At 46.4% G+C, this 70064-nt stretch overlaps 4 protein-coding genes across 14 annotated transcripts; 3 read left to right on the top strand and 1 right to left on the bottom strand.

The window, feature by feature from the left end:
- Window positions 1-32928: 32928 nt before the first annotated feature.
- On the top strand, window positions 32929-35468 carry LOC100193943 (uncharacterized). Of its 4 annotated transcripts, none has more exons than XM_008669026.4 (3): window positions 32929-33170; window positions 33265-33586; window positions 34589-35468. In XM_008669026.4, exons 2-3 carry the CDS (start codon window positions 33443-33445, stop codon window positions 35084-35086), a joined length of 642 nt encoding a protein of 213 aa, XP_008667248.1. In that variant the 5' UTR covers window positions 32929-33170; window positions 33265-33442; the 3' UTR covers window positions 35087-35468. The 4 variants fall into 4 exon arrangements, with proteins under 4 accessions (XP_008667248.1, XP_008667249.1, XP_008667251.1 ...); XM_008669027.3 differs by having other exon boundaries at window positions 32930-33170; window positions 33362-33586; XM_008669029.4 differs by having other exon boundaries at window positions 32946-33170; window positions 33415-33586.
- A 162-nt stretch (window positions 35469-35630) lies between these two features.
- On the top strand, window positions 35631-38850 carry LOC100194278 (uncharacterized). 4 transcript variants are annotated; one of them, XM_008669071.4, is made up of 6 exons: window positions 35631-35831; window positions 36800-37048; window positions 37150-37436; window positions 37532-37612; window positions 38054-38146; window positions 38252-38850. In XM_008669071.4, the coding sequence occupies exons 1-6, from the start codon at window positions 35825-35827 to the stop codon at window positions 38438-38440; spliced, it is 906 nt and encodes a 301-aa protein (XP_008667293.1). In that variant the 5' UTR covers window positions 35631-35824; the 3' UTR covers window positions 38441-38850. The 4 variants fall into 4 exon arrangements, with proteins under 4 accessions (XP_008667293.1, XP_020403036.1, NP_001388328.1 ...); NM_001139317.1 differs by having other exon boundaries at window positions 35768-35831; window positions 36812-37048; window positions 38252-38823; XM_020547447.3 differs by lacking the exon at window positions 37532-37612.
- A 2442-nt stretch (window positions 38851-41292) lies between these two features.
- LOC103648272 (Fanconi anemia group D2 protein homolog) lies at window positions 41293-54859 on the top strand. 5 transcript variants are annotated; one of them, XM_020548742.3, is made up of 31 exons: window positions 41322-42174; window positions 42281-42535; window positions 42672-42884; window positions 42987-43118; window positions 43685-43814; window positions 43985-44031; window positions 44103-44204; window positions 44310-44423; window positions 45533-45675; window positions 45788-45885; window positions 46011-46092; window positions 46326-46377; window positions 46447-46527; window positions 47182-47277; window positions 47361-47464; window positions 47906-48362; window positions 48455-48487; window positions 48562-48769; window positions 50060-50193; window positions 50286-50472; window positions 50556-50788; window positions 50886-50978; window positions 51109-51201; window positions 51278-51310; window positions 51430-51540; window positions 51657-51717; window positions 51861-51916; window positions 52001-52057; window positions 52143-52263; window positions 52452-52653; window positions 54343-54859. In XM_020548742.3, the coding sequence occupies exons 1-30, from the start codon at window positions 41419-41421 to the stop codon at window positions 52643-52645; spliced, it is 4476 nt and encodes a 1491-aa protein (XP_020404331.2). In that variant the 5' UTR covers window positions 41322-41418; the 3' UTR covers window positions 52646-52653; window positions 54343-54859. The 5 variants fall into 5 exon arrangements, with proteins under 5 accessions (XP_008670980.1, XP_020404332.2, XP_020404331.2 ...); XM_008672758.3 differs by lacking the exon at window positions 54343-54859 and having other exon boundaries at window positions 41293-42174; window positions 52452-52863; XM_008672759.4 differs by lacking the exon at window positions 54343-54859 and having other exon boundaries at window positions 43038-43118; window positions 52452-52863.
- LOC100381352 (uncharacterized) lies at window positions 52790-53386 on the bottom strand. Its single transcript, XM_008672760.4, has one exon. It carries the CDS (start codon window positions 53343-53345, stop codon window positions 52965-52967), a length of 381 nt encoding a protein of 126 aa, XP_008670982.1. The 5' UTR covers window positions 53346-53386; the 3' UTR covers window positions 52790-52964.
- Window positions 54860-70064: the final 15205 nt, after the last annotated feature.

The following is a 70064-nucleotide window of genomic DNA, read 5'->3' as shown; positions in this document are numbered from 1 at the left end:
GAAAGCTTAGTTTTCTTGTCGTTTTCAATTCCTTGTAATAGTTTTGTTTTTGCCATAGTGAAAATATATCTTCTCCACAGACTTACGGAGTCCAAAAAGTCGCCGAGGCGCAAAAAGCCGTTCTTAAGTTACAAGTGTCTTCGAAGCTACAAAAGTCGTTCTACTGAACGCAACGTAAGTTTGCCGAAGCTACAAAAAGTCGTTCCTAAAGGAGCGCAGTGTAAGTTTTCTGCTCAAAAGTCGTTCCAAAGGGAATGCAGAGCTTACAGCGAAAAGTCAACGTTGATTTCACCGAAATATAAGGCGAAGCGCGAAAAGTCAACGCGAATACCGCCGAAATAGAAGGCGAAGAAGTTCAAAAGACGTTCCTAAGGGAATGCAGAACTTACAGCGAAAAGTCAACGCCGATACACCGAAAAATAAGCGGTGAAACCGAAAGATAAACGGCAAAGAGATTGTGTATTCTACAGCAGGGATGTGTGTATCTTCGGCACAAATATCATTCTGCATAGCATAACATCATTACATCATTCGCATAACATAACATCATACATCATATTGCATTAATGGCACAAAAAGGGGATACAATGTTGACCTTCGAACAATGCTTCGAAAAAGTGAAATTGTGCTAAGGCACAAAATAAGTTTCGAAGATATACATCCTTGTCAGCTCTGAAGTGGAGGAAAAAGTTCATTGTTAACGAAGCATTAATGTTTCTGTGACGAGTGGAGGATTTTTCACGAAGCATGAAAAGAAGGGAAGGTGTTTTTTCGCCGGAGGCTCAAAAACGGTATGTACAATAAAAGTTTCATGCATCGCAAAGAAATGAATTACAAAGCCATTTATACATTACATTAAAAACTCATGAGCACCAAATAATACAAGCATAGTCCAGCAAATGTTACATTGGTATTCTAGCAATGTTTTTACAATATTTATTATTCTTCCTTCAAAACTTCGTCCGCAGCTTCGGTCAGTAATTGAGTAACGACTTCGTCCAAAATGCTTTCGGCCATATGTTGGGGCCATGCTTCGTCACCGAAGGTCCCGCAGGAAGAAACACCTTCGGAAAACCCGTTTAAACGTAGTACCGAAGCTACCACCCATGCAACTTCAGTACTATAAAGTATCTAAAGACGAAGGTTTGAACCGACTTAAAGATGAAATGACTTCATAGTCCATAAGGGTCTGAGTCATAATTGTAATCTTTTGTAAGGGGCATGACTGTAATTTCTCACAGGTTGCGCCCTGTGCCTATAAATAGATGAACAGTACTCCTTTACTGTTCACGTGATCTTGTAATCTCTGGCACGTTACGCTTGAGTTATTGCTTTCCGTCATGGTGAAGGTATAAATGTGCGCAAATATTATATTTTAATACTTATATATTCAAATGATGAAATATTCAAATACACTTTATATTTTATATTTCGTTTCTTATTGTTCGTTATTTTACAAGTATGATTACGAAGGTCACATCTTCGTAATGACCTACTCCTGACCTTCGTCCGAAGCTCATTAAATCCTTGGGGAGATAATGCTTCAGCGGACGAAGGACATTTATACTTAACATTTTTGTGTTGCCTTGTTCTTGATTCATAGCACTTGAGAACAAGTCTCCAACATTGGCGTCCATCTCCGGTGAACTCACATCCACTTGCTGAGCTGATGGCTTCGTTCAAAGCTGGAGTTGCTTCGGCTCCGAAGCTTGTGCTCCCGATAACAGGCGGTTCATGCTCAGAGCTGGCTAACAAGAAGCAGAAGAAGGAGGCACAAAGAAGGGTACAACATGTAGGGGTGCAAGGACCCTTCATCAAGTTAAGATGGTCTCACATTCCGATTACCTTCTCTCAAGAGGATCTTCAGCTTAAGGATTACCCTCACAATGATGCTATGGTTATCTCTTGTGTTATCAAAGGATTTCTCGTCCACAATGTTTTGGTTGACACAGGCAGTGCAGCGGATATTATATTTGCCAAAGCCTTCAGACAGATGCAAGAGCCTAAAGACAAGATTCATGATGCCACACATCCTCTTTGTGGCTTCGGAGGAAGGCAGATTTAGCACTTGGCAAGATCACGATGTCGGTAACCTTCGGATTTATCAACAACACAAGGACTGAGCAAGTCGTGTTTGATATTGTTGACATGGAGTATCCTTACAACGTAATCATTGGTCGTGGTACTCTCAATGCTTTTGAAGCAATTCTTCATCCAGCATATCTTTGCATGAAGATACCTTCGGACCAAGGGCCAATTGCTATTCATGGAAGTCAGGAAGCTGCCAGGAAGGCCGAAGGAAATTGGACAGATTCAAAAGCAATCCATAACATAGATGGAGCTGAAGCTTGTGAGCAATACAAGTACAGAAGGGAGAAAGCTGCTTCGGCCGATCAGCCGAAGACCATGCTCTTATGTGATGACATAGCAGAGCAGAAGGTGCTTTTGGGATCTCAATTGTCCGAGGAACAGGAGAAAACCTTGATAAGGTTTCTGTTCAACAACAAAGATATTTTTGCATGGTCAGCTAATGATCTCTGCGGAGTCAACAGGGATGTTATTGAACACTCGCTCAATGTTGATCCATCCTTCAGACCCAGAAAGCAGAGGCTTCGGAAGATGTCTGATGACAAGGCCGAAGGTGCTCGGAATGAAGTGAAAAGACTCCTCAGTGCCGGAGTCATCAGAGAAGTGAAATAACCAGAATGGCGAGCCAACACTGTTATGGTAAAAAAAGCCAATGGTAAATGGAGAATGTGTATTGATTTTACTGATCTTAACAAGGCTTGTCCGAAAGATGAGTTTCCACTACCAAGGATAGATTCCCTAGTTGATGCAGCAGCTTCATCAGAGCTTATGAGTCTGTTAGATTGTTATTCAGATTATCATCAAATTTGGATGAAGAAGGAGGATGAACCAAAAACCAGCTTCATAACCCCTAGTGGAACATATTGTTATCTTCGGATGCCTGAGGAGCTTAAGAATGCTGGAGGAAGCTTCAGCAGAATGACAACGAAGGTTCTTCATTCTCAGATAGGCAGAAATGTGCTAACTTATGTTGATGATATCATAGTAAAAAGCACGAAGCAAGAAAATTACATTGCTGATCTGCAGGAGACCTTCGCCAATTTTAGACAAGCTGGTCTAAAGTTGAATCCAGAAAATTGCGTTTTCGGAGTAAAGAAGGGGAAATTCCTTTGTTGCCTAGTCTCAACAAAAGGGATTGAGGCTAATCCAAATAAAATCGAAGCTATTCTTCGAATGGAACCACCAAGCACAAAAAGGGGGCTCAGCGACTGACGGGGAGACTTGCATCTCTGAATCGATTTATATCTAGATCAGCAGAGAGAAATTTACCATTTTTTGATGTGCTCAAGTCAGCAGAAGTTTTTCAATGGGGACCAGTTCAGCAGAAAGCCTTCGATGAGCTGAAGCAGTATTTGATAGATCTAACAACATTAACTCCACCAACGCCAGGGGCTCCTCTGTTGTTATATGTGGCGGCTTCACACTCAGCGGTAAGTGCGGCACTCGTCCAAGAGAAGCTTGAAGGGCAAACCAAAAAGCAAGCCCCAATATACTTTGTCTCCGAAGTCCTTAGTTTATCAAAGAAAAATTATACAGAATTGGAGAAGGTGTTGTATGCTGTTTTGATGGCTTCCAGGAAGCTTCAGCACTATTTTCAAGCATACCATATAATTGTTCCTTCTTCACAGCCATTGAAGGATATTATGAGAAATAGAGAAGCTACTGGAAGGGTTGGAAAGTGGGCTGCGGAACTCAATGAGTTCTACATTGATTATGTACATAGATCTTCGATTCAGTCCCAGGCGTTAGCAGATTTCATTGCTGACTGGACGCCAGGGGCTCAGGAAGAAGAAGCAAGTAAAGATGCCGAAGTTTGGACAACATTCTACGATGGTTCTTGGGGAACCTTCGGGGCAGGTGCAGCTGCCGTTTTAATTGCACCTTCTAAAGTTAGAACATGCTACGCAGTGAAACTCGATTTTAGTTGTACAAATAATATTGCTGAATATGAAGCTTTGCTTTTGGGTCTTCGAAAGTTGAAAGCAATGGGGATAAGAAGGGCGGTCCTAAAAACTGATTCCCAAGTTATTTCTGGCCATGTTGACAAAAGTTGCAAAACAAGAGATCCGAAGCTTGAAAAATATCTAGATACAGATCGAAGACTTGAAGCCTCCTTCGAAGGGTTCTCTGTTAAGAATATTGCACGAGGAGAAAATGAACATGCTAAACTATTAGCCAAGTCAGTGGCAGAGGGGCTACCACTACCTTCGGAAGTTTTCTTTGAAACAATAAAAGCACCTTCGGTTGACCTTCTTGAAAGAGCAATGCTCAATATATCTACTGTTTACAGCGAAGATTGGAGAACTGAGATCATGTCTTTTCTATAGGGCAATTTCCTGTCAGATGACGAAGCTTATCAAAAAAGAATAGCGGCAAGAGCTCGTCCATATGTAATAATAGAAGGGGAGTTATACAAGCGTGGAGTCTGTTCTCCATTGCTCAAATGTTTATCCAGAACTGAAGGAATAGAGCTGATGAAAGAAATACATGCAGGTCTGTGCGGATCTCACATCAGATCTAGGCCTTTATTGGGTAAAGTTTTTCGTCAAGGATTCTATTGGCCGAAGGCAGCTTCGGATGCAGCAGAATTAGTCCAAAAATGCAAAGGTTGTCAAAAATGTGCAAGAGATCAAAATCAACCTTCGTCTCTAACTCAATTAATACAGTCCACTTGGCCATTACAAAGATGGGGCCTTGATTTGCTAGGCCCACTTCCACCAGCACAAGGGAATTTAAGATATGTTGTAGTGGCAGTTGAATATTTCTCTAAATGGATTGAGGCAAAGCCTTTAGCCACAATAACTTCGGTTACAGTTCAAAAGTTTTTCTGGCAAAATATTGTTTGTCGCTTCGGAGTGCCAAAGGCCATCACCGTGGACAACGGAACGCAGTTTGATTTCGAAGCTTTTAGAGAGTTTTGTATACAAATTGGCACGAAGATCCATTTTGCATCAGTTCGGCATCCAGAGTCAAATGGACTTGTCGAAAGAGCTAAAGGCATCATAATGACAGAAATAATGAAGTTAATCTTCAATCAGCCCAGGGGGAAGTGGCCGGACGAATTAATCAAAGTGGTGTGGAGCCACAACACAACAATATCAAAGTCAACAGGTTTTACACCATTCAAATTGCTATTTGGTGATGAAGCAATAACCCCAGAAGAGGCTAAGGCAGGATCAATAAGAACAGTGGCTTCGGCAAAAGACGAAGCTGATTGCTCTGTGGACAAAGATGCTATAGAAGGGATCAGGCTTCAGGCTGTGGAAAACATCAATAAATACCAAGCCGAAATAATAAAATGGCGTGATAGAAAATTTCGGTTGAAGAACATTAAGCCAGGACATTTGGTGCTTCGAAGAGTGGCCAACCCAGACACAGTGGGCAAGCTACAGCTGAAGTGGGAAGGCCCTTTTCTGGTAGTATCTTCGTCAAGACCCGGTTCCTACAGGTTAAAGGATATGGACGGCAACGACATTCCTAGATCTTGGAATGCGGATGAGCTTCGGTAGTATTATGTGTAACCTGATGTAATCTTTTTATTTTTTATTTTTTTCCTATGGCACCCTTTTCCTTTCCAAAGGGGGAGAAAGGTTTTTAATGGGGCCATAGCATGTAATTTCTCTTTTTCTCATATCAGCTCTACAAGAGCAGTATCCCCCAAAGATGTAAATGTAAAAACTGGGGCATGCACCATCGAGTGCAGCGAGAAAAAGAAAAAAACACGAAGAAGCTCGAAAGACGTCCCTAAGGGGATGCAGAGCACGACGAAGCTACAAAAAAGTCGTTCCTAAGGGAGCGCAGCGTAAGTTTTCTGCTCAAAAGTCGTTCCTAAGGGAATGCAGAGCTTACAGCGAAAAATAAACGCTGATTCCGCTGAAGTAAAAGGCAAAGAAGCTCTTAAGGGAGGCTTACAGCGAAAAATAAACGCTGATTCCGCTGAAGTAAAAGGCGAAGAAGCTCCTAAGGGAGGCTTACAGCGAAAAATAAACGCTGATTCCGTTGAAGTAAAAGGCGAAGAAGCTTCTAAGGGAGGCTTACAGCAAAAAGTCAGCGCTCATACACCAAAAGATAAACGGTGAGGTCGAAAAATAAGCGTCAAAGATATTTGAGTCATTCCCAAGGGAATGAAGGTTTTGATTATGGCTTCGAATATGTATTTGGACATTCATTTGCATGATACATCACATCATGACATTTGCATTCATTTAGACATATATAGGATCATTATCATCATATCATACAGAGAAGACAGATGCTAAGGCCATAAGGATAAAGCTTCAGGGAAAAACAGAAAGAAGAAATTTTCATGCTTCGTTGTGAACGAAAAGAAGGGAAGGTGTTTTTCGCCTTCGGCTCAAAAAATTTTCGTCCACAGCAAAGCAGATCATACACGGACGAAGGGGTAAAGATATATTACGAGGTACGCACATATTTACATAAAAATCTTTACAATCATATTACAAAATTTTCTCTAGAATCTTCTCCAGCAAAGCCTTTCAGAACATCTGTTAAGGCTTCAGCTCATCATTCTTTAACTTCATCATCCTGTACATGTTAAAACAAAATGAGAAAAGTGCAGAGTTCAAGGAGAAGGTAAAAATAATGAGTATAAGTTTCTCACTAGCTTAAGGTGGCTTCGAGCTTCGTCACCAGCCATTTTTCGCCCGTCGTTTATCCAAATTTAAGTCATAAACCTGTTTCCTATGCTTCGAGCTAGGCTGGGGATGTCAATCAAATCTATTGGTGACAAACTGAAGTTTGGCCTATTAACAATTTTCCCGTGCGTACAGCCAGTCTTCAGGAAAGCAGTAGCTGTGCCTCGAGAAGCTAACAGGGCGCAGAAATCGGCATGCCCAGCGATAACTTCGTCAAGTGCATCAACTTCGCCCTCAATATATTCAAAGGTGCTTGGCAGGTTTTCAACTGAAGGTGTAAACTTCTCAGAGCTGGCTCCAATTGAGTGAAAGACAACCTTCAGCCGCTGCACGCATTGGTTGCCAAAGTCTAAACATTTATCCTGAAGCTCCTTCAATGATTTCTGTAAATTTGAATTCTTCTCAATTTTGGTTTTGAGATTCGTTTCAAGATTCGTCTTTTCTTGCTCAGATTTTTCTGATCTTATGAGTAATTCGCTGTTTAATCTGTCAATTTCGGCTTGAGCTTCTGCCAGCAAACCCTCCATAGAATGGATGACGAAGTCCTTTTTCTCTAAAGCAGCTTCGTGATCTTTGACTTTATTTTCTAAATCTTGAATGACGGAGTCCTTTTTCTCCAAAACAGATTCGTGATCTTTAACTTTATTTTCTAGATCTTTAATTGTAGCTTCGTTTTTCTCGTCTTCGAGATCTTGTTGCATCATCAACACTTTACTTAGTAATAAACTCTGCCAAAACAACCTTCGTTAGAAAACATCTTAATTCAAAAAATAATAAAAGTTGATTTTACCTTAAAATTAGCATAGAACAGGCTACCGGCGATATGCTGTCGCCGGTACCTGCAGAGGTCCGCCTCAATCTTCGGCAGGCCAACATTCTTAGAGAAAGTCCTAACGACCTTTGCCTCGGTTCGATTCCGAAGGCATCTCAATTTCCCTTCATTGACTCCGCTAAACAGCAAAGCCCCTGGTTTGTACCCACAGGATACAACATTTTTCTTCAGTTCTTCTTTTTCAGTTTCTGATAACTTTTGCCCTAGTATATCTTGAAAATTGAAGTTTTCCTCTTCCAAAGTATCTTCAATTTGCTCTTTTCCTTTCTCAATTGTTGTATCCATCGCGGTCGCAGCAGCTTCTTCCTCAGCCATTTTTAGAAGCAGGTTATCAATATCACCAAGTGTGGTTTCTAGATTAGAATCTTCGGCGGTTTCGGCTGTGGCACCTTTGGCTCCAGTGGCTGCGACTTCGGCAGTGCCAGCGCCTTCAGTAATTGGTATTTTTGACACCGATGCCGGCGGTGGTGTCTGATGAATAACATCGGCCACTTGGATAATTCTCCGTTTTTCAGTTTAGCAGGACTCTTCATTGCCGAAGGCTCCTTTTCCTTCTGAAAAAGCTTTGTCAGTTGTGGTGCCAGCAGACTTAGCTTGATAGGCAAAGGTTCAGTCATTACCTTTAGAATTTCTTCCACATCCACATCGGCAGCAGAAGACGTCGCAGGAGCTTCTCCCTCTTGGCCCGACGTTTTTGGTTTTGGGGCCGTAGTTTTCCTTTTCTTTGAAGTAGATATCTTCGGCTCAGGGCTCGGTTTTCTTTTCTCAAATATTTCTTTGTCCTTTTTAGCCAATTTGGTAACTTCTTTGTTGAGGACGCTGGCAACTCTTTTTCTTTTCTGGCCTTCAGCCCCTCTACCCAACTGCTCATAGTCAGGATAATCAAAATTCAAGGCATCCAGCACCCGATTCATTCTTCGCTTTGGACGAGTACCGAAAGCTGCATTCATTAACTGATCTTCTTTCTTAGAATAGTTACCAAGGATCTCGTTACACATAACCTCAATTGTGTCCAACCACTCTTGGCAGGGTGCTTTAAAATATTTTTTAAACTTGTAATAGTAAGGTAGCCGGACAAGTTCCTTCTTCTTCTTCTCCCCTTTCAGCTTCGGCATGTCCCATTCCTTCAAAGTTGGGAATACTCTGAAGGCTAAGAATTCTTGGACCAAATCCCTGGTACCAATGTGCTCTGCAACAACCCGAAATTCGCCCAGCGCAATCTGGCATGGACTATCTGGATCCATGACGCATTGAGGCCTAGTTTCTCCGAAGGTTAAACTCAAAGGGCTCTAAACTAGCTTCTCCTTCTTCTCATCTACTTTGACATAAAACCATTCACTCTTCCAGCCAACTGGCCATTTTGTACGATAACTGATAACTGGATACTTGGCATCTTTCCGATATGCAAAATTGTAGCAGCCGAAATTATCATGCAGCCCGTCTTCTCTAGCTTTTGTCTGGTAATGAAGCTCGTGTGCCCGGCAAAAACCTTCGGCAAGTGGCTCTGCCTCCTGGCTTCGGAGTGCCCAGATGTAAACACTAAGCCTAACAATGGCGTTAGGAGTTAACTGATGAAGGTGAATCCCAAATCTCTCTAAAACATCTGCAATCATCCCACGAAGGGGAAATCTTAACCCCACTTTGAAGAAGCTCTTAAAAACCACTACCTCATCTTTTTCAGGCTTCGGGGTAATCTCTTCTCCCCCGAAGCGAATCAGCTCCTTTTTGTCTTCACTGAAATAGCCTAACTTCAGTAACTTAGCCATGTCACCCTCAGTAATAGTAGACTTCCCAAACTCTAGGTGGCTGGGTTTAGATGGCATCACACCGTACTCATCCTCAGATTCATTTTCTTCAACGTTAGCTTGTTTTGCTTAGGCAGCAGATATATCCTCTGATGTTGCCAGCCCAGACCGCATCATTGCTTCGGAATATGAACAGTTTCAGTGGCTTCGGCCTCGTCTCCCTCACGCTCAATCCTAGCAGTGGAACGCAATCTAGCCATTTGATTATGAATTCCTAAAGTTTTTTGAAATTAATAACCTTTTTTCGAAGCTCTTCTTGTAACGAAGCCGAATCCAAGGTGGTGCTTCGTTTGAGTGCAAGGGTCAAGCTTCGGCTATGGTTAAATTTCTAGTAGCAAAACAATGCAATAGCAATGAATGTTGTGGTAACTTCACACCTACTCGTCTGTTTATATATTGCTGCAGGTAAGAAGGTGAATCGTCAAGTCTCCTACACCGGACGAACAGTCGCCCGCACCCACTGAACGGTGGGCCACAAAACCCGAGAAGATAAATATGCATGGTGGGACTACTCCGCGCTCGGAAGTTTTATCGTTTCCCGGCAACGAGCTCAGGGAAGGTGTTTTTCGGACCTTCGGCTACCCGAAGCCTAAGAGACTTTTTCACGGATCAAGCTCGTTACGAAAAACGATCTAGCACCGCGAAGGGGCTACTGTTGGGGCCATGCTTCGTCGCTGAAGGTCCCGCAGGAAGAAACACCTTCGGAAAACCCGTTTAAACGTAGTACCGAAGCTACCACCCATGAAGCTTCGGTACTATAACGTATCTAAAGACGAAGGTTTGAACCGACTTAAAGATGAAATGACTTCATAGTCCATAAGGGTCTGAGTCATAATTGTAATCTTTTGTAAGGGGCATGACTGTAATTTCTCACAGGCTGCGCCCTGTGCCTATAAATAGATGAACAATACTCCTTTACTGTTCACGTGATCTTGTAATCTCTGGCACGTTACGCTTGAGTTATTGCTTTCCGTCAAGGTGAAGGTATAAATGTGCGCAAATATTATATTTTAATACTTATATATTCAATTGATGAAATATTCAAATACACTTTATATTTTATATTTCGTTTCTTATTGTTCGTTATTTTACATGTATGATTACGAAGGTCACATCTTCGTAATGACCTACTCCTGACCTTCGTCCGAAGCTCATTAAATCCTTGGGGAGATAATGCTTCAGCGGACGAAGGACATTTATACTTAACATTTTTGTGTTGCCTTGTTCTTGATTCATAGCACTTGAGAACAAGTCTCCAACACCATATTAATGATTTCTGCTGGTTCTTTTGCCTCTGGCTCGATCAATGACTCGAAGGGCTCTGTGGGAGGAGATAGTTCGGCTACAGTAGAAAACGTAAACAAGGTTGGAAGTCGCAAAAATAAAAAATAAAGTTAAAAGCTATTAAGCAGTACCTATCCGCTTTTAAAGTTCTGCATCCTTTTCAGCTGCCTTCGTTGCTTCCCTTTCATCGTGGGTATCTTTTTCGCTCTTTTTTATTATTTCGTGGGCCATCCCTCGACCGCCATTCTCCCAAATGTCAGTGAAGAATTTTCCACCAACTAAGCTTGCTTCGGCCGAGGGGTCCTTCGTATCATTAATAGATAAAGTAGCTTCAGTTTGGGCCAGAATTTTCACATGTTCGCAACCTGATTTCTCCAAGATAGCCGTAATTCCCCTTGCACCTGAGAAGGCGCAGACGTCCCCACGGCCATTTAAAATCTCCTCAAAGGCTTCAGCCTCGCTGCAGATTCATTCGATTGGCCCCTCGGGATCGCCCCGTACGAAGTTGTCATCACTTGAGTATGCGCCAACATTGGCGAAGCTGGTTTTTATTTTTTCCACACATTCTATGGATTTTTCATAACATCTTTCTTTCTAAGAGCGAAGTTCTACAACTGTTTTTCCCAGTAATTTTTCCAGTAATCGCTGGCATCTCGGTCAGCTTCGGCAATAGCGCATTTCAATTTAGCTTCGGCCAGTTGCCTTTGGAGGTTTTCAATCTCGTTCTTTTGGATTTTAGATTGGGTCTTGTAGTTAGCTTCATCCCCCTTCACCTTGTCTACCAATGTAAGTAAAATTTTATCTTTTTCTAAAGCTTCATTCCTCAGCTTAATAACCTCTGCTCGAAGGTTGTTGAGAGCAATAGTGCAGCTCTCGTCTTCAACATTCTTTTGCGCCCTCAAGGCGTTGCTCAGTATTAAACCCTATATGAAAAGAATTAGTATAAGAGCAAGAAATAATTAAAAATTCACAAACTTCCAAACGTACAATTTTTAGTGCCTTCAGACTGTTATATGCGAGGCTATCTGCAAGATCGTCCTTTGTCATGGCGCAAAGGCCGGCCTCAAGCTTCGGGAACCTCATACTTCTAGGCATCTCCCGGCAGACGGATAATTCTTTGTTGTCCGGGAGGCAGTATAAGAAATCATCTTCGTCTGTCCCATTGAACACTAAGGCACCCTTTGGATACTTCAGTTCTCGAGCATAATGATTAGCTTCAAAAATCTCTTCTTTAGATAATATTTTTCCCGAAGCATGTCGTACAACATAATCAAGAACTTCGGAGGATGCTTTGGGAATAGAAGTGGCAATTTTTTCAGGCAGAATTTCTTCTATAGCTTTCTTTTCTGTTTCTTGTTCTCCAGTTTCCAAGGATTTCTCCTTGGCGGGCTCTGAAGGCCCAGCTTCAGTTTTGACCTGGCTCTTTGCAGCTTCGGCTTCGGTTAGCTTTGCCTCAGTCTGCGGCTTTGCACCTTCGGCAGTTTTCCTTGGAGTAGAGCTTGTCTTTATTGTCTCTAGCGCATCTAGTACATTAACCATTCTTTTCCTCTTAGGGGTCGCTGTAAGACCTTTTTTGTGCCTTCGGCACTGTCACTTCTGTCGAAGGGCTTGTAATTTTTGATACCTTTGTTCCTTCGACCCCTATATCAACGGCCTTCGGCTCAGCTGATTTGGCTGAGGATGTCTTCGGCATTGCAGCCGGCTCTTCAATTTTCTGCGTAGGCGCAGCTTTTTTGGCTTCAGTAGCCGAAGAGGTTTCACTGCCAAATTCGGGCACTACGGCCGGTTCAATATATCGAGGCCGGTGAGTAAGAACCTTCACCCTTTTCCTCTTCGATGTCGGCTCACTTGGAGCAGCTGAAGCAGCCTCTTTCCCAGAAGTTGCACTTTTTCTCTTTTGCCCCCGTGGCGGGTAGCGGTAATCAGGGTACATGAACCCAATAGCATCAAAAACTCTATTTAACCTTTTCTTTTTCTGGCTCTCGAAGGCCGCAGGTAACGCATTATCCTCCGCTTTGGAGTACGGCCCAAGCAGATCATCACTTGTAGCTTTGATGCACTGCAGCCAATCATCGTCTGGTTCGATAAATTGGTCCCCAAATCTGAAGGTATATTTCAGTCGAACCAAATCACCTTCGTTGGTGTTGCTGATGGTTTCTTTTGGCATCTCCCAGTTGTCTAGCAGTGGCCATATCCTGTAGGACACGTGCTCTTGGACTAAGTCCCTTGTCCCGATGAAAGAACAAACTATGCCAAAGGCCCTTCGGCATTCTTCAGCTGCTTCATTAATCTCTACCTTCGGTTTTCGAAGGCCGAATCGGGACCATATGGGGCGCATGATGATCTCTTTGATATCTTCTCTCACCTTTAAATCATTTTTCACATAGAACCATTCTTTCATCCAGTCTCCAGGTGTAACGCCCTGAATTTGGGGGTAGAATTTTTTCTTCTTTTCCCTCACCAAATTCAGGCGTTACCCTTTCCTTTCCCCTTTTCTCCTCGCTAAACCTTGATCTTTTCCAAAGTTATAGCAGGATTCGGCCTGAGATCCCATGTAAAGCAAAACCCTAAAATATTTTGTTTTGGTTGATGCACCATGCCGAACCATGCATTCTTTTTTATTGTTTGAAAATGTGAATGCATTCATCTAGAGAAAATAGATTTTAGGAAAAAAGAAAACCTTTTTCTTCTCTCTTTCCCCCCCTCCCATTTCGGCCCAGCCGCCCCCCCGGCGCGCGGCCGAGCCGGACGACCGGCCCAGCCTCGCCTCCCCCCTTTCCCCCCCTGCGCTGCCCCCGCTTTGGGCCCAAGGCGGCCCAGCCGCGCCCCCCGTCCCGCCAAAATTCCTCTCCCCTCCCCTGTGGGCCCCGCCCGTCATTCTCTCCCCCTCCCTCTCTCTCCCTTGCCCAACCGCCCAACCCCTCCCCCTGCGCGCTGCCGCCGCCGCGCCGCCCTCCCCCATGCGGTGAGCCCCCCTCCTCCCTCTCCTCTTCCCTCCCTCCCTCTCACCGGCCCCGGCCCTGGCCGCCTCGGCCCCGGCGAGCCGCCCCGCGCCCGCCCCGGCGAGCCCCGCCCCTCCCCGGCCTCGGCCCCGCCCGGCGAGTCGCGCCCTCCCCCCGCGCGCGCTCGGCCCCGGCGAGCCGCCCCGCGCCCCTGGCGAGCCCCCTCTCCGCGCCCGACGAGCCCCGCGCCGCCCCGGCGAGCTCCGCGCCCCCTCGGCGAGCCGCGCCGCCCCCGGCGAGCCCCCCCCGGCCCCGCGCCCGCGGCTCCCTGCCCGCGTCCGGCGCTGGTGGCTCGACACCTGCCCGTCGCGCCCTCGCCGAGCCGAGCCCGCCCGTCGCAAGCCCCTGCTCTCCGCCCGTGCCCAACGCTACGCCCTCGTCGCGCGCCCCGGCGGCCGTGCCTGGCCCCGTGTCCATGCCCCGGCGATTCGCGTCCCGCGTGCCTCACGGTTCGCGTGCGACCGTATTCGCACTGTGCTTAATCTCGTTTTATTCGATTTTAAATTGTTTAGTCGACGTGTTGCGTCGTGCGCTTCGTTGCGCGACGATTCTTTTAATCTATAAATATTAATGTGTTGCGTCGCGCGCTTCGTCGCGCGACGACTCAATTTAAATTTGTGTTTATTAATGTGCTGTGTCGCTCGCTTCGTCGCGCGATGATTCTTTTAGTTTATATTCATTAAAGTGTAGTGTCGCGCGCTTTGTCGCGCGACGATCTATTTTAATTTCAGGTTGTTTAATGTGTAACGCCGCGCGTGTATTCATGCGACGTTCCACTTTAGACTCAGTCCAATTGACGTATGTCGTCGTGTGTTTCATCGCGCGAAGCTTAACGTCCCTTTGTAATTAATGCAAAGTGTCTCAATGTGCGCTCGGTCGCGCGATGAGTCGTTGATTTCCTTAATTCAATTTAAAGTGCTATGTCGCGCGTCTCGCCACGCGACAATCCTTTTAATTTATCTTCATCTTCTTATAATGATTAGACATGAAACATGACTTTACTTTATGCTAAGTGTAGTGTCTATATTAATGCCTTTCAATTGAGCGAGTGATTTAATTCATAATAATGTAACACGATCGTTTCTCGACTGTCGTGTCCTCTTCCTCTCTTAACCGTAATTGCGAGCCCGCGTGGAACGTTTGTTTACTTACTGCATTCTATTGTATGGTGTACTGTTCTTTTGTATTAAATATGTGGATGTATGTATGTTTGCGCTCGCATAGAGAACGATCCGGTCGGAGAACCCGAAGAACTCGCAGGAGAAGCCCCTGAGCAGCAGTCGGTTGGTGGAGGCAAGTGTCCCTTGACCTATCTCTATCCTATTCATTCTTTAATTCACCTCCCGCATTACACATTTATACCTAAGGATTGACTAGCTTTTGTTATCCATGTCCTTGTTTACCTACTTGGGTTGGATTATTATTGTTTAGCTTATTGCTATCTGTCGGTGTTTCGAAACCCGGGGGGTCCCTGGACCGACGAGTGAATTGTCGCCGCGTGCCCCGGCCCAGATGGGTCGACGCAAGGCGGAACGCGAAGGGGGGAAAGGAAGCCACCGGAGGGAGGCAGGCGTGAGAGAGTGTGGATCCCGTGACCTTCGTGTTAGCCCCGCGCCTGAGTCGGGTGCGCTTGCAGTAGGGGGATACAAGCGTCCACGCGGGAGTGGGAGCGAGCGGCCTTGCGCGAGCGCCGTCCCGTCCTTCCCCGCGCGGGCCAACCCTCTGTAAGAGGGCCCTGGTCCTTCCTTTTATAGGTGTAAGGAGAGGATCCAGGTGTACAATGGGGGGTGTAGCAGAGTGCTACGTGTCTAGCGGAGGAGAGCTAGCGCCCTAAGTACATGCCGTCGTGGCAGCCGGAGGGGTTTTGGCACCCGGTTCGTGTGGTGTCGTGGCCGTCGGAGGAGCGCTGGAGCCTGGCGGAAGGGCAGCTGTCGGGGCTATCGAGTCCTTGCTGACGTCCTCTTGCTTCCGTAAGGGGGCCGAGAGCCACCGTCGTCACGGAGTGTGCGGGGCGCCATCATTGCCTATCTGGCGGAGCGAGCCAGATAGGACGCCGGTCTTGTTCCCCGTAGCCTGAGTCAGCTCGAGGTAGGGTAATGATGGTGCCTCCTGTCGACGTGGTCGGCCCGCGCCCTAGGCTGGGTGAGGTGGAGGCCCCTCCGAGGTCGAGGTCGAGTCTGTCTTCCGTGGCCGTGGTCGAGTCCGAGCCCCTGGGTCGGGCGAGGCGGAGACCGTCGGCTGAGGCCAGGGCTGAGTCCGAGCCCTGGGGTCGGGCGGAGTAGAGTTCGTCGTCTTCCGGGGCTAAGCCCGAGTCCGAGCCCTGGGTCGGGCGGAGCGGAGTTCGCCGTCTTCCGGGGCTGGGCCCGAGTCCGAGCCCTGGGTCGAGCGGAGCGGAGTTCGTCGTCTTCCGGGGCTGAGCCCGAGTCCGAGCCCTGGGTCGGGCGGAGCGGAGTTCGCCGTCTTCCGGGGCTGAGCCCGAGTCCGAGCCCTAGGCCGGGCGGAGCGGAGTTCGCCGTCTTCCGGGGCTGAGCCCGAGTCCGAGCCCTGGGTCGGGCGGAGAGGAGTTCACCGTCTTCCGGGGCTGAGCCCGAGTCCGAGCCCTGGGGTCGGGCGAGGCGGAGTTTCCTATGACGCCCGAGGCCGGCCTTGGCTGCTGTCAGCCTCACTCTGTTGGGTGGCTCAGCAGTCGGGGCGGCGCAGGCGGCGCTGTCCTCCTGTCAGACCGGTCAGTAGAGCGGCGAAGTGATTGCGGTCACTTCGGCTCTGTCGACCGGAGGGCGTGCGTCAGGATAAAGGTGTCAGGCCACCTTTGCATTAAATGCCCCTGCGATTCGATCGGTCGGCGTGGCGATGTGGCCAAGGTTGCTTCTCGGTGAAGACGGTGCCTCGGGCGAGCTGACAGTGTTCCCGTTGCTGGAAGGGGGTCCTCGGGCGAGACGTAGGTTCTCCGGGGTCGGCTTCCCTTGCCCGAGGCTTGGCTCGGGCGAGGCACGATCGTGTCCCTTGAATGGACCGATCCTTGACTTAATCGCACCCATCAGGCCTTTGCAGCTTTGTGCTGATGGGGGTTACCAGCTGAGATTTAGGGTCCTTGAGGGTACCCCTAATTATGGTCCCCGACAGTAGCCCCCGAGCCTCCAAGGGAGTACTAATACTCGCTTGGAGGCTTTTGCCGCACTTTTTTGCAAGGGACCAGCCTTTTTCGGTTGCATTCTGTTCCGGTGGGTGCGCGCGAGCGCACCCGCCGGGTGTAGCCCCCGAGGCCTCGGAGGAGTAGTTTTACTCCTTCGAGGTCTTAGTGCGCTTCGCAACACTTCGGCTGGTCTAGTTTTTCCCTCATGCGAGCTGGCCGTAGCCCGAGTGCACGGTCGGGTCCCAAGTTCTCGGGCTGGTATGTTGACGCTGTCAACGGTTTGGCCGGAGCCGGGTTTGCGAGAGCAGCCCCCGAGCCTCTGCACAGGGCGAGAGGACGGTCAGGGACAGACTCGACTTTTTTACATACGCCCCTGCGTCGCCTTTTCACAAGGAGGAGGGGGGGAAAGCGCCATGTTGCCCTCAGGTGGCGCCGAACATGGTGTCTCCGGTGAGCTGCTGGCGGGTAATCCGAGCAGACGTCCGTGCCCCATTTGATAGGGGTCGGCTAGAGGCCCAGAGGCGCGCCCAAAAGTACCTGCAGGTGATCTGCCGGACCCGGTCCCCTGTCGACGGGGTCCGAGGGCTCGATGCCTCCCTCTGATGGGATTCCGTTACAAGATCGTTCCCGCTGGTCTCGGAAATGTCCTAGGGTACCTCGGGAGCGTAGCCCGAGCCTTGGTTATGTATCGAACGTACCCATGGTCATCCCTCGCTCTGTGTCTGAGGCGACTGTGAACCCTTCGAGGGCCAGCCTACGAACCCCTGATCAGTAGTGGGCGCGGAGCCCGAGTGGCCTGAGGCGGCCGTTGAACCCTTCGAAGGGCCGGCCATCGAACCTCTGACTAGTAGTGGGTGTGGAGCCCACGTGCTCTGAGACGGCTGTTGAACCCCTCCGAGGGGCCAGCCTTCGAACCTCTGATCAGTAGGGAGGCTCGGAGCCTGTTTCCTTCACGGAGAAGGGTCCTTTTCGGGGTATCCCCCTTTCCCGGTCCCTGTTGTAAGAGAGAGAAAGAGGAAAAGGAAAAGGATGCGAAGTCGAAAGACGTGGCGTACCTCTTTCGACGCGGTCATTTTGGCGAGGGCGAAGCGTCGCTTGCTTCTCCCGCCAGAGACGTCGCCTGTCCCACCGTGGAGTTAATGCGACGGGGCGAGCCGTTCGCGTTGCGGCCGTTGCGCGTGCGCGAGCCGTTCGAGGAACGGATCACGGGCGCACCGTCTTCACGCCGTGGGAGAGGGCTCCCTCGCTGCCCCTGAATGGGACGTAAGCCTGGCTGACGACGTGACCGTTGCTGCTGTCCGCCTGTCACCGCCATTACTGCCGGCCCATTTTTGACCGCATTTGACCGTCGCGCTTGGCTGGCACTGCAGGGTTGCCTTGAGTCGCGATATCGACTCCACAGTCGAGGAGGCGCCGTAGTGGCGTGAGTGGCGGTGCAGTTGCTCACACGTAGCAACCGGCGCGCCGGTTGCATGACGCGTGGGCCTGGACCTCCATGCTGGGCTTGTTGGAGTCGAAGGGGCGCGCCCACTTGGCACGGTCGCATGCCGCCTGCATGGCTGTCCGCCCTTTCAGCCGCTGGTCTGGGCGAAAGTGGAGGAGTGCTTGTAACCGCCGGGTGGTTGCATGCACCGCGCGCGCGCGGCGGTTCGGCTTCTTCTGCCCTGGACCGGCTTGCATGACGTGTGGGACCCAGCCCCCGCGCCGTGGGGGGGGGGGGAGAATCTTGGAGCGTGTTGGAGACGACTCGACCCACAACGGTTGAGGGCGCAAGTAGGGAGAGTTGCCTTTAAAAAGGGGGGGGCGACCCCCTTGGAGGGCAACCATGTCTTCGCGCTCCCCTCATGCATCGTGTCTTCCCACCTTCCGAGCCCCCGGGCGGGGGACGCCCGGAATCCTTCCGTCTTGTCGTCGGAGGAACGCAACTCGGCGGGAGTCGGTACCTTTCAGCCATCGTTCGGCTTCAAGGATTTTCATCAGGCAGCCTGGCTGCATCCCCTCGCCGGTGGTCACCCAAGACGGTGACCACCAGCCTCTGGGTGGGGAGGAGCAAGCCAGGCTGCGATCTTGGCTCCGCCCTCAGCTTCAAGGATGTTCATCATCCTTGCAGGGGCGGAGAGCGAGGCGAGCCGGGGCTCTACCTCCTGCGCGGGTCGACTGGCCACCTCCTCTTCCAGCTTCTGGTGGTGGAAACCATCCTCCAGCTCTACGGAGGAGGCGTCCTCCAGCCATGCCGGGGGAAGGCGAACTGTTGCTACCCAGCTAGGATGCAACATTCCGCCCTCTTCCTCGCTTTCGCGGCGAGGACGGGAGTGAGGACCTGCCGGTGCGCCTTGCAGACCGTCGGCGTTGGTGGAGAGGCGGACACCGCCGTCCGTGCTGCTGTGGTGGCAGCCAGAGGAAGCTCCCCCCTCGTCGAGGCCGTCAGCGCCGCCCACGGGCCAGCCCTCGGCTCTTTGGCTTTGATGTCTGTTTCGCGTCCCTTGAGTAGGGACGCGAACGAAAGCCTTCCGGTGACCACGCCCGTACTGGGATCATGGCTGCTGCTGTGGGGACGGAACCGGAGTTCCGTTTGTATTGGCACCTTGAGTGCTGGTGTCTTGTTCATCGTGGCTGTCGGGGCCTGAACATGTATGTATTTCCAGCGCGGAGCCGTGTTTTTTCTTCATTTCGAGCACTAAGACTCGCCTTGTTGATTATCCGAACCGCTTCACCGAGCGTGAGTTGCCTCGTGCGAAGGAGACGAGTGAGGTATCCGTATCCCGGAGGCGTAGGAGGCCCTCGGCTCGGTCGGCCTTGCAGTCCGAGGCTTCTCTTGCTTAGTTAAAGGAACCCCTCGGCCGCTCTTTGATGAGCCGAAGCCGGAGGTAGCGACGTCAACACGGACGGAGGCAGAGTTGGCTTCGAAAAGGAGGTGTAGTTGGCCAGAGCCTGGCCGGGTCGTCCACTGGCGGAGCCGACGCTGGAGTTGAGCTGCCGAGGCCACAAGCCGAGCTGATGTCTTTGAGGGTCAGCTGGCCGAGGCCTCGGGGTGGCCGGCCGAGCCGCCTGCTCGGGCCGGATTCTCGAAGAAGACCTTGGCGGCGATAGCCCGGTTGTGGTGCTGATGTCGTCCTTCAGAGTGGGGGCCCTCCGACCGCGTCGCCGTCCGAGGCTGGGTCAGACCCCGCCGAAGGTGTAGTTGATGCCGAGGGTGCTGCTGCCCCCTTCGGCCGTCGACGTCCGAGCCTGCAGAATCAGGTCGTCTTGTAGTGTGTGTATGTTTTCTGCGGCCGCCGAGGCCTAAACACACCGTCGCCATGTTGTAAAGCTGCGTTTCTTTTCCTCTTGTTTCGAGTATCCGGACTCATTTGTCGGTAACAGAATTGTTTGTGCGGGCGAGAGTTGCTTTTCACGGAAGGTGATGAGTGAGGTATTTGTATCCCGGAGGCGTAGGAATCCCTCGGCTCGGTCGGCCTTGCCGCTTACGCGCGCTCTTACTCGTCCATAGGGTTCTATTACCGACGCAGTCGAGAAGACCCGAGAAATCATTTCGGCAGAGGAGCTTTTCGAGCATGAAGACTTGTTCGGTCCGCGGAGTCACTTATCCGAGCGCGAGTTACTTATCGCAGAAGGTGATGAGTGAGGTATCTGTATCCCGGAGGCGTAGGAGTCCCTCGGCTCGGTCAGCCTTGGTTGCTTACGTGTACTCTGTCGTTTTCAGGATCCACTTTTGAAGTAGTCGAAGAGCACGAAAGGCATTCTGGCAGAAAAGATTTTTTTCTTTTTTCGAGGAAAATTTTGACGCAGAGGGGGTTGCCCCCTTCTAGCCCCCGAGGGAGGGTCGGGCTTTGCCGAGGCAAGGCTAACCCTTCCTTGACGACCAGACTTGGTATGTGAACGAGGTATACGAGCAACTTGAAAGCATCTTAAGGGTAGAAGCGACGTAGCTGTTGGATGTTCCAAGCGTTGCTGTAGACCACACCTTGGCTGTTGGCCAGCTTGTATGTTCCGGGCTTCAGGACCTTGGCGATGACGAACAGCCCTTCCCAGGGAGGCGTGAGCTTGTGCCGCCCTCGGGCGTCTTGTCGCAGCCGAAGTACCAGGTCGCCCACCTGGAGGTCTCGGGACCTAACCCCTCGGGCGTGGTAGCGTCGCAGGGACTGCTGGTACCGCGCCGAGTGTAGTAAGGCCATGTCCCGAGCCTCCTCCAGCTGGTCCAGTGAGTCTTCTCGGTTGGCTCGGTTGCTTTGATCGGTGTAGGCCCTCGCCCTCGGGGAACCGTATTCTAGGTCTGTGGGCAAGATGGCCTCGGCCCCATAGACTAGAAAGAACAGTGTGAAGCCCGTGGCTCAGCTCGGTGTTGTCCTCAGACTCTAGACCACCGAGGGGAGTTCCTTCATCCACCGCTTGCCGAACTTGTTGAGGTCGTTGTAGATCCGAGGCTTGAGTCCTTGCAGGATCATGCCGTTGGCCCGCTCCACTTGCCCCTTCGTCATGGGGTGTGCCACGGCAGCCCAGTCCACCCGGATGTGGCGATCCTCGCAGAAGTCCAGGAACTTTCTGCTGGTGAACTGGGTACCGTTGTCGGTGATGATGGGGTTCGGGACCCCAACGCGATGGATGATGTTGGTGAAGAACGCCACCGCCTGTTCGGACCTGATGCTGTTTAGGGGTCGGACCTCGATCCACTTGGAGAATTTGTCGATGGCGACCAACAGGTGCGTGAAGCCCCCGGGTGCCTTCTGCAAGGGGCCAACGAGGTCCAGACCCCACACAGCAAACGGCCAGGTGATGGGTATGGTCTGCAGAGCCTGAGCGGGCAGGTGGGTCTGCCTCGCGTAGAACTGACACCCTTCGCAGGTGCGGACAATTCTAGTAGCGTCGGCCACCGCCGTCGGCCAGTAGAATCCTTGTCAGAAGGCGTTTCCAACGAGGGTCTGAGGTGCTGCGTGATGGCCGCAAGCCCCCGAGTGTATCTCTTGCAAGAGCTGCTGGCCTTCGGCGATGGAAATGCATCGCTGGAGGATGCCTGAGGGGCTGCGGTGGTAGAGCTCCTTCCCGTCTCCCAGCAAGACGAAAGACTTGGCGCGCCGCGCCAACCGCCGAGCTTCGGCTTGGTCGAGGGGCAGCTCCCCTCGGTGGAGATATTGCAGGTACGGGGTCTGCCAGCTTTGATTAGGCATGACCTCGCTTGGTTCCCCTTCGACGCGCAGTGCCTCACCCTCGGGGGCCGAGGGTACCTCGGGCTGAGCCGAGGGTACCTCGGACCGTGCCGAGGGTACCTCGGACTGAGCCGAGGGTACCTCGGATTGAGCTGAGGGTGCCTCGGGCGGAGCCGAAGGTGCCTCTGGCTCGGGCGTGTCCTCGGTCTTGACGTAGGGTTGATGCAGGTCTCAGGAGAACACGTCCGGGGGAACTGTTGTTCGTCCCGAGGCTATTTTAGCCAGCTCGTCCGCAGTCTCATTGTAGCGTCGGGCGATGTGGTTGAGCTCGAGCCCGTAGAACTTGTCTTCCAGGCGCCAAACCTCATCGCAGTAGGCTTCCATCTTCGGGTCACAGCAGTGGGAGTTCTTCATGACTTGGTCGATGACGAGCTGTGAGTCACCGCGAGCGTCGAGGCGTCGGACCCCTAGCTCGATGGCGATTCGCAACCCGTTTACCAGAGCCTCGTACTCCGCCACGTTGTTGGACGCCGGGAAGTGGAGGCGTAGCACGTAGCGTAGGTGCTTCCTGAGGGGCGAGACGAAGAGGAGGCCCGCGCCGGCCCCCGTCTTCATCAGCGACCCGTCGAAAAACATGGTCCAGAGCTCTGGTTGGATCGGAGCCGTCGGGAGCTGGGTGTCGGCCCATTCAGCCACGAAGTTCGCCAAGACCTGGGACTTGATGGCCTTTCGAGGGGCGAACGAGATCGTCTCGCCCATGATCTCCACCGCCCACTTCGCAATCCTACCCGAGGCCTCTCGGGACTGGATGATCTCTCCCAGGGGGAAGGATGACACCACAGTCACCGGATGAGACTCGAAGTAGTGTCGCAACTTCCGCCGTGTCAGGATCACCGCGTACAGCAGCTTCTGGATTTGTGGGTAGCGGATCTTGGTCTCGGACAGTACCTCACTGATGAAGTAGACTGGCCTCTGGACGGGCAACGCATGCCCTTCTTCTCGTCTCTCGACCACGATCGCGGCGCTAACCACCTGGGTGGTCGCGGCGACGTAGATCAAGAGGGCTTCTCCGGCAGCGGGGGGGCACCAAGATGGGCGCGTTCGTGAGGAGCGCCTTCAGGTTCCCGAGGGCTTCCTCGGCCTCGGGAGTCCAAGTGAAGCACTCGGCTTTCCTTAAGAGGCGGTACAGAGGCAGACCTCTTTCGCCGAGGCGGGAGATGAAGCGGCTCAGAGCCGCGAGACATCCCATGACCCTCTGTACGCCTTTCAAGTCCTTGATTGGCCCCATGCTGGTGATGGCTACAATCTTCTCCGGGTTGGCTTCGATGCCCCGCTCGGAGACGATGAACCCCAAGAGCATGCCTCGGGGGACCCCGAAGACACACTTTTTGGGATTAAGCTTCACGCCTTTCGCCTTGAGACATCGGAATGTCGCTTCAAGGTCGGAAAGGAGGTCGGAGGCCTTCCTCGTCTTGACTACGATGTCATCGACGTAGGCCTCGACCGTTCGGCCGATGTGTTCGCCAAACACATGGTTCATGCATCGCTGGTACGTCGCCCCCGCATTCCTCAAACCAAACAGCATTGTAACATAGCAGTACATGCCGAAGGGTGTGATGAATGAAGTCGCGAGCTGGTCGGACTCTTTCATCTTGATCTGGTGATACCCTGGGTAGGCATCGTGGAAAGACAGGGTTTCACACCCAGCAGTGGAATCCACGATCTGATCGATGCGAGGCAGAGGGTAGGGAACCTTCAGACATGCTTTGTTTAGACCAGTGTAGTCCACACACATCCGCCATTTCCCTCATTTCTTTCTCACAAGCACAGGGTTGGCAAGCCATTCGAGATGGAATACCTCTTTGATGAACCCTGCCGCCAGTAGCTTGTGGATCTCCTCGCCTATGGCTCTGCGCTTTTCTTCGTCGAATCGGCGCAGAGGTTGCTTCACGGGTCGGGCCCCAGCTCGAATATCCAGAGAGTGCTCGGCGACTTCCCTCGGTATGTCGGGCATGTCCGAGGGACTCCACGCGAAAACGTCGGCGTTCGTGTGGAGAAAGTTGATGAGCACTTCTTCTTATTTGGGGTCGAGCTCGGAACCGATCCGGATCTGCTTGGAGGCGTCGTTGCAGGGGTCGAGAGGGACAGACTTGACTGTCTCCGCCGGTTTGAAGTTGCCGGCGTGGCGCTTCACGTCGGGCGCCTCCCTAGAGAGGCTCTCCAGGTTAGCGATGAGGGCTTCGGATTCGGCGAGGGCCTCGGCGTACTCCACACACTCCACATCGCATTCGTATGCGTGTCGGTACGTGGGCCCGACGATGATGACCCCGTTGGGGCCCGGCATCTTGAGCTTGAGGTAGGTGTAGTTGGGGATGACCATGAATTTGGCGTAGCATGGCCTCCCCAGCACTGCGTGGTAGGTTCCTCGAAAACCGACCACTTCGAACGTTAGGGTCTCCTTTCGAAAGTTGGAGGGCGTCCCGAAGCAGACGGGTAGGTCGAGTTGTCCGAGGGGTTGAACGCGCTTCCCGGGGACGATCCCGTGGAAAGGCGCAGCGCCCGTCCGGGCCGAGGACAGATCGATCCGCAGAAGCCCGAGGGTCTCGGCGTAGATGATGTTGAGGCTGCTGCCTCCGTCCATGAGGACCTTGGTGAGCCTGACGTTGCCGATGATGGGGTCGACAACGAGTGGGTATCTCCCCGGGCTCGGCACATAGTCTGGATGGTCGGCCCGGTCGAAGGTGATGGGCTTGTCGGACCAGTCTAGGTAGACTGGCGCCGCCACCTTTACCGAGCAGACCTCCCGACGCTCTTGCTTGCAGTGCCGAGCCGAGGCATTCGCCACTTGCCCGCCGTAGATCATGAAGCTGTCGCGGACCTCGGGGAACCCTCCTGCCTTGTGATCTTCCTCCTTCGCGTCGTCGAGGGCCTTGTTACCCTCCGCGGGTGGCCTGGCCTTGTGGAAATGTCGTTGAAGCATGGCACACTCCTCAAGGGTGTGCTTGACGGGCCTCTGATGGTAGGGGCACGGCTCCTTGAGCATCTTGTCGAAGAGGTTGGCACCTCCGGGAGGTTTCCGAGGGTTCTTGTGCTCGGCGGCGGCGATAAGAACCGCGTCGGCGGCGGCGCGTTTCGCTTGCGACTTCTTCTTGCCCTTCTTCTTGGCGCCGCGCTGAGTTGTTGCCTCGGGACCATCTTCCGGTGGGCGGCCCTGGGGCTGCTTGTCCTTCCGGAAAATGGCCTCGACCGCCTCTTGGCTAGAGGCGAACTTGGTGGCGATGTCCATCAGCTCGCTCGCCCTGGTGGGGGTCTTGCGACCCAGCTTGCTCACTAGGTCGCGGCAGGTGGTGCCGGCGAGGAACGCGCCAATGACATCTGAGTCGGTGACGTTGGGCAGCTCTGTGCGCTGCTTTGAGAATCGCCGGATGTAGTCCCGGAGAGACTCTCCCGGCTACTGGCGGCAGCTTCAAAGATCCCAGGAGTTTCCAGGGCGCACGTATGTGCCCTGGAAATTGCCGGCGAAGGCTTGGACCAGGTCGTCCCAGTTGGAGATCTGCCTCGGAGGCAGGTGCTCTAACCAGGCTCGAGCGGTGTCGGAGAGGAACAGAGAGAGGTTGCGGATGATGAGGTTGTCATCGTCCATTCCACCTAGTTGGCAGGCCAGCCGATAGTCCGCGAGCCACAGTTCCGGTCTCGTCTCCCCAGAGTACTTTGTGATAGTAGTCGGGGTTCGGAACCGGGTCGGGAACGGTGCCCGTCGTATGGCGCGGCTGAAAGCCTACGGACCGGGTGGTTCGGGCGAAGGACTCGGATCCTCCCCGCTGTCGTAGCGTCCCCCACGCCTGGGGTGGTAGCCTCGGCGCGCCCTGTCGTCGAGGTGGGCCCGACGGCTGTGATGATGACGCTCGTTGCCGAGGCGACCCGGGACAGCAGGCGCTGTGTTGCGCGTGCGCCCGGAGTGGACCGAGGCTTCCCGCATGAATCGAGAAGTCGCGACGCGATGTTCCGAGGGGAAACCCTGCCTTCGGGAGACAGAGCTTTCGGCCCGTCGGACCACGGCGTCCTCCAGGAGATTCTTGAGCTCTCCCTGGATACGTCGCCCTTCGGTGGATGATGGCTCCGGCATCGCGCGGAGAAGCATTGCCGCTGCAGCCAGGTTCTGGCCGACTCCGCTGGAATCCAGCGGCGGCCTCACCCTGATGTCGTCGGTGATGCGGTGCTGGATGTCGTGGGGGAGATGACGCGCTTCTCCGGCCGGGGGTTGGATCGCCCATTCCTGCCCGACGTCCCGGCGGATTGGCACAAGCGTTCCTGCTCCCTCGTCGAGCCTGGCCTGCCTCTCGCGGATATGCTCAAGCTGTGGGTCAGGACCCCCCGCCGGGACGGGGACCACAACTAGCTCCCGAAGGATGTTAATGCGAGGCGCGGGCCTAGGGGGATCACCGTTCTCCGGCATACCAAGATGGTTGCCTTCGCCGGGACCCCCTAGATCGATGTGGAAACATTCATGACTTGGGCCGCGGTCCTCCTTGTCGAGGCCGCGGCTGCCGTCGGAACAGTCAGAAAGGCAGTAGTCGCATGCGGTCATGAAGTCCCGCACGGCACTGGGGTTACCAAGTCCGGAGAAATCCCAACAGATGTCAGGCTCGCCGTCTTCCTCGGACCCTGAGACTCGCAGGTCAAGTCGGCCGTCAGTCGGTCCCAGGGTGACCGCACACGATACCCCAGAGGGTTTGGACTCGCCTCTATGGAAGTGCTCACCGAAGCGGAGTCGCTTGGTGGGTCGAGGCCGAATCCAAAAGACACGAGATGGGAATCGGTCGGTACCTTTCGGTCGACGGTCGGTGACGAGGTCGCGTCTGGGACTGACTGCACCGTTGTCTCGGGTACAAGGGTGACGCCCAGCAAGTCCTTTGCGAGCGTGCTGGCGTCGTGCGTTTGCTTGAGATCGGCGTGTTGCGGGGAGGCGGCGCTCGTCTTCGTCTCAGACGCGAGATCGATGCCTGACGCGCCCTCCGTTGGGGCGCCGACGTCGTCGACTCGCTCGACAGCCAACGAGGTGCCGCTTCCTGCTTGGCCTTGGTCGCCCCCGCCTCCTCCTCCGTCGGCGGGGGAGGGGACGGGACAAGCCCGAATGTCGTCCTTCCACCTCGTGGGGAAGGCGTCGTCGATTTCCCCGCCGGCGAGCGGGTTGTCGACCGCCATTGTCGCTGTCGCGCGGCGGGGGAAGGAGTATCATGTCGTAGCTGCCGTCGAGGGACATGAACTCAAGATTCCCGAAACGGAGCACCGTCCCGGGCTGGAAAGGTTGCTGGAGACTGCCCATCTGGAGCTTGACGGGAAGCTGTTCGTCAACATGCAGCAGGACCCTACCTGGCGTGCCAACTGTCGGTGTTTCGAAACCCGGGGGGTCCCTGAACCGACGAGTGAATTGTCGCCGCGTGCCCCAGCCCAGATGGGTCGACGCAAGGCGGAACGCAAAGGGGGGAAAGGAAGCAGCCGGAGGGAGGCAGGCGTGAGAGAGTGTGGATCCCGCGGCCTTCGTGTTAGCCCCGCGCCTGAGTCGGGTGCGCTTGCAGTAGGGGGATACAAGCGTCCACGCGGGAGTGGGAGCGAGCGGCCTTGCGCGAGCGCCGTCCCATCCTTCCCCGCGCGGGCCAACCCTCTGTAAGAAGGCCCTGGTCCTTCCTTTTATAGGCGTAAGGAGAGGATCCAGGTGTACAATGGGGGGTGTAGCAGAGTGCTACGTGTCTAGCGGAGGAGAGCTAGCGCCCTAAGTACATGCCGTCGTGGCAGCCGGAGGGGTTTTGGCACCCGGTTCGTGTGGTGTCGTGGCCGTCGGAGGAGCGCTGGAGCCTGGCGGAAGGGCAGCTGTCGGGGCTGTCGAGTCCTTGCTGACGTCCTCTTGCTTCCGTAAGGGGGCCGAGAGCCACCGTCGTCACGGAGTGTGCGAGGCGCCATCATTGTCTATCTAGCGGAGCGAGCCAGATGGGACGCCGGTCTTGTTCCCCGTAGCCTGAGTCAGCTCGAGGTTGGGTAATGATGGTGCCTCCTGTCGACGTGGTCGGCCCGCGCCCTAGGCTGGGCGAGGTGGAGGCCCCTCCGAGGTCGAGGTCGAGTCTATCTTCCATGGCCGTGGTCGAGTCCGAGCCCCTGGGTCGGGCGAGGCGGAGACCGTCGGCTGAGGCCAGGGCTGAGTCCGAGCCCTGGGGTCAGGCGGAGCGGAGTTCGCCGTCTTCCGGGGCTGAGCCCGAGTCCGAGCCCTGGGTCGGGCAGAGCGGAGTTCGCCGTCTTCCGGGGCTGGGCCCGAGTCCGAGCCCTGGGTCGGGCGGAGCGGAGCTCGCCGTCTTCCAGGGCTGAGCCCGAGTCCGAGCCCTGGGTCGGGCGGAGCGGAGTTCGCCGTCTTCCGGGGCTGGGCCCGAGTCCGAGCCCTGGGTCGGGCGGAGCGGAGTTCGCCGTCTTCCGGGGCTGAGCCCGAGTCCGAGCCCTAGGTCGAGCGGAGCGGAGTTCACCGTCTTCCGGGGCTGAGCCCGAGTCCGAGCCCTGGGGTCGGGTGAGGCGGAGTTTCCTATGACGCCCGAGGCCGGCCTTGGCTGCTGTCAGCCTCACTCTGTCGGGTGGCTCAGCAGTCGGGGCGGCTCAGGCGGCGCTGTCCTCCTGTCAGACCGGTCAGTAGAGCGGCGAAGTGATTGCGGTCAATTCGGCTCTGTCGACCGGAGGGTGTGCGTCAGGATAAAGGTGTCAGGCCACCTTTGCATTAAATGCCCCTGCGATTCGGTCGGTCGGCGTGGCGATGTGGCCAAGGTTGCTTCTCGGTGAAGACGGGCCTCGGGCGAGCTGACAGTGTTCCCGTTGCTGGAGGGGGGTCCTCGGGCGAGACGTAGGTTCTCCGGGGTCGGCTTCCCTTGCCCGAGGCTTGGCTCGGGCGAGGCACGATCGTGTCACTTGAATGGACCAATCCTTGACTTAATCGCACTCATCAGGCCTTTGCAGCTTTGTGCTGATGGGGGTTACCAGCTGAGATTTAGGGTCCTTGAGGGTACCCCTAATTATGGTCCCCGACACTATCGCTCAACACTAATCAATGAACATGATGAGAATTATCTATGATACGCTGTTTTCCCTCTTATTTATGATATCATACTTGTGGTTTAAGGGGACTCGAGCGGTTTCTCGAGTGCCTCTCCGTAAGGACCTGTTCGTTGGATGACCGCCCGGGAAAACAATGCAACCATGAGGGTGGAGTGGGACGCCCTTAGCTGAATAATTAGAGGAACCGGGGTGTAGTTCGCTTAGCCGTTGTGCCGTCAATGGGGCTCGGTGTATGCGGCTCGCTCTGCCAAGGTTGATTTGTCCCTTGGGGAGGAGTGCGGTACATTTAGGAAACCTAACGGGCGGCTACAACCCTGGGGAATCTTTGTAAAGGCTATATAGTGATATCCTGCTGGGTCACCTTGGTAGTGATCAATGGAGAGTCATGGTCTCTGGGCAGAAAGGGAAATCACGGCTTGTGGGTAAAGTGCACAACCTCTGCAGAGTGTATGAAAAGCTGATATATCAGCCGTGCTCGCGGTTATGAGCGGCCAAGGGAGCTCCAGTGATTAGTGGTACTTGATCAGAGATGTTCGGATTTGCAGGTGGCAATGAGATCGATGGTTTCTGGTATTGACTATGGTAATGGTAAGTGGTACTCTTTCCGTTTGGAAAGGAGTACATTTGGGTTAATAATGTGGGTTAACTCTAAAACTTGGCTTTTTCTACTAGTAATAATAATCTGACCAACTAAAAGCAACTGCTTGACTTACCCCCACATAAAGCTAGTCCACTACAGCCAAACAGGATACTTGCTGAGTATGTTGATGTGTACTCACCCTTGCTCTACACACCAAACCCCCCATCCCCAGGTTGTCAGCATTGCAACCACTACTCAGGAGAAGATGAAGCCGTGGAAGGAGACTTCAAGGAGTTCCAAGACTACGACGAGTTCTAGGTGTGGGTTAGCGGCAACCCCCAGTCGGCTGCCTGTGAAGGCCGCGTTTATCTACGTTTCTTTTCCGCACTTTGATTTATTGTAAAGACTATGTGGATGTCTTAGACATATGATGTAATCGACTATTATTTCCCTTTTTAATACTATTTGAGCACTGTGTGATGATGTCCATGTTATGTAACTGTTGTGTACGTGAATTGCTGATCCTGGCACGTACATGGTTCGCATTCGGTTTACCTTCTAAAACCGGGTGTGACACCAGGCCACCTCTTTCGAAAGGTTGGCACTGGGCAGCTTGAGCCTGAACGAGCAACGAAGCTGTAGCAACCAAAATTATTGTGATAATGCTCCTTACCCTAGGGTTTCGTCTCATATAAAAGTTCGTGTATACTACAGAAACTTTTTGCATTTGGTTCCAAACCTTGACTCCTCACAGCCCATACGAAGATTCCCATTCTTATGATGGCTTTAGGAGTAATCTGGTGAAGAAAAATCTGGTATATCTTTAAGACTTCAACAACAAATCGGCTTAGGGGGGAATCGAAGCCCAGCCTTGAAGAAGCTTCGATAGATTACAACTTCATTCTCTTCAGGAGCAGGAGCAGTCTGGTCTCCGTTGTCAGCCCTCACAATGGATATATCTCGAAAATACCTTCCTCTCATGTTATCAAGATGACTTTGCCTAATGGTTGATTTTTCGAAGACTGTGTGACTTGGTCGCCACGACCGATCTTCGGAGTCTTCGCCCCCACTTTCCACATCATAACTATCGCTGTCATCGGTGTCTTCAGATAAGCCTTCTAGAATTTCTTTTGTAATCTTCTCTGTGTTGGTCTTTGCAATTGACTCGATGAATCTAGCGTTTTTTTCCTTAAGAAACTTCTCCTCCTCGCTCAGCTTCGTTTCAACAACAGCTTTCTTATCTTGAGACATCTCTTCGAAAATGATGAAAATGTGTTCCTAAAGTCGAAGCTTAGAAAATCTAAAAACCAAGCAAGCGTTGGTAGGCAAGAGCTAAAAATTGAGCAAGCAGAACAGATGGCTAAAAGCGTACCAAACGAGCTTGTGGTGTGCTCTTATTTATATGCCTAGTGCGTTGCAGGGTGGAGGGCCCCGCTTGTCATTGACTGGTGCTATTCTAGCAAAGGGAAGGTGTTTTTTCGGACCTTCGGCTTAGGGCCTTCGTCTATATCGCAATCTGAATTTATTAATCTAACAAATTAATATTGCGAGGGGCTACAGTTGGGGGCCTTCGACTTCCAAAGGTCCTCAAAAACATAATTTAACAATGTTTCTGGAGTATAATACATGAACAGATACCTTCGAGCTCGGATCAGAACCAGTGTGAAGAAGTACAAAGAGTATGAAGGTTGGCGCTGAGCCGAAGCTATGTGCAGGAGAGTTTCGGCATGATAGCAGAAAAGGAAACCGACTTAAAAAGGAAAAGGCTATTCAGACCTCGATGAGTCACTATAGAGCCATTAACAAATGTAAAGGGCATGGGTGTAATTTTACATGGGCTGCGTCCCGTGTCTATAAATAGATGAACAGTGCTCCCGTACTGTTCGCGCTGACTTGGCAATTTGCTTTTGTGTCGCGCTTGTACTTGTATCATTCTTCCAAGCCGAAGGTACATTTGTAATTCAATATCATTTCCATTTTCCATAATAATAAAATAGAAATGAGATATAAACGAGTTGATAATAATACATGATTGTTTATATTATTTTATATTACATATGATTCCTTCTTCATCATTATATGTTATACTGCTGAAGGTATGTTCTTAATGACATTCGTCCGAAGATCATTATATCCCAAGGGAAATAATGCTTCGAAGGACGAAAGACTTTAACGTTTAACATTTTCTGTGTTGTCTTGTTCTTAAGCCAAAGCACTTGAGAATAAGTCCCAACAGGAGCGGTAGTATAGACTTCCGGAGCCGCTCCGTTCATTTTTTTGAAACTAAAAATCTTAAATAAGAACGGAGACATTCTATTCTCCTTCAATCTCCAACTAAACATACCATTAGAGTATATATTTAGACATTAGAGTATGTACTCCCTCCGGTGTAGTAAAGGAAGTCATTCTGCGTGTGACCGAACGTGCACAAAAGAAGTCGTAGCGCGCGTGGGTCTGGAATTTGGACGTTGCTGCCCCTGAGTAATTGCATCGCTCGAGCGCTTCGTTTTCTTCGTCGCCCGTTGCCATGCCATGCATTAGGGCATGTACAGTGGAGAGACACCAAAACGGTTCTCCAAGCACAGGAGACAACTAAGAGACTCTATTGTACAATGGAGTGTCTCTAAACGTAGTCTATTAATAAATACAGAATTAAATGTATTTGTATAGCATCAGATCGATAGAACAGACGACAAATTCGTACAGTGGGAAGTGAGACGTCTGTTGTTACTTGGTTTACGAGCCAGAGGCGTCTCTTCACGAAGAGACGGCTCTAAGATTTTTTTGCAAATAACCCCCTAAAACACCTTAAGAGCCCCCACATTAAACACCACTGTACATGCCCTTAGTAACACCGCACGCCTCGCCTTCCGCGCTGGACTTGCGTCTCGCCTTCGCTCATGCATTAGTAACACCGACATGCATTAGTAGGAGTAACACCGCACGCCTCGCTCGAGCGCTGGACTTGCATAACGGCGGCCAGCAACGCGCGCTAGCAAAAAAAAGAGCGCCAACATGCAAAAGGGAAAAAAAAAGATACGCTCGAGGAATCAAGCTTGATACCTCTAGTCTAAAATGTCTCGAGAGGTGTTACAACAACCAATCAAGCTTGATTGTTTTAGTGACATCAATGCACTCATATCTCTATTTAATAAGGGCAAACAGGAAAAACTCTATAATAATTAATCAATGCACAATTATGTCCTAAACGACTATCTTTACTACACAGGAGAGAGTATTTAGAGTAGCGTGAGTGTGGATAGCAAGTCACGAGGGAGTTGACTTGACTGACGAGCTACACCTGCTCAGTTTCCACGGCAAATCGGCAATGCACCAAAGATTCTCCCCGCCTCCCCGGTCTGTGTTTGCCCCCTGCCCGGTTGGCCCCTGGCTCTCCTCCCGCCCGCCCGGCCGCCCCCACCCCACCCAATCCTACCCCGCGGGGGGAATTCTCAGTTCTCGCGGCGACGACTGGGAGACCGCCGCCGCCGCCATCCTACTCCAGGTGCCCTGAGAACTCGATCGGGCTCTTCGCTGGCGACGAACACCCACCAGGTACGCCCAACCCTTGTCTCCCCTTCCCGCAGTGCGAATTCGAGCACCCAAACCCTAACTTAAGCTATCTGCATTCGGATCTGGTCTGACCTAGTTACAACCTACTGCAACTTCTTCTGCAAAAAAGCTATCAGGTGTACAACCATGTACTTCACCGTGTCCGCCCCTGCAATGTCTCTATGATCCTCCAGCTACGGTAGACGCCCCGTTCGCTAGCTGAGGACCTCCTGGTTCCTGTGAGCAGGCGGCGTGGTTAGCTGCTGCCTTCAAGAATGCAGAGACCCAATGCGCCGTCGGCTTGCGCCACCATCACCTTCGCGGAGGCTCTAAGGAGGGAGATGGAGTACCGCAAGTGGGTGGAGAGGACCCACCCACATCTGCTCGTCGGAATCTGCGGAGCCCCTGAAATGCAGAGAGTAAGGTTCTGGTTTGACGGACTTTCTGTTACTAAGCGTTGCGGTTAACAAACATGTGTCAAGGAAGTTTAGGGGTATGTGACCCGTGGCTGCATTTTACAGTGGCATGACTACGCCATTTGTTCTCCCAGCTAGTGCTCAGTCCCACATTCCTTCAGCTGCAAGTAGGCGCGCACAGTGATGGCTTCAGTTAGATGCCTGTGGTGTATTTACTGTTTGTTTGTTCTGAATTGCACTTCAAGCTACCTGGAACTCATTAACAGTGCCTAAGTTATGATCAGTTTGGGACCAACATTTTATTTCCACAAGTTACTATCTTATTTACTCTTTTCAGATTTTGTTTTTATTCTTTCTCTGGGATAACACACACAAGACTTTAATTTTCTATATTATAAAACCATGAATGAAATGGTTCTGTCCGTGCATTTTCTTTTGCCATACAGTTGTTTTATTTTTCTTTAGTGTTCTGTTCAGCATCTGATTCAGAAACCTTTACTTCAGATAACCAGAATACTTCAGCTTCCATAGTTCCACAGCTGTGACAATCTAGACTAATGGCTTGCAACAGTACTGTGAGACTGTCAGTTGGTGCAGCTCTGATGTTTAGAGCTCCAACGGCCCTGTGGGAGGGATGCATTTTAGTTTTCGTTAGTGTTTAGATATGGAGAGCCAGGGTCTATCTTGGTTTGGTTCTTTTTTCTTTTCTTTTCTCTTTTCTGTCAACAGAGAGTCGCTTTTACTTATTAAAAAAGCACATTTTCCATTTTGATTCCATCACTAATGCTGGAAACCAAAATCTATTCATTATGAAAAACAGTTACATATTTATCAGTGGTAGCTATATTCACTGTTCTATTAGGTGCTCAAAATTCGTGTTGTCTGGAAGCATGATATTCTGGCCTTTGTGCTATACATTTCTATGTTTGTTTGTACGATTCTTCATGCTTAGATAAATTACCAATTTCTCGTTTGTTGTGATTAATAAATAATTTCAATTTTCAGGATTTCAGTGCAGGACCAGTACCTGATGCGATCAAGAGAAAACTAGCTGCCGAGACCAGTGTGCCTCCACAACAATCAAGTTTCAGCTGTGTAACTGGACAGAAGCAGCCCCAAAACTGGTACCCCACAAAGAAAAAGGTGAAAGTTCCACATCTTCCATCGCAGATTCTGCAGTGTCCCAGACCAAACGTGGTGCCATCCTTCTGGTGCAAAATCTGCAAGGTCGACTGTGTCACCGAGTTCAATTTCAGCGCTCACGTTGGAGGCAAAAAGCACAAGGCCAAAAAGCTAGAGATTCTAGGTAAGAGGAACGCTGGGGGACCTGCTAGCCGATGCGCAGGCAACAGGAGCGCTGGACAGAATGGACTAGCAGTTTCTGGGAGCAGAAGCAGCGAACAGAATGTGGCTGGCAGCGTTGCTGCTGGACCGAACTGTGACATGTCGTCTGAGAGCAGAACTAATGGAACAGAAGGAAGTGGGTGCACTGTCCGGCTATGAGCAGCTTGGGTTTCACTCGAGTCTGGTATTTCAATAAAAGTTCGCCTTGCACATTTTCTTCTCAAGGGCACAGTTAACATATTTATGTGTCAGATGGCTAGGCCGCTAGGGAGATTTCATCTGATGGGTTGGACTGAACAACACTAGTCAGATAATAAGTTGAAACGTATGCACTATGCAGTGTCCTATTCCCATGTGAGAGCAGTACATTGTTTGGACATATATCTGACAGCAGATGCATCCTGTGTCCTTTCGCTTCCTTCTCGAAAATGTACAGTAGCTAACCTTGTTCGGGTAGGAGGTGGAAGTTGAGGACGCTGTTCTGAGTATGTACTGGGTAGTTATAATGTATGACATCATGGCTTGTTTGTTGTTTCCATTTCTTACTGGTGATTGAATCATTGAAGACGGTGAGGGTAACTGTAGTGTGTGCCAAACTGGCCATGAAGACGATGAGGGTAACTGTAGTGTGTGCCAAACTGGCCGGCACTGTGGGCCTTCGTTACGTACTAACGTGGACGCGGGCCTTAGTGTTCGGCGGCCCATACAACATGAGCCCGACCGACCGCGGGCTCCAACCACCAAACGCGTCGACGCGCAGCGCACGCACGAACACACACGAGCAGGTTTCCTGCAACGCAGCGCGTCGAGCAGACCAGACCCGCCCGGCCTGGTTGTGGTCGAGGAGGAGACTGGAGGAGGACGGGATAGCAGACGAGAGGAGAGGACGCGCACGCCATGTCAGGTTCGTCCGCCGCTTCTCTTCCCGTTCCCCTAGATCCCCAATCCGCGCACGAGCACGACAGGACTGCTCGATTCGGCCCGAAACCTGGCGCCTGCGGAGAATTCGAGCGGCGGGCTCGATTAGGAGCCCGATTTCGCACGCAACCTGCGGGGGAGAGCGGTCGGACTCCTCGTCCCCTGTCATGTCCCCCATGGTGGAGAGGGCGGTTCCGGAGAGACGCGGCCGCATGGGTATGGCCTTATGGCGCCACCTGGGACGGGATCTTGAGGAGTCGCGCGGATTTGTTTCTTCGTTGATCGATTGATTATGCTGCGTCGTGGTGGGCGAGGGAGTGGACTCGGTTTGTGTCAAGGAGTGGACGTCGACATGTCTGTTGGCCCAGCGCCTGCGGCACTGCTGGTTAATCTGTGCCTTGCACTTTTCAACCCTGCTTGGCACTTTGGACTTCTATAGTTGATGTTCAGCAGTGGCAGGATCTAGGCATAAGCTTTTCCAATTATGTTTAACCCCATAAGCTTTTCCAATTATGTTTAACCCCTTCATAAATTTTGCAAATACATGCTGATTGTGTTATTGGACTTAAAAATCAACAAGTTTGGCAACACAGGTTTTAAATCCTAGATCTGACACTGATGTTCAGTAGCGAATTCAGCCCCTCGTTGTTGTTACACAACCTTAAAATTGGTGCTCTCTTCCAACCAAATGAAGGTCTTGGCTTCAATATATTCACCATTCTTTTAGGAGTCTTTTGCTCCTCTGTCTTGCATGGCAGTCAAGAACATTTTAGCCACCGTGTGTGTGCTTGCTTTGCTTTGCTGCTAAGTCAATGGCTGCGAGCTTGTTATCCACAGTTTTGTCGGGGGTAGGCAGTGCAGCAGCCGTGCTCTTAGTTAGTTATTGGAATTGTTCTTGACATAACCCTTGATTTCTGTTAAAGGTAATGGATTCTGATGTTATTAACTTGTTAGTGCACTTTGCAGGTCCACCACCAAAGCCTTGGGAGCGATCTGGAACTGAAGGAACTTCAGGTCCAGCACCTTTCAAGCCCCCATCTGGTGGAAGCACCAGTGATGTTGTTGAAGCTTCTGGTACCGCTAAACCCAGCGAAAATGTTACTGCGATGGAGGGGAATGCCGCTCCTAATGTAAATAGCACTGTTTCAAGGCCTATGCCACAGCGGCCTTGGCAGCAGACAGGTTATGGAAACACCTATGGAGGTATTCAACGTTTTCAAAGTCACTTGTTTCGTGATTGTGGTTGTCTTAGGAACACAATTTCAGTCTCACACTGACATTTGCAATTTGCCTTTTGGGTGTAGGGTATGGTGGATCCAACATGTATAGTTCATATGGTGGATTTGGCAACACTTATGGTACCGGTGGACTCGGAAATAGCATGTACTCGAGTTACGGAGGAGGTTATGGTGGTGGCATGTACGGCGGTGGCATGTATGGAGGAGGCATGTATGGTGGGATGGGAGGTTATGGTGGTTACGGCATGGGCGGAATGGGTGGTATGGGCATGGGTCCATACGGTAATCAGGATCCAAATTCGATGGGCCCTCCTGCATCCCCGCCAGGTTTCTGGGTGTCCTTCCTCCGAGTGGTAAGATACTTTTACCACACATTATTCTGAATTGTTATATTGGTTCATTGCATTTTAATGTATGGTACTTACTTGAAAATGCCCATGGACCTGAGGTATTGGTCACAACCACTTGCAGTGCCATTACATTTACAAAATGTCGAATCACCTCACTTTTTATTTCCAGAAGGACCCAAGTAAGCCATTTTAAAATTTATGGTTTGTGAATCCAAAATGACCTCTTCTATTTACCATGAAACCCTGACTGTTATAAATTCATGGAGGAGATTTACTTCTAGGTTTAGTTACATGGGTCTCTTAAGTTATTTCCACCAGTACTTATCATTTGTATGCACCGATTAGTTCATTGCTCGGATCTTTGTGCTTTAATATGCTCATATCAAACTGGCCCTACTTAGTAGTTTTATTAGTCATCATTTGTTTTCATCTTTGCAATATGCAACAGTAATTAAGCTATATAATCATTCTTACAAAGCAAGAACCGCCACTTTTTTTGCATTAAGTCATGCTTAATCTTAACACTTTCCCTTTGAAAAGTTGGCAATTTTCCTGTTTCCTGTGTTTTCCCCATGAAATTCCTGTCAACGAGAGCTTAAACTGCTTTGAATGGCTGGCAGATGCATGGTGTTGTCAATTTCTTCGGACGAATCTCATTCCTTGTTGAACAGAACACTCAGGCATCCTATTTCTTCATGACAGCAATGCTGCAGGTACTTTTTCTCTTACATGCATTTATTTTTTTTTGCTGCCAGTATTCGAATCAAACGAGTCACTCATCCCTGTACTAAAATCGTTGTCATCACGGTGCCGGCTAGCTCTTCGACCGGTCCGGTATGCTCTACGGTGAGCTTGCACGGTTTGTGCTGCGTTTGCTAGGAGTGAGAAGAAAGCCAAAGAAGGGGGGCAGCATTCAGGGGCCAGAAGCGCTGGCGTTCGAGGGACCTAGCCGGCAGTCTACCGAGGCACCGAAAACGAACAACTGGGACAACGTCTGGGGAAACTGAGATCATGCCTATGGGTGCAACGAGTTGAATCATATAGAAGAAGTGCAAGGGCTATGACCTATGGGAGTTTGCTTGCCTTTTGATTCATCAAAAAGAAGATTGCGGCCAGATACCGCCTTTGGTGGCAACTTAGGGGAAGCTGTGAAGAAGAAACTGCTGGGCCTCTCTTGCTTTTCCCAGCTTTGCCTTGATGTACCTGCGAGGGCCATGGCCCATGACACTGGTAGGTTTTTTTTTTCATCGCAACTGTAAGGTTTGGTGAAGAACGGTTTCACAGTGCACTGATATATATGTAGCTGCTTGCTGCTGTTGTGATATCAGTGTGGGTATCGATTGTTTGTATATCTCTATCTGGGTAAATAGTGTCCGCCTTCGAAAAGAATACATCAAATGTTTGTGCACCCTTTACAGCCTCGTCTAACTTGGTTTTGAATTTGGACTTGGACTTGTTGAGAGTCCCCACCCCATGCAAGTGTCGATTCTGTTGAGATGTCACCTTCTGTCAATATGCTTTTCTGCTGGTAATCTAGCTGCTGGCATGGCATGGAGACTGGAATTGCGTCTCCATGAAGGGAACCTGTTCGACATTTGATAGTGGAGGGCTATTAGGCTTTGGGATCATCCATTCCATAGACAGACACCTCTCTTTCCCTGCTCTTCCTCCAGTAGCTTTGTCTGTACGTTCACGCGGAAGCTCCAAGAGACAAGAGGGAGCGCCTCATCTCGCTCCCACTCGCCTGTTTCGCCGCCTCCTGCAGGCCAGCCCTGTTCTCTTGTGCTGCAAGAGAACAGGCCAGCTCCCGTTTCCTCTCTTCGTTCAGATGAAGACTGTCATCCTGGGCAACTTTCCAGCGTTGAGGAGGTTGCTTCAACTGGACACGTTGAGACTCTCTCCAGCAAGGCAGCAACACTCGCTATTACGCTGCCATTGGGAAAGGAAGGCCGCTGACTTCCTTCACAGCAGTGCAGTGAAGAAGGTGACCTTGTACTTGGACTCCAACTAGTAGTAAATCCGGGCCAGGAGGACTATGACTTAGGCTATCTCCAGCAACGTCCTCTAAATTTCATCTTCTAAAAGAATATTCTCTGTCCTTTACAGACTACTCTAAAAGATTTCGTACTCTATATTTTTACTCTCTCCAGCAGCGTCCTCTATATCTCATCCTCTATATTAAATAATCAATTAAAATCGCTATATCAACGTCACCTCCACGTGGGCCCTTTATTTGTCCGGAGCCTACAAAGAGCTATACACGTGGGCCCCTTAGGCTGTTTCCAGCAGCGTCCCCTAAATTCTATCCCTTAAAAGAATATTCCCTGTCCTTTACAGCACACTCTAAAAGATTATGTCCTATATATCTTCTCAGTCTCCAGCAACGTCCCCTAAATCCGGTCCTCTAAAGCTACAGTGATAACAGACTTCCTTTTTTCATTGATTTAGTTTTTTTATTTGTTTGCATATAATCGAAACAACATTTTAGTTTTTACACAGAATAATCTCTATTTTATAGAACCAAACAACTAAATGATTGTAGCTAGAAAAGAACTTTCAGATTGGATAGATAATCTTACTATGAATATCTGCAAGGAATTCTCCTGACTGACCTTCTCGAGGTCATCCTGATTTTCCATTACGAAATCATCAAGTTAGCCAAAACCAAAACAAAAGAGATTGGATACAAGCAACGATAACCCTAACCTGTGCAGGAGCACAACAACCGTTGAGCTATGCATTGTCTTCCTTGAGTTCGCTGACCAAATCTTACATGGCTGCATCATCAAAATAGAACAAAAAAATTGAAGTAGGCAAAAAGAACAAGCGCTTTGCCCCAAAACCCTCCCTCCTATCCCATCGGTTCCAGGGACAAATCCAGAAGCTTTTAGACGCTGCTCTGAGTGGGATCGACGATTTTTGTTGCAGATCGAAAACACACGGCGCCATCCCGTTGGGGTGCCGGTCTTCTGCGTCGTCATGACCACGTAGTCACACGCCTCTAGGTGGGCCCCCAGCTTGAGCACGACTGCCGCAAAGTTCTTCCTCGTCATCTGCTTCGTCGCTGCTGCCGCGGAGATTGAGGAGCGAGGCAAGGAACCAAGCGTTGCTAGCGGAGATTGGGGGCTTGCTGTGCATGGATTGGATGGGGACTCGAGGGAGCGTGCACGGCCAAGGAGAAGTTTCGCCAAAGCGGGTAGACTCGTCGTCGTCGGAGAAGAACCCTGAAGACGATGTGCTGCACGACGGACGCGAGAGGGTTTCGACTTCCGAGCAAGCGCGGGAGCGAAAGGGAGGAGACGGCGCGAGAGTGATAGCGGGCGGTAGCGTGACCGCCACATTTGGAGGACGACGAAGACACGCTATATTTTAGCGAAGGTTTTAGCGTGCGTTGCTGGAGTCGTAGCGAATGTCTCGATCCGCTATATTTAGCGTACAGAGCCATTTACCGCTCCTTGCTGGAGACAGCCTTATTTGTCTGGAGCCTGCAAAGAGCTATACACGTGGGCCCCTTATTTGTCCGGAGCCTGCAAAGAGCTATAGAGGAGCCTCCAAATTTAGAGGTCGTGGCGAGGCTCCTGTATTTTACAGGAGGTTGTAGGGGACGTTGCTGGGGAGAAAAAGTAAACCGAGATCCGCTAAATTAAAGGTACCGGACGGTGTACCGTCCCTTGCTGGACACAGCCATATGAAAACTACCCTAGCCCTGGTCAGACTCAAGTTAGCCATCTACTGAAGTTAAAATGATCCAGCATCTGCATTGCTTGCAGCTCTGATGGCTGGGTGGTGGGCAGCAAATACACGGCCCAAAGGAGGCCCGCCTGACATTATTGTTCCTCGCAGCTTCCTCCCGTGGCGCCAAAAATTTCATTTCATTTTCCCCAAACCCATCCCCCAATTCCCCCCCAAAACCTTCCCAGTGTGTCTTCTCGACGAAGGAAGCCATCTCGTCTCTCTCCGCTCCGGCGATTGATCGGCGGCGCCGATGGTGTTCCTGCAGCGCAGCCGCCCCGTCAACCCCCGCAAGCGCCCGGCACCGCCGCCCGAGCTCGAGCCCGAGCCCGAGCCCCCCAGGCCCGGCCCGGACGCTTCATCCGCCGTCGACGCGGCGGCGGCGCTGCTCGCGGACGCGGGCTGCACGCTCCTCGTCCCGCCGCACCAGCCGCCGTCCCTCCCCTCGCCGCACTCCTTCGCTGCCCGCCTCTCCCGCAAGCTCTCCGCCGGCGGGGACGCCTCCTCGCCCTCGGCCCCCGCCCGGCGCCTCCTCGAGGGCCTCGCCGCCTTCGCGGCCTCCTCCCCCGCGCGGCTCCGCCAGCTGCTCCTCCCGACGGCGCCGCACGAGCCGAGCCTTGCCCGCGCGCTCCTCTCCGTCCCCGCGCTCCAGCCGGGCCTGCTCGCGCTGCTCCTCGAGAAGCTGCCCGAGCACTTCGGCGGCGACGGCGCGCTCGACGGATCGCCGCTGCAGGACGACGTGGGGAGGCTCATCGTGTCGCAGTTCCGCTGGCTCGATTTCCTCGCCGACGCCGACGCCTTCGTCGACAAGCTCGTGGAGGTGCTCTCCGTGGCCCCGCACCGCCTGAAGAAGGAGATCATCGGCTCGCTCCCGGAGATCGTTGGCGACAAGAGCCACGCCGCCGTGGTCGCCGCGCTCGAGAAGCTCCTGCAGGAGGACTCCGAAATCGTTGTCGCCGTGCTCGATGTGCTGTCGGATCTTAACCTCAACGAGGAGCTGCAGGAGCAGGTGATGTAGACACATTTTGTTCTCTGTTTTGTGTCTGTCAGTGAACTTTGTTTTGTATGTCAGTATGATGCTACCATCTGAATCTGATGACGTCACCCTCCTGCAGGCAGTGACTGTTGCGATATCATGCATCCGGACAATTGCTCCAGACCAGACGCCTCATCTGCTCAGGTTCTTGCTGTTGTCGGCTACACCAGTCAATGCTGGGAGGATTATATCGCAGATACGTGAGCAGCTCAAGTTTGTTGGTGTTGTCGATCCACGGGCTGCACGGAGTAAGAAGCTCAAAGGGAAGGCATCAGCTAATAGCACTGATGGGGCAATACTTGATACACTGAGATCAGGCCTACGGTTTAAGAATGTAAACTGTTTTAATCTTCAGCTTATTTTGCAGCACAGTACTGCAGATTGGGGAAGCTCTCCCCTTAAACTTTTCGAAATCATTTTTGCCACTATGTTCAAGGTTCATCTTGGCTGTGTTTTGCTGTGAACCACAGATGCTTTGTGAGGCTTTCCTGAAGGAGCTGAAGTCAGTTGACCACCCGAGGGATCACAAAGTGATTGATGTTTGGCTCATCATGCTTATCTATGCCAATGGTGGTGCTCTAGAGAAGGCTGCAAAGAAAATACTGAAGTCCAAGATCTTACATGAGTGCATAAGAGAGACACTGTTTGATCAATGTATTCATGGGAACACTGAACTGGTAAAGGTTAGTTCTTCATTATACTGCAACGATTGTATACATGCAGCATACATGTGACTAATCATGCTAATTTGGAGTCTAAATGCGCCATGATTTAACTTGAGTCAGGAACATTTCATGTCATACCTCTCAGTTAGCGATTACTTGTTGGCTTGCAAGGAAGAGAAAGCTAGAGAGTTTGCGGCTTATTTGTTCACAGCACTATTTGAAGAGTTCACTGATACATACTCCAGGCAAGAGGTACCACTTGGCTTCCAACACTTTTGGTTGTAATGATTCACATGCTAAAAAGGTTGAGAATGTCTATATATGCTTATGGCATGGAATAATCTTTGTGATTCTGAAACATTCAATGTTGTAACACTTTCAGACACTTTGGTGGTTTAAGTGCGAATACATAACTAATGGATATGTACTCTGTGAATTAGTATTGAATGGCGATGTCAGGTCCAGCATATATATGAACGATACATTGAAAATGATGTTCTTAAACTCATACTATTTCTGCATGCTAGAGGGAATGTAGTACTTATACTATGGGTAGAAGAGTGTTGGAACTACTGATGAAGTGATATCGATAACTGATTACAGTTGAGAAACTTAGTGTCATCTGATTTCTGGTCATGACAAAAACCATGGTATAACCGTATAAGGACGAGATTTATTTAGTGTTAAGCCAAAGAAATTTAGTCAATGAAATTTTGTTGCACATGGAATTGCTTATCTTTGATTACAAATTATCTGTTCTGTTTTGTGCATTTTATCTGTTCATCATTTCCTAATAGTTTGTCCCTTCTTTTTTGCAGCTTGTGGGTTCATTGGTCACTCATATAGGATCTGGGGTTAGTTACGAAGTTTCATCTGCTCTGGATATCATGATTTCTTTAACATCCAACAATTCGGAAGAACTGATTCCTATATCTTCACACATAACTGGTAAGGTACTTTCATATGCTAGTAGTTGGTCTTTACTCCACCCTTTGTATTATTCCTCTTCTTCTGATATACAATTCACAGAGCTTCTGCATATTGAAGAAAAAACATACTTTCCTTTGTATTTAGTGCTTTTCATTTTCTTAATAGACATATCAACCTTTTCAATACAGGAATATTGGATTACTTGGAGAGTTTTGGCGAAGATAATCTTCGGAAGGTTTGTGATACATTGTTCATTTCTCTTCTACTCTGTGCCTTCATAAATAATAGCTAATCAAGAACTTATAGGTTTATGATATCTTCTGTCGTTTGGCACTGGCTGCTGGCTTCAATACTGGTTCAGGTGGCTCTTCAGTTGCTAACGAGGTTCTAATGGTGGTGAGGAAGCAGGTATGATCACATTTATTACATGGGTAGCACATTTTTCCGACAAAGACATCTTTCACTAGCAAAGTACAAACCGTTATTGTTCTGTGCCTACTTCTTACCTTGTAGGTTAGTAATCCAGACATGAAGTATAGACGGATGGGAATAATTGGGGTTTTAAGGATAGTTTCTACTATCGCTTCCACTGATGTCAATGCTGCTGTGAACTGTTCATCATCTCAGGTTTGTTTAAGTACAATGTAAATTTAGGATAAGTGGCAATATTATGGTTATCATGTCGCCACACGCCACGACAAGGCGAGTCGCCAGCTGGGCGCATGGACACCTAGACACCAATTTGTTTAGCAGCAAGTATGCAACATATATCATACAAGATATAAAAAACTAGCAAATAAAATATAGGTAGCAAGCAATTATATATGTCTAGCAAATACATGATAAAACTGAATAACTGATAAATATGGCATATTATCCTGCCCTAAGTCCATAAGGCTTAATTAGTATATAAGTCCATCTCATTTATGCCGCACACATGCTCGTCACTTGCAGTTGCAGCAGCATCATCTGTAGCAAGAGCTTGGCCATAGTCATCTTCAACATGTAGATCATCAAGAGCAACAAAGTCAATTTCAGCTTCTTTGTCTTCTCCTAATCCTTGTTGTTCTTGTTCTGAAATTATGGTTGTGGTGGATGTTGAAGCAGCAGCTACAACACCATTTCAACGAGTATAGATCCTGCTCATCCTAGGAAAATTACGGTTCTGTAGTGATGTTGTTGCACCAATGGCTTCATGAACACGAGACCAGAAAAGATCATGATCTTCAGGATGATCTCTTCTTCATTGTTAGTTGCCATTTGAACCTATTGGAACTCTTCTAAGATCAAAGGGTTTAGATTTTTTTCTTCCACATGTCTCTTTTTGAGCCTTTCAATTATCTTGTATCAGATATAAAGCAAATCATTCAACCTTTGGTTCTCTAATCTGTTTCTTTTATTTGTATAGATCTAAAAAAGAAACCACCACTTACTTACTAACACCCCCTTAGGCCGTGTCCAGCAGATCGTGTATAACTGTATATGGACGTGTAAAACATTGTTTTGCACTGTAGATAACACTGTTTGCAGAGTGGAGTTTGAAATAGTGGATGTGATAGGGGAGTTGCTGGAGATAGCCTTAGTATACCATATATGCGCTACACATGCTGAAATTAATGATAACATGTTAGGAATGCATATACAGTACATCAAAATAAAAGAACTGCATGTACTGCATCAACCGTGTTTTGCATTCATGAAATCCTAATGCTAATTTTATTTGGCTGGTTTGGTAGCAACCAAATTGTGAGGAGGCCCTAGAATTGCTGAAGATGTCTGTCAACTCATGCAAATTTGTGACATTACTCTTGATTTTTCTATATGATGAATTAGCTGCTTTGCTGGATAGCAAAGTTATCCACTCTTCAATTCATGACTGGTGGGTATAATAAAATGATGGTATATACGTATATGTTCAATATTTCATCATATGTTTTTTCTGCTGGTTGTGCTCATGCAAGATGGTCTATTTTACCAATTGGTCTATTCAGGGTAGGAGAGCATGTTGCAGAGTTATTTGAGACACCTTTTCTTGCCGATCTTGAAAATGGTGAACTACCAGAGAAATATCTATGTGATGGCATAGAAGGTTAGCTAAATGATGTTGTGGTTATTTTTGTATTTTGGACTCCATTTCTTTTTAGCATAGGCCATTAGGTTGTCAATACCTACAATAAACATGGGCAAATGTAATTGTTGACACCTTGGTTACAGGAGAATTATGGATGAAGTTGGATGGAAATATCTCTCCAGTATGTGTAAATATTATGCGTCTAGCCCCCACTTCGCCCCAAAAGTAAAATATCATTAGTTATTAATGATGTCATTGTTTTGGTACTTCCTCCATTCCAAATCATAATTTGTTTTGGCTTTTCTGGATGCATAATTTTAACTGTGCACCTAGATATATAATAAAAACAATGTATCTAAAAAAGCCAGATCGACTTATAATTTGAAACAGAGGAGTAGCTAATTAGTTTCAAAGAACCTGCACTAGCAAAATTTACTGATATTTTTCACCTTTTGCAGATCCCAATCCTGCTTGCAGATCCTTATGTCCCAATTTTCACTTTTAACAACAGTAAGTGCAATAAATGTGTAGTTCTATATGCCTTAATTGCTGAGCTTACATTCTTACTTTATACCGAAGATTGAACGTTTAGGAAATGAAGGCTCACTTGGTGGAATAGATGCACTACTTGGCTGTCCTTTGCACCTTCCCTCTACCAAGGTTATATAAATTTCTCCGTTCAATTATTGCTATCTACTTTCTTGGTGTAGTTCTAAATTGCTTGGGTGTGGAATACTTCTAATCCTCACTTGCTGTTGCACTCAAATAGTGTCTAGTGGCGACTCACAAATTATTTACTTCCTCTGGTCATAAAACCATGTCGGTTCGGACAAGATTTAGTCAAACCTTAAAAACTACATCAAAACTAAGTATCTAGTTTGAAAAATGCAAGTTACATGTGTAGAACTGTATTGAAAAACACCTGCAAAATTTCATAAATTTGAAGTTTTTTAAAAATATATTGTGAAAGGAATTAGTGGTCAAATATATGCATTGAAGACTACACAATCTCAAATGTGAAGATTTTTTGACTGAAGGGAGTAATTCTTAAGGTAGTTTGCAAAATATTTCTAAACAGAAGTGCCAAATATATGCGTAATATCAGACGCCAAGCATTTAAGAATGGCAGGAGTAGCTAGTTTTTCTAAAAGTCTTTACCTATAGGTTGTTTGCTGATCTCTTTACTCTTGTAGTAGGACTTCACTGCTTCTACTATATAAATGCCACTTCTGCAGTATATACATTGTCAAAATTTTGAGAGATGCTATTTAATGATCAAGCAAAATAATAATTTTTAGTATGGACCACCAACAGCACTTGGATGGAGCTAACTGGGGAAACCTGTCAGGATTGCAGAAAAAAACAGTGTGCTATTCCCTATACTATGCAATAAACTGGATCAGGGAGTTGGTGAGTAGTTTTGTATGCTGTAGTTTTCGAACTGTGATTTTCAAATTTTCATCTCTATTGTCTAAACTAGAGCATCAATGCAGCTCAATGCTTTCGGCACACAGGTTGAAAGTAGGGTTGATAATGTTTCACAGAAAGCAAGGAACGAGACAGCAGTAAAACTTCTGAAGCGTCTAAGAAATCTGATGTGAGTGTACACCCATCATTATTGTGCTTTTATACTGATAATGATCACATTCATAGTTAGCCCCATTTCAGAAAACATCTGTAAATGGAATAGAACCATTTAGGTCCTTGTCCATTGGATGTTTGCTCTGCCATCACCATTCCTGAACCCTAGGCACTGAAAGCTTTGTAGTGTTCTTATTTCTGACTCCAAGTGTGCGGGACTGAGCAGTAAATTTCCATCAGTATTGTCCAGTTGATTAATCTAAATATGAGAAGTTAGTAGATTCCAAACTTTTTATATCAATTATTTTCTTTACCTGGCCGCTGGTTGCTTGAATGGGATGTTTATAATATAAAAAACGTTTAAAAAATGTAGTTTGGGTTTTGTGACATGAGATATGTTTATGTATTCATGTATGACATATGCCTATATGAGTAAATATAAATTTGTGCAATTCAGATTACTTGAAGGCTTGCTGAATGCATTTCTCAAAGATTATCCATTATCTTTACCTGAGTTGCGATATCTTGGGGATTGCTCTGGATCAGCAAGCACCAGCAAATTCAACATTCCAAAGAACATGGGAGAGGAGAGCATAAATGGTGCTTCCAGCAAAAGACAGAAGGGTTGCAAGGGCAAAGTCTCAGAAAAAGTGAATCCTGATGATAAACTCAAGCAACCTACAATACTGGATGCTTTCAAAAGAGCAGGAGTAACAGTCAGTCAAGCAACAAATAAAGCTTCTTCACAACCATCATCAAGTGGAATGATGTCAAAGGATATCGAACAAGATGCTACTGATCCTGGTGAACTTGGGCTTATAGATTTAATGGCAGCACCAGTTAAACTAGATATGCAAAGATACAAATTCAGAACTATCCGTGCAACGTGCTTGTCTTTGTTGAACTACTCAGAGGTATGGATTTCTTCAGTTTAAATTGACCAGGGGATCATGAAACCTTTTCTTCCTATCTTAATTGCCAACAATTGGTATGTTTTTTTTTGCAGTGTCAAGGTTCATCTTCTTACCTTCAAACTGAGGTACTTCATTCCTATTATATAATTGCTGCTAAAATATGGTTACATTATTAACGTCTGTCTGTTTCGTCACGCAGTTACCAACATATCTATATCTTCTCCGTGATCTGCATAACAAATTAGATAATCTGAATCCTTCAATCAAGCCTTTTCTTAGTACTTCTAAAGCAAAATATACTCCTACTCATTGCCATAAGAGTACACAAGATTTTCTTGACAAAATCCAGCCACTATTCTTAGTTTTAAGGAAGCATCTGGATGGAGCAGTTTCAATGATCAAAGATGGTAACCGTCTATTCCATAATTTCTGCTTCCTGTTACTTTTACAGTGTTTGAATTAATAATTAGTGGGCTGAGTCGGTTTCTTAATGGTCGGGGTTGTATGTGCTGGGAGGGATCCCCCCCCTTTATGGATCTTTTCTTCTTAGTGAAATGACACACAGCTTTCCTGCGTTGCTTGAGAAAAACAATCAAGGTTATTAAAACGACGAAACGTTGAAACGCTCATGGGTGGAGTTTTAACTTTTAAACGGTTTAAACAAAGTTTAAACGTAGTTTTAAACAACATAGAGAAATTTCAATATATAATAATTTCAGACAATAACATAAAGTCAAATACCAAACAACCAACATAAGTTCACATAATAATATTGTGCAAAATAAAGTGGAATGCAATGTCCACAACCACAAGCACACATGTGTTACTCAAGCACTCAATAACCATCATCCAAATCATCTAAACCAACATCATCCGTGCTAAAATCAGCCATTTCTCCTCCAATCTATTATGCAATAATGGAATGCATGTTCAGAACACAGCACTTCAATCCTTCAGCAAGCGAGCAACAGGCAAGCTGTTCGCTTGAGCAACTGCTGAAGTGCTGAAGCAACAGCAAGCGAGCAACATCAACTGAATGCAATGCTGTTCGCTTGAGCAATGAGCATACCAGATAGATTAAACGTCGTCTGATGGGGATAGTGCTTGAGCATACCAGATAGTGCTGGAGCAAGCGAGCAGGCGGCCGGCGGACTGGCCCTGCTTGGCGGGTGGCGGACGTCCCTGTTGTGGCCTTGTGGGGGCGGCGGATGGGCGGACGCGGACAGGGATGGCGCTGCCTGGCACAGGCGATGGCGGCCTGGACTCCTGGAGGCGCCGCGGCGGCTGCACCAGATGGGCGTGGGCGGACAGGGACAGGGACGACGCGGACTGGAGGCACCGCGGCGGCTACAACGGACTGGACGGACTGGGCGGCGGAATCCCTATTCCCTAATTGGGCTGGCCGCTGGGCCAAAATTTGCTGGCGGAAGTAAAACGCCCGAAACGCGGCGTTTAACGCTATTTTGCGTTTAAACGTCAAAACGTGACGTTTAAACGTCGTAAAACGACGTTTTACGCGCAAGTGTTAAACGTTTTAGCGTTTCGGTGTTCTGGCAGCGTTTTATAGTTTAAACGTCGTTTAAACGACGTTTTAACGTCGTTTTAATAAGCATGAAAACAATATCCACATTTCGTATAATCCTTCATTGACTGTCTTTGCTTTCGATTGGTAACATGATAAGCTTACTACTCTTCAGAATCAGAGAGCTGTTCAGATGACTGGAGTTCACATTCATCTTCTGCTGGCAACCCAGACATACCATATGTGGTTGTCTCCAAGTCATCAATTGTGACTGCTGTATGCAAGGAGATTCTTGGCTGCTACAGGAAGGTTGTTCTATTGATGTATTTTCTTTTATCTGAAAATAGACGAGATCTAGAAACTGAAGCTGCTAATGCTAACAAGTCTGGTGCCTTTTGCAGTTACTTGGCATTCCTGATCTGTTGAATCAACCAAACATGTCAATTCTGAAGCAACTTTTGCAGACTTTACAGCCAACTGAAAATTTTGATGATGTTCTTTCCGAGTTCCAACCATCTCTTGCTCCTTGCAATGTTGATTACCTGTATTGTGGAGCATGTAAAATATTGGAGGATATTATGGATTCAGGTAACTAGCTATTTGTGCACACAGTGCTTGGACATTATGCAACCTTTTTTCACCTAATTTTAGTGCACTATTTTTTTTTGCAGTGTCCTCATTTTCATACCTTCTGTCTTCTAATGTGTTAATTACTATACAATCAATTGTAAATTCTGTTGTTGTGTTGTTGGACAAATCTGGGGAACCAAATGGGAAAAATATACACATGGGATGCTCCAAAGCAATCATTCCCTTTCTGCGAAAGCGTCTTGGATACTCAGCTCATAAGCTGCTCAGTGCTGATTTCCCTAGCGAAGATGCTGGAAAAGGATGGCAGAGTAAAGTAAGCTTAAGTTCCTTCCAACTACCTTTTTAATGTGCTAGCTGATAGGTGATAAGCTTGTAGCTACTAATATTTTCTCTGTTCTGTTGTCTGTCAGGGTGATCTTATACAGAAGATATTGCAAATATACCTTAGGAATAGTGACTCTACTTCAGATCTACTTGCTGAGATAGGTCGTGAATTGCCTAAGGTGGGCCATCTCTTCTTCTCGAGTGATGCTCTGAGAGACATCTCATTTAGCATATAGTTGTAGATATGAACTACATGATCCTTTTTTTGCCTTAGAATACTCCTTATAGGTTCTTATTCCATGTTTTAAGGAACCTTCGCTCAAAACAAAAGATAACCAAGATGTATCGTATGGTTTTCCAACATTGTGTTCCTCCACTATTACCTCTTGGTACCGTGTGCTTGTAAGTATGGCGTTTGATACATTTATGAAATATGCCATGCTTGTCTTGTCTTCTAACATTTTGGTCACTAATACAGCACGAGGAGAACACAGGGAGTTTAAACAAGACGGTGAGCAATTTAAATCGGCATATATGCGCTAGAATTGCTCCTTTTCCCCCCTATCGCTGTGTCCTCTAATCTAAACTGTAGCGTTGCCTGATGTTTGAGTAATTTCCATCCTAATCTAGATCAAACAAGCACTGAAGGCTAGAGGATCAGTTGATACTATTCTTCAAGAGATTCAGAAATCAGTGGATGCATTTGTCTCTCTAATAGGAATGTGCAAGTCCCACGAAAAGGTTAGTTGCACCATAGTGTCTCAAACTCAAATCCCGCAAACAGTACCTTGTGCGGTTGTTTAAGTACTGAGCTTCTGGATGAAGGAGACACTACTTACACTACTCTTTAATTATAGGTTTCTATGCATGCAATGGCAGTTAAACATGGGGGGAAATTTATTGACACATTTCTGAAAGGTGAAGAATTGAGGTTCTATAAGTTCATTATGTATACAAGCCTTTAACCTTTCAACATTCAGTTGGTAACACCAATTTTGGTGTATCTTGGGTCTTGACCTTTGACAAAATAAAACATTCAATTTACTATTTGCCTTTTGCAGCCTTCAACTTTCTAGAGAGACATTTCGAGCAACATAATGACACCATAGTTAAAATGGTAAGGGTTAGTCATGTTCCTTTTGGTATCACTGATGAATTACAATGGCTGGTCAGTGTCGCTGATGAAATTATGCTGATACAGCTAAAACAACTCCAGAAAGGAACAAGAATAATCCAATCCATATGTTCAGATGCTAAGGTACAGCCGATGATTCTGTGTACAGCGTTGATACCATGAGCATTGTGCCCCGTGCTTACGGCAGTGCGCCTGCGATCTTGTGCAGGGTAACAAGCGGACAATGATCACAAGCAAAGTACCTCCTGCAAAGAGATCCATGGAGCGGTTCTTGTTCCAGGTCAAGGCGCTGCTACACAGCTGCTCCGCCGAGAAGGAATTTCAGATGGGTAAATTATTATGCAATCTCATCCATGGTTTCTTCAGCACCGTGCGTAATAGTCATGCACAAACTGCAAGTTGGCATGTCAACCTAGACCTGAGTGGTTTCGTAAGCTACCATACAAGCACACGGAGCTGTGCCTACTTCCTGCTCTAATGCCCCTCCGTCCGCTTTGTGGATTCTGAACTGTGACAGGCAATTTGAAGCACAAGGACTTGCAAGGCCATGTGGTGAGCTCTCAGGCGTATGGGAACGTGGATGAGGAAGATGAGGAGCAGACGGAGGTCGACTCCGACCTTCCAGCTGATGAGCACGATAATGGCAATGCCATGGAGGAGGATGCTGTGGAAGGTAGCAACGAGACGCCGATGGAGGAGGAAGAGGAATAGTGGCATAGGTACCAATCTGTACATCTCTTTCTCTCTAAGCCGGCCAAAAATCTGTCCCAAAAATTAACAGTTTTGTGTGTGCATTTAGTGTAGAAAAAAAGATAGGATCCCCACCAGAATCTAGGTTGCAACGTCACTTGTAAATATGGAAGTCTGAATAAGTAGTTTATATATTGCTAGCAGTGGTCGTTTCATAACCAAAACACCATTAATATTAATAGCAAACTCATAAACACAAAATGACATAGAAAGAAGCAATATTACAACGCGAGGGGAAAAGGGTGGTCCGCCTCTGGCTCGCTCTGGGAGATGACGAGATTCAGATGGCCTTTGCGGGTGGCGCGGTGGAGGCGGAGAGGTCGGCGAGGAGCGGCTCGTTGGCGGAGGCGCCGCCGGCGTTGGTGGGGGAGTCCGGGTCGTGGTTGGGGTCGAGCGCGCGGTCCATGGCGCGTCGGCCGGTCTCGAGGCAGGGCTTGCATGCCATCTCGATGGTGATCCAGCCGAGCACCACCGCGGCGATCGCGATCACCGCCGTCACCACCGCCCCCATCGCGATGAAGTATTCCTCTCGTCCTCTGCGCGGACGGCAGATCTGGTGGTGTGGTGGATGCAGTGGAGTGTCCACGGGACGGGTGCTGGGTGCGGAAACTGCGAACCAGTTACAGAGGGACAAAGGGGCCGTTGCTGTGGGTCCCGGCATGGCAATGTGGAGCGCAGCGGTTGGATTGGATGCGTCCGGGCTCGGCAGTTCCCAGGCGGATCCCCGTTGTCTTGTCCTATTACCAGCTCGTAAAGGAAACAGGTCCTTGTCATGCGAATCAAATCAAAGTTCCCCGATATGCCTACCAACCAAGCCCAGTGTGGCCCAACTAAACCCATTTCCTTTTCTTGCTCCCCACCCCCATATGCTGCAAGCCAGGGGATCACCATCAGAGCTGGTTCCCAAGGGATTGTAGGGGTTAGAATCTTTTTTTATTTAAAATTAAATAAAAAGGATAAAATTTGAAACAGATCGCATGGACAATTATGTACGATCAGTCAGCGATATTTTTTTCCCTTCGAAAAGCACGTAGATATTTTTTTTGGTCAATCCCCCACCCCACATCGTCATTCAGTTGTGTCAATTTTCATCTTTGTATGGGTAAAGTTCAGGGATCTTTATCCAGTGATGAGCTTGGCATCATCAAGTTTTTTTTTATCAGGGTACAAGGACGCCACGAACGCATACCACACACACCCGTGTGCATGTCCATAACACATACAAAAATAGATTAAGAGGCATAGATCTTTAGTGCGTGGGAACACACAATATCGACCTACGTACTGTTCCAAGTCGCGCGCGGTTTATTGGCAAAGCACAGCATGGATGGATATGCACATCTACATCCATCGTCTCTCCAAACTCTATATACACGGAATTATCGGAGATCTCTCTTGTTGCACCGTTTGCGCGCGTACGTTGCCCATGCATATGCATGCATGGCTAGCTGGCTGTACATACAGATACAGCTAGGTCGGTCGCGGTCGTACGTCGTTCACAAGATATATCAATAATAAATCAATGTAGGCCACAGGATCCATGCATTTGTATTCATGTGTGACCGTACGTACGCTCGCTTCGTGTCGTGTGTGTGGCTGAGTGAGTCCGATGGATGGCAGCCGTACGTACGCTGATTAATTTTATTTTTTGTAAATAGATTATGTAGCTCGACGGCGGAGGGTGGCGGCGGCACACGGTTTTGCTCCCACGTCGTACACGTAAGCAGTGACATGGATGGATGTACGTGGACGTTGTGGTCTCCAGTCCGTCCAGATGAATCGAAGTCGGTACTACGTACGGTCTCTGCTGCATGCTGCTGTGCATGCATAGATAGTGTATACTCTACCGCTATGCTAGGTACTGCCGAGAGCTAGTCGTCGGATCGATCGACATGTACAGCAACTGCATATATATTTGCATTGCATCAGTGGTACGTAGTCCACGTCGACTGCTGCATGCTCAACCAGCAGTGTAGCACGTACGTTCCCAGCCCGGCCAGAACAGACATCGGAAATGGCTACCTTTTGGGAGGGGGGATCGCCCGGAGTTTAGCGCAGGTACGGCGAATGACATACGCTATGCATGCACTGCTAGCTTTGACATTATTCTTGTGCATCACATATGCATTATATATGTACGCACAAAGCCAATACTACTACTATATATTTAATTTAACTACGCCACAGGAACGCATACGATCATATGCATCCGATATATAGTAATGCATGTATGGACGAAACAAAACGGGCCGGTGGACAAGCATATATATTGTTAGAACTCAGTGGTAACGAGATTGAGACAAATGGCAGAGAGAGACAGTTATTCTTTATTGCAGTGATACTTGTTTATATACAAGTGGATACAGTGTTTCCCAAGGGGTGTGTCCCTTGGGAAAAGACTGTCAGGGATTTGATCACATGAACAATATATTTTGTAACACTCCCCCTTGATCAATCCAAGTCCATTTGATCATCTGCAATCTGTCTTCCAAGATATTATCTCCTCAAAACCCTGTGGGAAAAAATAAGGAGTACACAATGCTTTTGGATCATGAGTAAAACTCACATTGAACTCCAAAAGAAAATTATGCTTGTAATCATCATTCGTAAAAACCCCCTTAGGGAAAAATCAATGATGAAGCATATAGCTTAGTTGATATTACCTCATTAAAAACTTTGGACGAGAAAACCTTAACAAGGCAAAACTCATACAAAGAAAAGAGTGTAATATGATGGATCAAAACAGGTCAAATATCATGGAGAATTACTCCCCCTGATCCTTGCAAGCACTTAAGTCTTTTCATACCAATCACCTCAACACATTTCTGAAAACGTTGAGTATGGTAGAGATTTGTGAATAAATCAGCAAGATTATCACAAGACTTTGTTTGCAATATGGATAATACAATTTAGGAGTAATATGCTTATTAATGTTGCTCCTGATATAACCTGTTTCCATCTGAACAACACAAGCTTAATTATCTTTATAGATAATTGTCGGTGGTTCAATTGAACCATGGTACGACATTATTCTCCAATGGACCTCTAGCCCAAAGAACAATAATATGTCTATAGCCATCATCTCAAAAACCCCCGTGGGGAAAATAAATGATGAGACATATAACTCAGGCTAATATTTCTCCAAGATAATCTAGTCAGAAAATCTGAGAAATCAACATATCAGCCGAGTCTCCTTAAAAACCCGACGGGAAAAATAAGGAGAGTAGTCATACTCTATTGTTGATCCATTTGAACTCTAGGGATATAAACTCATATCCTAGTTCAAATACAACAATAACTATGTCATAATGTATCATCCTTGAAAACCTCTACGGGAAAAATAGATGATACGACATAGACCTTGTGTTGATGTTGTCTCGTTAAAAACTTTGAATGAGAAACCCAAGCAGGGAAAAACTCATGCAAAGAAAAGAGTACAACATGATGTATAAACAAGTTCTTTCGATCAAGAGGGAAACTCCCCCTGATCTTTACAAAACACTAAGTCATCCCATACCTTCTCTCAAACACATCTAAAATGTGGAGTAAGTAGAGACTTAGTTCGTAACTTGTTTTTCATCTAAACAACACAAAGTAATATTATCTTCATAGATAATAAGGTCACTGATATAAAATCATGACCACCACATACCCTCTGTATGTAGTATATCATTCTGTACATTCCCACGAAGTATACTATAGAATGATTAGTGTAAGTGACCATTAATCTCTGTTGATTAACATTTATCAAACAGTAGGTCCAACTTACCAGAAGTATGTCATTGATCTTGTACCTGGGGATCTTCTATAGATATCCAAGATCAATATATCCAAACATAAGGAGAGCATGAGTACACCTGGAGATCATAACTCGATCTCATGTGCTGTTAGCTAGCAAATCATTGCAAAGCAATATCCGGCCGGATGCTCTTGCAAGATACAATAGCACATCTCATGATCTGAAAGAATCAAATGACTATGATTCTCTCATATTGAATTTCTTCAATATATGTTGGATATAGACAATTTTGTATCCAAGATATTCAAGATAGTTTAGTTTGAATTGAAAATCTCTTTCAATTCATATCCTCTATCTCGAACTCCGTCGATAAGTAATGTATGTTTAAAATATGTTGCACATATTTACACTGAACATACCATACTTTGTGTATCCTTTCAGAAGGAAGGATTCACTAGGTCGAATGTACCATATTTGACCAGGATGCTCTAAGTCACAAAGACTTTCCAAGCATTGCAAATTTGTGATTGGTGATTATGTATTTGGAATCCTTCAAGACTCCACAAATACCATAATCCAGTGACCACATAAGCATATGTTGTCACTACATCTACCAACTGCAAAGATAGATGATTTGCTGCCCATATTATTGTATCGGAATTTAACTACTCACAGTAGAGGAGAATTTATAGCATTAAAATAATGCTTGGGTTTGCGTATAAACCCAGTTGCTACTAGCCATGCTTTCTCACCACCTCATTGTTTCCAAGTCCATGAAAACAAACTTGTATCCACAGTAAGATACCTTGAAGTGAAAATAAGTTAACACTTCTTTCCGGTGAGCAAGGCTATCTCTGCAACATTGTATCACTCAACAAGATCCAATGTGAGCATACTCATGCTCTGCTATGGCCATAGTCTTTTGGATCACTTGGAGTGCATATACAATTGCTGAGATGTATGTGTCAACACTTGTAGCTTTTAAATAACACAATTCTCCAGTTGACATAAAGTCATTTTTTATGTACCCTTATGATTCCTCGTGAAATCCCAAAACGAGAATCAAGGGCTTCCGATAACCTAGCCTCATCAGTGCGCACTGAGCTAGGTTGTGAATGTCTTCCATTCACAGGATAATCCATATCCTCTAGGTGTCTACCAACAATAGGTTGGTTACCAACGAATAGTTGGTCTGCATTTACTATCTCAGAAGGCCTAGCCTTCAGCTGCTTGCAAGCATCTTAATCCCAATTTGTGACCATACTTCTCCCCCTCTTATTTACAACAACGTTGCAATAGGGAGTTTAGTGGTGTTCTATTTAACCACTCTTTCTGGCACTTCCACATAGGATTAATTTGAGTGACACCTCATAGTAAATGCATATGGCAGTTAATTTGCAACTTCTTGCAAATCATTCGAACCCAAAGGTTCAGTTTTAGTACATGATCCTGAGCCTGAATGCTTACTGCATTCATTATAATTTCCTGGCATTCATTTTTGGTACTTGAAATCTCCCCCTAATGCCTGGAAAAGCTCATGATTCAAGCAAGCGTACGGGCCATAAATAGAATCTTATGAAGAGATTCTAAAACTTAATGATCGACGGAGAATGAATTCTCACATAGATCCCCAGTTTTCTGTGTGCCCATATATGTACGCTGCGGTGGTGAGATTGGGAACATACCCAATGTACGCATGGGAAATCTTTCACGGATTTTCACGTACTAAAAACCATAGGGGAACTTGTACATGCAGTACATGCAGTTAATCACAAGTCAGGAGCGTGCAAAACTTCCTGACTCCAACCATAACCAGTTGGAAATGACAATTCATTACTGATGGTCATTACTGATCTGAAATTTTCGAATCTATCACAGATTCATCATATCCTTTATGGATATCATTCTGAATACCAAGACAAACAATCATCATTGTAAGCGGATTTGGTAAATTCAGTAGTGTGGAGGCTAATGTGCTCAAGCTTGAGACATTATTACTTAATGGTCATGTGTTGTCCGAAGGACACACTTGATGTCATCATATAGATGCACCAAATAACCATATAAAACCTTCAATGTCCATACAACTCTGTAATGGACCACACTTGTTCCTTTGAAATAATTCAAAGAACTTAACCAATTCAGATCGGATTTTAAGATAAGAGGGACTTAAAATCTCATTCCCAATGATACTCATCAAGTATCTATCTTATGGGAAAAACATGACCAATAGAATTGTCCATAACTTTTCATTTCATCCCAACAATGGGATGACCAATTCAATCTTACTCAGCGTGGTAAGTATCATCACTTGAAAAGTTATAACATATGCAACACTTTGTATGGGAGGATGTATGTAGAATACAGTCCATAAGAAATGTTTCTGAGAAACATATGCAATATCCATCACTATCACCTTGTGTTTCCACATGATAGTAATTTTATGGATATCTCTATAATTTGGTAAGATAAATTAGGATATATCAACACATCCTTGATACTTCCATTACCAAAAGGGGACTAGATATTAACATATCATGATATCGTGCGAAGCGATTGTTAAAATATTCTTTCCTCTTTTCAAAGGAATATGAGAATATTTTGTTTCCCCACTTATAGAGTTTGTGGCTCAATTCTCCACATTGCATGTTTCTTCCTCAATTGGAAGAATCCCTGTACAAGTTTGCACAACTCAAATCAATGAGTCTTCAACTCCCTTAATGAGTTGGTTCAACTCTAATCGATGAGTTTGTTCAACTCAAATCACATGAGTGATCAACTCCAATCGATGAGTTTGTTTAACTTAAATTCATATGAGTTTTTATACTCAAATCACATGAGTGTGTTCAACTCACACCGCATGAGTTGAACCTATCACAACATCAATTATGAGATTATACCAAATCTCATGCATCATTTAAATAGCACTCAAAAGCAAATCATCTAACAAAGTGGTCTTCTCTTAGGAAGAGAAGTGTTGTTACATGATTATTCCAAATCACGATTTACACAACTAACCATTGTTATCATGTCAGATGGAAGATTGAAGTACACTTCATATCTTAGCTTTCATGAGTAGTATGCATCTATTGGGATTTCATATACAAGATTAGATGCCTGGGTATACAACACTATATCACATATAGTGTAATGACAAATGAGTTTGTCATACTCATTGCCCTTCTCTTTTTAATGTGCTTGTATATTTGCTTTCAAGCAAAATATATGAATACAAAGTGTTAGTCTACAACATAATGTAGACACATACTCATAAGTCCACAAGTCTTATGATTTTCTTTGCTATTCATTTTGCGCTTGCACATCAAGCCGCAAAAGCACATAAGTTCTTTTCATAAGAACCATAAGAGAAAGAGAGCATCTCATTTCCTCCAAAACGAAGAGGTGAATTCCCATGTCATGAAAAAATGAAATGAACATATCCAATGAACATTAAGGATAATCAAGCTCATTAGGCTAGTTCATTAAACTCTATTAAATAATTATCCTTCAAATGGCTTAACCATTTTCTGATGTTGTAATATGCTGCAAAATATATCATATCTTCATATGTTGGAGAATTATAGGTATCACATATAGTGTACCAACAGATTTTTGAAAAATTTGGTGGACACAACGTAGATAATCTCCATGTAATGCAACAATGGAGTAGATCTCCCAGTAGTGGGCAAAACTTTTGCTGCCTGAAAGCATGGTCTCTGGGCTGATATATTCAAGGACATACCGCAGCCGATGCTTAGGACTCCACTACCCTGTGCTTGACCAAATTTTCAAAAACAAAATGGTAATCACCATAAAGGTGAATAACCAACATCAAGTCTCCTACATATCTACTTGGGATAACACATAGGTAATCATCATCCTCATATGATGTAGACCTCTTACTGATGGGCAAATAACATTTTGCTGCCTAAAAGCTTGGTCTCAGGGCAAATAAATTCCAAGAACTTATTGCAGCCAAAGCCTAGATCTCCATCATGTGTTGAATAATCCCAAGTTGAAGATATGTGTCATATTTTGCAAGAATTCATTATTTAATTAAGTAGTACTTAATTAAAAGAATTCTTTTATTAGTCAACATGACTGTAGCGTCCAGCCTGGCTCCATAGCCTGCGACTCCTGCGTGGTCCGTGATCTTTGAAAGTGCATTCATCCCTTTTGTGAGTTTTGGTGATTTGGATAACAACACATTTAAAGGTCTAACGAGTTTGCTAAGTGTTGAACAGGAAATTCAGTATGATGAACATACTTGAATAGTGTATAATGATCAGTGAACAAAGGTTCAACACGAGGTTAAATAACCAATGAGACAATGCAAATGGATATAATATGATCTCTATATTGGTTTGAATATATGGACAAGACCTGAGAAATCACTACATACATATGACCAGAATAGAGGACAAAGTGATTTAGAGGATTGGTCAAGCCAAAGAGAATAAGATATGAGGAATCATGAATTGGCTTGACCATATTACTATCAGTCCATATATGCTTCTATGAGAATCAAACTAGAGCTTGATTGATCTTGACAATTATATCTAGAAGACATTCAAGCAAGGTTCACAATATTGAAGAAATGATTCTCTCAATGGATGCTCAATTTGATGTGACTCAAGAATGGCTTGATAGGGTGAAGATAGCAAGGAAAGGGCTTCGAGGAACTAAGCGAAGGTGAAGGTCAAGCGACGGCTTGTAGACCGAGGTACCATGGCTAAGGTGAAGAAGAGAGTACTTGCACTAAGTCGATGAACTAATCAGCTATGAAGAGTTATAACATGTTGATGCATCAGTAAGGTGACTTGAAGCCATGATTTGAACTCATATAAGGTGATATGGTACAAGTCACTGGGTTTGATTTGAGTTTGCTTCAAAAGGTGAGACAAAGATGTTTGTGATCCTTATGAAGCAATGCCATGGAGAAATCACACATGAGACACCAATGACTCAAGGAGTTTACTTCAATTTATTTTATTTAACTTGAGTATAGGAATCGTCGTACTATAAAGGGGGGATCCAAAAAGAAGGTTGGTGTTTGCCAAAGCTCAAACCTCTATATTCAAAAGCTATTTTTGAAAAACAAAAATCTCTTTAACATTATTTGGTTGACCATGGTTAGGTTTGAGAAACCTAGAGTGTTCTTGCTGAAAAGCAGCTGAACTTGTTCAGCTGCAGCTGAGCTTTTCAGCTGAGCTGGACTTCAGCTGAGCTGAGCTCCTTTAGCTGCAGCTGAGCTGGACTTCAGCTGAGCTGAGCTTCTTCAGCTACAGCTGAGCTTTTCAGCTGAGCTGAACTTCAGCTGAGCTGAGCTCTTTCAGCTGCAGCTGAGCTCTTCAGCTGAGCTGAGCTTCTTCAGCTACAGCTGAGCTTTTCAGCTGAGCTGAACTTCAGCTGAGCTGAGCTTTTCAGCTGGGCTGAACTTCAGCTGAACTCGACTTCAGCTGTGAACCTCTTTGACCATACACCAGCTGAACTTGCCTCCGGGAAGTTGAGCTGGGGTTTTCTCTCCTAAACTCTCTGGTCAAGACCAGTTGAACTGGTCCTGAGGGGCAGTTCAGCTGGTCTCTGACCCCTCTGACCTCTGATCTGCAGTCTGCCAGTCAGACTGGCAAACAGGTCGCCAGGAGCTGTCAGGGGCGGTTCAACCGCCCCCCCTGGGCGGTTCAACTGGTTTTGGTCAACTTTGACCAGTCTGCGGTCAGTCTGCGCGTCAGTCTGCCAGTCAGACTGGCAGACAGGCTGCCAGGCCTGCCAGGGGAGGCTCAACCGCCCTAGGGGGAGGTTCAACCGCCCTCAAACAGAAAAATCTGCCCAACGGCTAGTTTTGAGCTCCACCTATATATACTACCTCCTACCTCTCTCCCTAAAGTAGTGAGCACGATTTGAACTCCATTTCTAACCCAAGAAACACCTCCCTCTCTCTCACACACATCTCTTGCCTCTCCCATTTCAAATCTTTGGAGAGAAATCTTTGAGTGAGCTTGAGAGCTGCGGTTTTGTGCTTCATCTCTAAATCTCTCTTGCTCTTCTTCTTCATTCGAGCTTTGGTACTACATCGAGTTCTTTGTGGATTCATTACTCTTGGAGCTTCTAGCTCCTAGACGACTAGGTGTCTCTTGTGAGTCTCCAAATCTTGTGGAAGACCACAAGAAAGTTTGTATTACCCGCTCGTTTGAGCAAAGATTAGTGTGTGGGCTTGACCTTTGTGGTCGGCAAAGGGAGGATTAGGGTTGAAAGAGACCCGGCTCTTTGTGGGCGCCTCAACGAGGAAGTAGGGCACCTTGGTGGTGTGACCGAACCTCGGGATAAATCTTGTGTCTCTTGTGTTCTTGTTCATTGTGTTTGTTCATGTTCTTCGTTCTCTCACCATTCCGTGGAAGATTGTTTATATCTTTTTGGTGTGTGGATTTTGAGAAGTGCCCTTCTCAGATCTACTACTTTGAACCCTGTGGATCATTTAGAACATCTCATTTCCAAAGTTAACTGGGTGAATTTCGAGATCAATTCAGTTTTACCCAGTTTGCTTCTAGTTTTTGTTGAAAAAGTTTTAACTTGCCTATTCACCCCCCCTCTAGGCAACTTTCAATTGGTATCAGAGCCTAATCCTCGTTCTAACGCTTAACCGCGTGAGGAAAGATCATGTCGGGGGGACTAAGAAACAAAAGTGCTTCTAAGCTTGAAAAAGTTGAGGTTGCCTCGACTTCATCTTTTGGTGCAGATGTTGATCCTAGGGCAATAGACCTTGCCATGAGAATCGCCGAAAGGATGTTCCTCAAAATGAAGGAAGATGAGGCGAAGAACATTATTGAAGAAGAAGAAAATGATCGATGGAGACCAAACGACGAATCCACCTCTTCACAAGGTTCGTCTTTCAAATCCACTTCTCATATGTGCTTTGTTGCTAATGAGAGTGACAGTGAAAGCGAAAGTGAGGATGAGGAGGAGCATGAAAGTGATAGTGAAGATGAGGATGATCTTCAAAAATTCTTCGCTCAACTAAGCAAGAAGAACCGGATGAGCTTGCTCAAACTCATGAAAAGAGCGGAAGAACAAAAGGAAATGCTTCATAAGCAAGAAGATATCCTCATCGAAAAAATCAAAGACTTGGAGAAGTTGACCAAAGAGCATGAGAAGCTAAAGTGCTCTCATGATGATTTGGTCCAAAGGTATGAAGACATTTCAATTGAGCAAATTAAAGCTATTAATCATTCATCATATATTGCTCAATTAGAAAATAAAAATGCTATGCTCAAGAACACGGTAGAAAAGCTAAACATTGAAAATCTAGCTTTGCAAGAAAAACATGATATGCTTGTATGCTCTCATAATAAATTTATGGATTCACATATCATGTTAGAAATGGCTCATGAGGTTGTGTTAACTAATTTTAAATCATACCAACCTCACATATGCACATGTACTCAAGTAGAAACTATATTATCATGTGCTAACAAATGTTGCTCTCAAGAAAGCCAATCTTCCATTGAGCTAGAAATTTCAGGAATTAGTGATATTTCTATCACACAAGAAAATAAAGAGCTCAAGGAAGAAGTTGGAAGGCTAAGAAGGAGCTTAACTATTTTGAAGGGAAAGTGTCATGCTCAACCTTCTCAAGATAACCGTGATAATATGGTGAAAAAGCTTGAGAAGGGGACAACCGTAGCATGCACAAAACCCCTTCAAAAGAATACCAAGCTTTCCAAGAAGGACATGAGCAAGACTCAAGGTAAGAAAATTAATGCTCATATTATTTGCTCTAACAATGTACCTATGTGCTTCAGCAAAGAAAGATCAAAGAGAAGCGATAGGAGGTGCTATGGATGCAAGGAGAAGGGTCATGAAATTGGTTCATGCCCCCGCATGAAGAACCAAGACCTTGCACGATCAAGAAAGATGACCATCAAGAAGGATGAAAGCAAAAGGCAAATGCATTGCAAGGACAAGCACCGCATTTGCTACAATTGCCGTGAAAGAGGTCATCTATTCAAGGTTTGTCCAAAGGGTAAAACTCCTAAGCCTAACTTGTCAATACATTCAAATATGCTTAGGAGACCCAAATTTGACTCTTGTGCTAGAAAGGTGATGAGTTCACCACATTCTAGGATCAAGGCTATTTGGGTGCCTAAGTCCTTATTGGCTAACCTTGATGGACCTATCATGAGATGGGTACCAAAATGTACTTAATAAGTTTTGCAGGTACCCACAGATGATATGAAGCTTTGGGGTGCTTGAGCGGTTTAACTCAATTCTTATCTCAAGCTATCAATCTTACATTGTATATCCTTTAAGATTGACCCAAAGATGAATTGAGTTGTTATATCACTAACTTCATATTCATCTCTACCAAGAACTTGTGTTGTAGGGAATAAGGATTAACCTTTGTGGGAATCAAGCAAAAGGCCTACAACCAAGTGATATCCAAAGGATGGTAACAATTAATTCTTAAGTGCACATTGCTTTTAATTAGTATATTCCTTTGTGTCTTTTGTAGCCACATAGGAAAAATGAAGCACTTGAGAATGAACTTAAAAGATTTTACCTTGCTTTGGAAAGGATCTAATTATATGGTAGATTGCAAGTTCATATTTTTATATTATGACAATCTACATGCTTTAAATTGGTTGTATGTATCTTGTGGCATATTTCAAATTGATTATCGTATTATTGCCATGACCTAGACATAAAGAGGATTATCCCATGTTCTTAAATGAATAGAGTGCTAAGTAAGAAATTCAAATTCTTAAAGCACTTACCAAAAGGGAAATTCTCTATATGACTAGAGTTGTGAGACTAATGTTTTTATCTAAGTGTTTTATGTAGTTTCACAACATGAGAATGTGTTTCCCAAATGGAGTGTGCCATTCAACATTCAAAGAAGATCGAACCAATACTATGTGATGTATTCATTCTTTCTTAAATTGGTTTTGAGTCTTCTACATTAATCACTCACCATGCTATGAATTAAACTTGCCATGTAAACTTAATTAAATAATCATGCTACTTTCATCTTTTTTTACAATTGATGTTATGCATGATGCTTGTAAGGGTAATTTAGTTCATATCATGAGGTTTCCTTGTTTTAGTAACCTTCTTGTCATTCATATACTAGAGGTTGCTAAATAGGAAACTATTGCTTGTGTTACTAATACAATCTCTTTTAAGATATTCCATGGAAATTCATAAGTAGAGATTGTGCTCTTTCATTGGTAAAATCACAAGCATTAAAGGTTAATCTTCACCTAAAAGAAAGATTAGGAATGCTCAAGGCAAAGGTATGGAACCAATTGCTTCAATTGGTAGTTGATCAATAGTAATTCCTTCCAAGTGGCATTCTTTCAATTGGTAATAATATATTCTATGGAAAGGAATGTCAATATGAAAGTTAATTTTTTTTGGCTTAAATTTGTAAATTGGTGCATAATATTAATTCACTCATCCATGTGCACTAACTTAAAAGGAATTTAATTTATGCCTTTATGCCTCATAAATGATGATTTGTTTGCCATTCATATATAAATATCATCATTCATTAAATACTTCCTTGTACTACTAATACCTCTTTTCAAAGTGCTTTTCAACTAGTTTTAAAAGGAAAAGAGATAACAAGCTAAAGAAGGAAGTCTCCACGAATGAAGAAAAGAAGAATACTAAGGTGACACCACCACAGATAGTAAGATCTATCAAATTGGTATAACAAATGGTATGTTTTATATGGTGGTAAGTATTCTTAGGCATAAGTTAATTCATTGCAAATTTGTCATGCCTTGACCATGATATGTAATGTACTCCTCATGAGACTCTTAACTGAATTGAAAGTGCATGTGGCAAGTCATTCAAATACTTGATGCACATATCTAGTGGGAGAACATTATATATCTTGTGTCATAGAATAAGTTTCACTTGAGTAAGCTATACTAAGACAATCCAAAATGGTAAATTTGTATCTCATTCATATGGATTGTAATCTTTGTTTTCTAAATAGCTACTCTTGATGCAGTTTAAAATTCCCTTGTCATTAATTCTAAAAGTGCATAAGAATCTTTTTGATTGATATTCATCACATACATATGCACTAACATGGATATGATTTTTAAACTGTAAAAGGTACAATTAGTGATCCATACTCTCTAAATTTTGGAAACCCATATTTTGATATCTTAGAAATCTACTTCAATCGGTATCCATATGCTTCACATTGAATTGGATCACTAAGTTGTAAATTCCATGCATAACTTGTCTTTATGATATGAATGCTTGTGCGACTAACCTTGATAAGCTAGGTGCACCCAAAGTCAAGGTAGGTTCATCATCAAGAAGGCAACACAATGATGTATTAATAAAAGGAGAAAAGGCTCCTATTCTTAACTCTAGTTTTTATCTATGTGATTAAATATTGACTTGAAACCATGTAAGATGGTTGTCAAGTATATGTTGGTGCCTACACAAAGAGAAAGGCCACAATAAGAAATGTGTGGGTACCCAAGGCTCTTACTACTAATCTCAAAGGACCCAATTCAAATTGGGTACCAAGACACGAAGCTTAAACTTGTTTTGCAGGATCACTCCTTCAATGGATCAAGTTGGGTGCTCAATAATGAATGTATAAATCATATTTGGAGATAGTAGCAAGGGTGGTAACAACTGAATCTCAAGTGCATATTATTTTCAAATCTTATCTCTTTTGTGACTTGTGTAGCCACTAAGGGAAAAGAAGCACTTGAGGATATACATCAGTTGTTGACTATGAAATAAAGGTCCAATTGGAAGATGAATGAATATTATCATATGGTGAACAATCCAAAATTATGTGACGTATTCTCTATCTAGTTAATTTGGATTTGATTCTTCTATATTAGACACTCACCATAATATGGATTAAGTCATCCCTTTAGACTTCATTGAATAACCATGCATATTATCCATGTCATTCAAAATATATTATGCATGAGGGTTCAAGGAAATTTAGTCCATATTATGATGTTTCTCTATTTTAGCAACATGCTTGTCTTCCACATATAAAAGGGTTGCTAAATAAGAAACTAGTGCTTGTGCTACTAATTCCATCTCTTGTGTTGAGTTTATCCTTAGAAAATCTATGTTAAGAGATGGTGCTTGTTTTAAATTGGATAAATCACAAGCTTAAAGGATACTATTCAACTAAAGTAAGAAGTTGATAAGAGGCCAAGGTCCTTCCAAGTGCTTTCAAGATGGATTCAAAATCTACAAATATAATAGACTTGGTTCTTTCAATCATTAAGTTTCAATGGGTCTCATATCAAGCATGATCGAACCAAGCAAAGATGAATGAAGTTCAAGATCGCTTGGTTGGATGGAATCATAAAGAGAAAAGAAATCATAGTGATTCAAGAAGGGAGTTATATTTTTTTGTCAACCAAATAATGAAGATGTAGCGATATATTTATATAATATCCTTCATTATGAGGTTTGAGGTTCATATTAGCATGCTTTACCCTTCAAGATTTCAATTGATATACTTTCAATTCTTAAACTTTCAATTGGTTTAATTTTCATTATCTATGTAAAGCATGTTATGTTCAACCAAGATATAGTGCAAACATCTCCTTTAACCTCGTATTGTTGATGTGAATAAGTGTACTTTGTGTACTCTTACATGCACAAATTGAGGGAGAGTTTAGCCTATATCTTGTGAGACTAATGATCTCTTTCAAGTTCATGTTGTGTAGTCTCACACCTTGGAGAACATCAAATGAGGATGAATGGTTCCATAGAAATGAAAATGAATTTCTCTTAATCGTTTGGAGAGGATAAGTTTCTCTTTGAAATGTCAAGCTTATCAAGAGCTAAGATGGAAATTCATGATTATAATGGAGACCATGTGGCGTAGAACAAAGGTGTGTCACTCCATGAACTATTGTATTACATTTTTTTTCTAGGCTCTTACATGCTAGTGTGTGCATGTATATGCAATATCTTAAGTCACATCATAAGGTTGCACTTGTGGTGACGATTAAAGAATCTCTAGATATTTGATTAATACCTTTTGTGGTGATATCATAAGTTAGTCTTAAGTCATCTTAGTGAGGTATGAGCCAAACATGCTAACTTCTCAAGAATCTTGGCTTAAAATATTGCATATCATGTCTATTAGTATACCTTTTTGATTATGAGTAATTCCTTAAATTGGTACAATTTCACTTGTTTATATCTTATTTGTACCAAGGTTCAAATTGTAGAACTTAATCCCCTGGCCTCACAAGTCCAAGTGCATAAGCTAAACAAGTATTCATCACTTGCATGCACACATTTAGGGGGAGAATAGTCTATAATTTGAATCTTTGAGACTAACTTCATTTTCAAGTCTACTATGTGTGTAGTCTCAAATTAGAAAGGAATCTTCAAGCAAAGACAATCGCTTCCACTGCAAATTTGATGGGTATCAAAAATTCTTTGCTCCAATAAATGTATCTTTTATACATTTCATAAGGGAATGAGTTTCTCTTTTATATGATACTCCAACATCATCTAAAATTGGTAAACATGTATCACATCCTTTTGGATTGCAAATGTCTAAAGTAGCATAGCTTATAAATTCTCCTGTCTAGAACTTACTTGATTAAATAGTGCACATGTTTCTTATGTTGCATGATTATGTTCAATTGATACTCCTTTTATGCCAATGGTACTTTAACATGCAAATAAGTACTTTCAACGGATATCAATTGAATTCATATATATATGTGCGCACTAAAACTTGAGTAGAACTTAGTGTAATATGCTATTAGTGATCTATTTATCTATCAAATTGTATCAATTGGTGTTTTTTTAATTGATATTTTTCATACATGATCACTAGTTGCATAATCCATACTTGTGCAATTTTCATGTTGCCTCTTGTTGTGATAAGAAAATGCTAGGTGACATCTAGACTCCAGGTATCAAGATTTATCTTTCATTTAGTATGACAATCTTCATTTGATATCTTGGACTTATGTCACAACTATACCAACAAGAGCGTGCAAATGAATTCTAAATCCAACACAAGTTTGGAACACCCCCTTGAAAAGGTAAAACGCAAAGGTACATCACTTCATGTCACTTCTACATTACTTTTTTGTCATCTAAGGATCCTTTTCATGATAGTGTGTTCACATCTTGCTTAAATCATAATTTCTACCCTTTATATTCTTTGTATCCTTTTTGGAGATTTATGACAAAGGGGGAGAAATTTTGCATTAAAGCTTATCTTTATTTTAGAAAAGGGGAGAAATAATTAACAAAAGGGGGAATCATAAGAAAAACATAAGATGAAGAAAGTTGATAAGTGCATTCCATGTCATGAGCATCACGTTTATTTTATGACACACTGCACCCTATGAATAGTATGATATAAGTTGTCTATACTTTGACCTAAATATGTGCTTTTGGCATTTGAGTACAAAAGTGTTATTTTCTGAAATGCACATGTTTAGGGGGAGGAAACTATATCATAGGATTCAAAAATCTCATTTATCAAATCTTATGTAAGCTTTAAATGTGTTGTCATCAATCACCAAAAAGGGGGAGATTGAAAGTGCATTCATCCCTTTTGTGAGTTTTGGTGATTTGGATAACAACACATTTAAAGGTCTAACGAGTTTGCTA

This window comes from Zea mays, chromosome 2 (assembly GCF_902167145.1).
Source record: "Zea mays cultivar B73 chromosome 2, Zm-B73-REFERENCE-NAM-5.0, whole genome shotgun sequence".
NCBI lineage: Eukaryota > Viridiplantae > Streptophyta > Magnoliopsida > Poales > Poaceae > Zea > Zea mays.
This window is presented reverse-complemented; position numbering and strand designations above follow the sequence as displayed.

Coding starts and splice junctions, on each gene's coding strand:
- LOC100381352 (XM_008672760.4), bottom strand. CDS start 53,345: ATGCCGGGACCCACAGCAACGGCCCCTTTGTCCCTCTGTAACTGGTTC.
- LOC100193943 (XM_008669026.4), top strand. CDS start 33,443: ATGCAGAGACCCAATGCGCCGTCGGCTTGCGCCACCATCACCTTCGCG. Junction 33,587..34,588: donor GAGCCCCTGAAATGCAGAGA/GTAAGGTTCTGG, acceptor TTCAATTTTCAG/GATTTCAGTGCAGGACCAGT.
- LOC100194278 (XM_008669071.4), top strand. Junction 37,049..37,149: donor TTATGGAAACACCTATGGAG/GTATTCAACGTT, acceptor TTTTGGGTGTAG/GGTATGGTGGATCCAACATG. Junction 38,147..38,251: donor TCATGACAGCAATGCTGCAG/GTACTTTTTCTC, acceptor GGTGCCGGCTAG/CTCTTCGACCGGTCCGGTAT.
- LOC103648272 (XM_020548742.3), top strand. CDS start 41,419: ATGGTGTTCCTGCAGCGCAGCCGCCCCGTCAACCCCCGCAAGCGCCCG. Junction 51,311..51,429: donor CAGGGAGTTTAAACAAGACG/GTGAGCAATTTA, acceptor ATCCTAATCTAG/ATCAAACAAGCACTGAAGGC. Junction 51,917..52,000: donor ATGACACCATAGTTAAAATG/GTAAGGGTTAGT, acceptor ATGCTGATACAG/CTAAAACAACTCCAGAAAGG.